A 72,089-nucleotide genomic window follows, 5' to 3' on the forward strand; every position below is an offset into this window, starting at 1 on the left:
TTTGAAATGTGAAAGGGGGTTGCTATGTGCTGATTCCCCCGAGGGGTTGCTAAGTGCTGATTCCCCGGTTCATTGGTGGTGCTAAGTGCGATATCCACCGTATCTCTGAAATAAAAAGGGGGTTGCTATGTGCTGATTCCCCAAGGGGTTGCTAAGTGCTGATTCCCCGATTAAGTGGTGGTGCTAAGTGCGAGATCACTAATAACGGTTAACATTCCGAGTGCTCAACGAAAAGTGTGGAAGGTGAATATTGCCATATGGTGGAAATTTTTATGGGGCAAATATTGAGTTGGATACTAAATCGATCCATGTATGAGATGGGAGAAAATATCAAAAACGAAAAAAAGAACGATTTAGTTATAAACTGTGTTGAACAACAGCAGATGGGTAACTTTGAAAAATCACCATAAATGGTGGAAAATGAATGGAAGCTGAATAATATATGAAATTGAAGCTGAATGTGTCTATTTTCATATGAAATAAATAGAATAAGCAAAAGAGTTGTATTTTTGGAGATATCTGAATTTTTACTGAAACAGGGCTGGATTGATTTCGGGATCCCCTGTTCTAACTTTGGAAAATCACCAAAAATTGTAAAAAAATAATTATGGTGTGAAATTTATATTCTTGGATTCCTTATTGACTCTATTTTTAATAGAAACAAGTGAAACCATTTTTAAAATTTTGTACAGAGAGTTAAGTGAATTTTTTTGAGGAAGGGTCAGAACCGTTGGGCAGTGAAACAGGGGAAGTTTTAATGAATAAACTGTACTAATTGGCTGGGTAAAAAAATTCTGAAATTTTTATGGTGAAATGGTATATGAGTCTAGTTTCAGGGAAAATTTACGAAACTCAATTTGGAGCCCTGTAGCTCCGGATAAAAATAAATTAGCGACTATGACGCAGAAAAACAGTTTGCTGGAAATTGCTTAAACAATGAAGTTATTCATGAATAAGTTTATATTTTGGTGTAGTTATGTGAGTAATTACTTATTTATCATGTGTTTACTTACTAAGCTATATGCTTACTCGATTTTATTTTTCCCTTAATTATAGTGACTTCCGACAACTCAGAAATTTGGAACGAAGTCAGACAATCATCCACACTATCCTTCACACTTGGGGTATTTTGCTACTATCGTTCCGGAAAATTATGGCATGTATAGACGACCTATGAAATATGGAATCATCATGTAAATATATGTTATGGTTTAATTTAAAATGTGGTGTTCATTAATAGTTAAATTGTGAGTATTATTATAAATGAGTTTGGTTGATATATATATATTGGATTGTGATTTAAATTTGCAGGAGGTTTAAGCAAAATTAAGCAGAAATGCTGTCGAAATTTTTTTAAAAAACTTAGTAATACCTCATACTCTGTTCCGAGCCGGAATACGAGTAAGGGGTGTTACATTTTAGTGGTATCAGAGCTACGGTTTAGTCGGTTCTCGGACCAATAAAATATGTGTGAAAGTCAGTCTATACATGCCATCAATATATTGTGATAGTGTGATGATTTCTGACAATTTAAAATTTTGTTTTATATAGTAAATGGATCCTAATCGAAGTATGGCAGATGATGTTGAAAGTAACACGCCGGTTCCCGCACAAGGGACCGCGCATGAAGAGAGTAGACATGAGACACATGGACAGGATGAGGCTCGAGAAGCCTTCCTCCGAATGATGAGTGATTGGTATACAGAATATGTCCGTGTAAATCCGAATGTTCCACCTCCTCCACCCCCTCCTATTCCTCCGCCGGTCCCCGTAGCTCCACGAAGTGCTGAATTGGTGAGATCAAGTAAACCACCCGTTGATAGAATTCGAAAGCATGGGGCTGAAGATTTCAGGGCCAATGTTGATGATGATCCGGAAAAGCCGAGTTTTGGCTTGAAAATACTATCCAGGTATTTGATGAATTATCTTGTACTCCTGAGGAATGTTTGAAATGTGCTGTGTCTTTATTGAAGGATTCGGCATACCGTTGGTGGAAAACATTAATAACGGTGGTTCTAAAAGAAAGAGTTACTTGGGACTTCTTTCAGGAAGAATTCAGAAAGAAATATGTAAGCCAACGGTTTATTGATCAGAAGCGCAAAGAGTTTCTCGGATTGAAACAGGGCCGAATGTCAGTAGCAGAATATGAACGGGAGTTTGTCCGGCTTAGTAAATATGCCCAAGAATGTGTGCCTACGGAGGCTATTATGTGTAAAAGATTTGAAGAGGGGCTAAATGAAGACATCAGATTACATGTTGGAATTTTAGAGTTAAAAGAATTTGTGGTATTAGTTGATCGTGCTTGCAAAGCTGAAGAGCTGAGTAGAGAAAAGAGAAGGGCAGAGATGGAAGCTCGAGATGTAAGGAAGAGGTCAATGGGCAGAACATTTCAATCTCACCCGAAGAAGTTTAAAGGGATGGATCCACGACCAACCGGTTCAGTTGGGTATTCACGCAGAGACCGAGGGAGGTCATATTCCGGAACTACAACTCGAGCTACCTCAGTGGCAAGTGTGGGTAATGTAGGAAACACCAGACCTGAATGTCAACAGTGTGGCAGGCGACATACTGGTGAGTGTTGGGGATTTAAACGAGCTTGTTTCAGATGTGGTTCCCAAGAGCATTATGTAAAAGACTGCCCTGAGAGAATAGAAGAAGAAAGATTACAAAGAGCTAGATCGGGTGATGTTGTCAGTAGAGGCAGACCACCGAGAAATGTGGGAAGCAAAGCCAGTGGTAAGAGTGTGATAAAAGATGCAGCTGGAGGATCAGAAACTAGAGCGCCTGCCAGGACTTATGCTATACGCGCTCGAGAGGATGCCTCATCTCCCGATGTGATTACTGGTACATTTTCTCTTCATGATATTGATGTTATTGCTTTGATTGATCCCGGCTCTACTCATTCATATATATGCATGAATTTGGTGTCTAGTAAGAAATTGCCTGTTGAAAACACTGAATTTGTAGTTAAAGTATCAAATCCTTTAGGCAAATATGTCTTAGTCGATAAGGTTTGCAAGAATTGTCCCCTGATGATTCAAGGTCACTGTTTCCCGGCTAATTTGATGTTGTTACCATTTGATGAGTTTGATGTTATTTTGGGGATGGATTGGTTGATATTGCATGATGCCAAGGTAAATTGTAGACAGAAAATTCTTGAATTAAATTGTGAAAATGGTGAAATTCTCCGGGGTGAAACAAAGGAGCCGAATAAGTTGCCTATGGTGATTTCGCACATGTCTGCTCAGAAATACTTGAGAAAGGGATGTGAAGTTTATCTTGCTTATGTGCTGAACACGGATATTACTGGGTCGAAGCTTGAATCAGTGCCGGTAGTTTGTGAATTTCCAGATGTATTTCCAGAGGAATTGCCTGGGTTACCTCCGATTAGAGAAGTTGAGTTTTCTATTGATCTGTTACCTGGTACTGCACCGATTTCTATTGCACCGTATCGAATGGCTCCGACTGAGTTGAAGGAATTAAAAGCTCAGTTACAAGAGTTGACAGATAAAGGATTTGTGAGACCGAGTTTTTCTCCTTGGGGTGCTCCTGTGTTATTTGTGAAAAAAAAGGACGGCTCTATGAGACTTTGTATTGACTATCGTCAGCTCAACAAGGTGACTATAAAGAACAAGTATCCTTTGCCGAGAATTGATGATTTATTTGATCAATTAAAAGGGGCAACAGTGTTTTCTAAGATTGATTTGAGGTCTGGTTACTATCAGTTAAGAGTTAAAGAGTCTGATGTGCCGAAAACCGCCTTTAGAACAAGGTATGGACACTATGAATTTCTGGTAATGCCTTTTGGGTTAACAAATGCTCCAGTTATTTTTATGGACTTGATGAACCGAATTTTTCGGCCGTACTTGGATAAGTTCGTGGTGGTGTTCATAGATGATATTTTAATCTATTCTCGGGATGAATCTGAGCATGCAGAACATTTAAGAACTGTGTTGCAGATTCTGAGAGAAAAGAAATTGTATGCTAAATTCAGCAAAAGTGAGTTTTGGCTTCGTGAGGTTGGATTCTTGGGACATATAGTTTCAAGTGAAGGTATTCGGGTTGATCCAAGCAAAATTTCAGCAATTGTTGATTGGGAGCCACCAAAGAATGTGACAGAAGTTAGAAGCTTTCTGGGCTTAGCTGGGTATTACAGACGCTTTGTCAAGGGATTTTCGATGATTGCTTCTCCTATGACTAAGTTACTGCAGAAGAATGTCAAGTTTGAATGGACCAATAAATGTCAACAGAGTTTTGAAAAGTTGAAGGCATTATTGACTGAGGCGCCAGTGTTGGTGCAACCTGAGTCCGGGAAGGAGTTTGTAATTTATAGTGATGCATCGTTGAATGGTCTTGGGTGTGTGTTAATGCAAGAGGGCAAAGTAATAGCTTATGCTTCGAGACAATTGAAACCGCATGAGAAGAATTATCCGACGCATGATTTAGAATTGGCTGCCATTGTTTTTGCTTTAAAAATTTGGCGTCATTATTTGTATGGTGAAAAGTGCCGAATCTTCACTGATCATAAGAGTTTGAAGTATTTGATGAGCCAAAAAGATTTGAATTTGCGGCAACGAAGATGGCTCGAGCTAATCAAAGACTATGAGCTAGTGATTGATTATCACCCCGGGAAAGCTAATGTGGTTGCTGATGCCTTGAGCAGAAAATCTTTATTTGCTTTGAGAGCTATGGGTACGATGTTAACTTTATCTGATGATGGCTCAATGTTGGTTGAATTGAGAGCTAGACCATTATTTCTTCAGCAAATTCGGGAATCTTAAAAGAATGACAGTAAATTGCAAGCCAAGAGAGCTCAGTGTGAAGCAGGTGTTGACTCAGATTTTCAAATTGGTTCAGATGATTGCTTGATGTTCCGGGATAGAGGATGTGTACCAAGAAATGATGAGTTAATTCAGACCATTTTATGTGAGGCACATAGTGGTGACTTGTCAGTTCATCCGGGTAGTGTGAAAATGTATAATGATTTGAAGAAGTTGTATTGGTGGCCAGGCATGAAAAAGGATATCTCGGAATTTGTATCAAAGTGTTTAATCTGTCAACAAGTGAAGGCTAAGCATCAAGTACCATCGGGTTTACTTCAACCGATAACGATTCCAGAGTGGAAGTGGGATAGTATTACGATGGATTTTGTGACAGGATTGCCTTTAACTCCAAAGAAGAAAGATGCTATTTGGGTAATTGTTGATAGATTGACAAAGTCGGCTCATTTTATTCCGATACGCATTGATTACTCACTTGACAGGTTGGCAGAATTATATGTTGCTGAAATAGTGAGATTACATGGGGTGCCTAAATCTATTATATCGGATAGAGATCCGAGATTTACTTCGAGGTTTTGGATAAAGTTGCAGGAAGCCTTGGGTACAAAATTGAATTTCAGTACTGCGTTTCATCCGCAAACTGACGGGCAATCGGAAAGAGTGATTCAAATTCTTGAAGATATGCTCCGGTGATGTATTTTAGAATTGAAAGGCAGTTGGGAGAAATATCTACCATTGGTTGAATTTGCTTATAACAATAGCTATCAGTCAAGTATACGAATGGCACCGTATGAAGCATTATATGGGCGTAAGTGTAGAACTCCTTTATATTGGACTGAGCTCGGTGAGAACCGGATTCATGGAGTCGACTTGGTGAAAGAAACTGAAGAAAAGGTGAAAATAATTCGTGACTGTTTAAAGGCTGCCTCAGATCGGTAAAAGTCGTATGCGGATTTAAAGAGAAAAGAAATTGAGTTTCAAGTAGGTGATAAGGTGTTCTTGAAGGTGTCTCCATGGAAGAAGATTCTGAGATTTGGTCGTAAAGGCAAACTAAGTCCACGATTTATTGGACCATATGAAGTTACCGAGAGAGTTGGCCCTGTAGCATATCGGTTAGCTTTACCACCGGAGTTGGAAAAGATACATAATGTGTTTCATGTGTCGATGTTGCGACGTTACCGTTCGGATCCTTCACATATAGTTTCCCCTACAGAGATTGAGGTCAGACCAGATATGACTTATGAGGAAGAACCAATAAAGATTTTGGCTCGGGAAGTCAAGCAGTTAAGGAATAAAAGTGTATCCTTAGTAAAAGTACTGTGGCAAAAACATGGGATGGAGGAAGCTACGTGGGAACCGGAGAAAATTATGAGGAAACAGTACCCAAATCTCTTTTCCGGTAAGATTTTCGGGGACGAAAATCCTTAAGGGGGGAGAGTTGTAACAGCCCGATTTTGGGCCTAGTCGGAATAGTGGTTTCGGGACCACAAATCCGACGAGGGAAAATATGGTTATTATTATATTTTTATGGTCTACAATTTCACGGAAAATTTTCGTAAAAATTTCGTTCGAAAATTTCGACGTTTGGGCACTCAATTTAGTCAAAAGGACTAAATTGTAAATAGTGCAAAAGTTGAGTTCTATATGTAGAAGTATCTAATTGATATGAAATTTTAAATTGGAGGTCTTTATGTGGTAATTAGACCATTAGTTAGTTGATGGACAAAAATAGACATAAGAAATGAGAGAAATAGATTTTTTTAAGTGGGGGCATATTAGTCATTTGGTAATAAAAAAAATAAAATGGGAAAAAGATGACAAAAATCATCATCTTCCTCATTAGTTGCTGCCGAAATTTGAAGGAAGCCATAGCTAAGGTTTCTTTGCTTTCTCAAGCTCATAGTAAGTGCATCCTAGCCCCGTTTTTAATGTTCTTCGCATTTTTGGAATCCTCGTAACTCGGTTTAGCTTATTCTAGCAATAATTCGTGTTAGGGCTCATATTTGGAAAAATACCCATAGGTGAAATGTGTTTATTTTGCTGTTTTATGGTGGAATATGAAGCTATAAATTATGTTAAACAACTTTTGCTAAGCGATTTTAAGCGAAAACGGGTAAATAGGCATAATCGGTAAAAATAATTATTGTTCATAAGTGTATGTTAGAGTGAGAATTTGATGTTGCCATAGAAGGGAAAAATGTTCAGCATGTCATAAAACCTAAGAATAAGTGATGAAGTTTAATTTCCGAGCTTGGGGACAAAAGTGTAATTATGCAAAAGTTTGGGGGCAAAATTGTAATTTTTCAAAAAGTTGGGTGGTGGATTATTTTAATGAATGTGAACATTAAATGAGTTAAATTTGCTATTATAGATCAAGAAAGACGTGAAGATTATCTCAAACGAGGAAAAGAAAAGATAGTGGAGTGAAGTGCAAAATTACGATATTTTGCACCGAGGTAAGTAAACACGTGACTTGATGTATTATTTTGACATTAATTGATATATGTTGAGATTTATTTGGAATTAAAATAAATGTTTGGCCATATCCTAAAAATGTTGTTAAATCGGGAAAGGTGGTAAAGGGTTGCAATATATGATTTATGGGTTGAACACTCGGAATAAGCCGAAGTATGTTGTACATAAAGGGGTTGCTGTGTGCTGATTCCCCGATTCATTGGTGGTGCTATGTGCGATATCCACCGTATCTTTGAAATGTGAAAGGGGGTTGCTATGTGCTGATTCCCCCGAGGGGTTGCTAAGTGCTGATTCCCCGGTTCATTGGTGGTGCTAAGTGCGATATCCACCGTATCTCTGAAATAAAAAGGGGGTTGCTATGTGCTGATTCCCCCAAGGGGTTGCTAAGTGCTGATTCCCCGATTAAGTGGTGGTGCTAAGTGCGAGATCCACCAATAACGGTTAACATTCCGAGTGCTCAACGAAAAAGTGTGGAAGGTGAATATTGCCATATGGTGGAAATTTTTATGGGGCAAATATTGAGTTGGATACTAAATCGATCCATGTATGAGATGGGAGAAAATATCAAAAACGAAAAAAAGAACGATTTAGTTATAAACTGTGTTGAACAACAGCAGATGGGTAACTTTGAAAAATCACCATAAATGGTGGAAAATGAATGGGAAGCTGAATAATATATGAAATTGAAGCTGAATGTGTCTATTTTCATATGAAATAAATAGAATAAGCAAAAGAGTTGTATTTTTGGAGATATCTGAATTTTTACTGAAACAGGGCTGGATTGATTTCGGGATCCCCTGTTCTAACTTTGGAAAATCACCAAAAATTGTAAAAAAATAATTATGGTGTGAAATTTATATTCATGGATTCCTTATTGACTCTATTTTTAATAGAAACAAGCGAAACCATTTTTAAAATTTTGTACAGAGAGTTAAGTGAATTTTTTTGAGGAAGGGTCAGAACCGTTGGGCAGTGAAACAGGGAAAGTTTTAATGAATAAACTGTACTAATTGGCTGGGTAAAAAAATTCTGAAATTTTTATGTTGAAATGGTATATGAGTCTAGTTTCAGGGAAAATTTACGAAACTCAATTTGGAGCCCTGTAGCTCCGGATAAAAATAAATTAGCGACTATGACGCAGAAAAACAGTTTGCTGGAAATTGCCTAAACAATGAAGTTATTCATGAATAAGTTTATATTTTGGTGTAGTTATGTGAGTAATTACTTATTTATCATGTGTTTACTTACTAAGCTATATGCTTACTCGATTTTATTTTTCCCTTGATTATAGTGACTTCCGACAACTCGGAAATTTGGAACGAAGTCAGACAATCATCCACACTATCCTTCACACTTGGGGTATTTTGCTACTATCGTTCCGGAAAATTATGGCATGTATAGACGACCTATGAAATATGGAATCATCATGTAAATATATGTTATGGTTTAATTTAAAATGTGGTGTTCATTAATAGTTAAATTGTGAGTATTATTATAAATGAGTTTGGTTGATATATATATATTGGATTGTGATTTAAATTTGCAGGAGGTTTAAGCAAAATTAAGCAGAAATGCTGTCGAAATTTTTTTAAAAAACTTAGTAATACCTCATACTCTGTTCCGAGCCGGAATACGAGTAAGGGGTGTTACAAACTCAGTACAAAATCTATTTCATTTCACATACTTTATACATATATGGGCTTGTTAGCATAATCAATTATATACTATCAATTATCCCTTGAAATAAATAAGATAAATATTGCATAAATCTCTAAAATAAGTCTTCCATTAGTTAAGGATATCTTTCCTTCAAAAAGGCATGATTTGATCTTCTCCTTAGTTTAAAGGATATCAATTGCTTCGATCCAATCCCAATAAATTTTCAAGATACCATGCACGAGTAGATTAGTTATCAAGGATGGGTTGGCAAGCATCGCAATCAATCCTAACATGGCAGTTCAATGTAACCAGTGCTACAAGTAATTGGCATTGATTCAGGTACTGGTCAAGGTACTAGATAAAAAATGCCTCAACATCTCGTTTCTATGATATTTGTCTGATAATATATTTGATTATGGTAATTGTTAAATTTATTGGCTGAGCAAAATATTATATGCAACATAAAAATAATTTATATTAAGTGTCTAACATTATTAATCTATATTATATTAAGTATTTATTTTAGTTGGTGTTATGAGTCACTCGGACACCAATTCAATTGGATAATGATGAAAATAATTTACTTTACAAAGTATATTATATTATTTTGAGGATATTTTTATTATTTTATATTTTCTATACAAAAAGAAAATAAAAATATAGACATATAATGGAATTTGAACCTAAACTTTTATAATTTTTGACATTTATACTTTACCCTTCAACTAAAATCTCATTTGTTATTTATATAATTTTTTATAAATATATTTAATACATGATTCTATTTTTAACCCACATTGTGGTTTGCCATATTCTAGTTACTATATAATGCATTTGACTGAGTTGGTGTTACGAGTTAACTTGACATCAACTCAATTAAAGAAATTACTCAAAAACTATTTTCTAATAAAGGAATGAATATTAAGATAATTGGCTTTCTGCACGTTACTATTTTTATATAAAATGTTTAAATAAAACTATTAAAATACAATGGCTAACCAAATAAGTGTTAAGTGTAGTGATAAAGTACATTGCACTCCTAATCGGAGAATGTAGATTTGAACTTTGAAGACAACATTTTTTAGAATAGCAACTACGAACCCAAAAATAGACCGTAAAATGAACATGAAGGATACCAAAATAAAAATACAATGTCTAGAACCCAAACCTATGGAAAGTTTATATATAAACTATTTACTGTTTGACCTATAATTCAATCATTAATTATATTTTATAAATATAATTTTAAGGCTGTAATGAAATTTTTTTAATAAAACGAGGATGGGATTTTATAATGTATTTTTAAGTTGTATTTAGAAAATTAAAGGTAAATAAATAGGACATATGATGAAATTGAAATTAAAAGTTTCCATCACCAATATTCTAAATAATTATCCTAATTTTAATGTTATGTTTTTCTTTCACTCACATCGAAAGTGTGGTAAAATCTAGTATATTTTGATATTTTTACTTTCAGTTCCATAACTACTTTATTTTCAAGATACATATTTCAACCCTAATTTTAATTTTTCAGATGCAATATATCATTTTAGTGTTAATCCATATCGGATGCATTAGAGAAGGGGAAAATCAAATTTTTTTAGTCAGATCTGTAGAAATTTAGTAAAACAGGACTCTCTCTATTGTTAGACATCTGGAAGGGCCCGTAAATTCGTCTGCATTTCTTTGGAGCAATCAGGCCCAAAATAAACACACACTACGGGCTCAAATCAACCATGTGATGCCTTTCAAAATTAGATACAACCATGACCTAACAACATTTAAAAAAAAAACCCAAATTATTATATGTTTTTTAATAATAAAAAAAGTGCTTCACTAAAAATTTTAAAAATTAAAAATAATACAAAGATCACTAGAACAAAAGATGCTAGAGGTTTGAAGCTGTTGAAAACTGCTCACTAGTGAAGTCAACCTATCCGCACATTGATTTTCCTTCCTATAGATATGTTTTAGTGAGATTATTGTGAATTCAGATATTTGAGACCTACAATCGTCAACAAAAGTTGTTTCCATTATGTCGAAACCATTTTTACTTTGGAAAACGAGGATCGACTTTAAAAACAAATTATGGAGTCGCCACCCATCCTTTTTTTTGGTTTAGGTGTGATCAGGCCACCTAATAAATCATTTTACTAAAATATGGATTTTGGCCCAACGAAAATCAAGAAATGGATTCAGGAGTCAGTTACGTACGAGGAAGGATTAGCACCCTCGTAACGCCCAAAATTGGTACCTAATTGATTAATTTATGTTCTAATGTTGAAATTTAAAAAAAACATTGAAATACGATCCCCTTAAAAGTGTGTGCGCAACTCGAACTGGATTTCAAGATTCACTCATTTCAAAGAAATAAGATACCACATCCAGCACGTTAGGACACGATATTTTAAACCTCCAAAAACTGAGATCACCTCATGATTTTCAAAACGCAACAAAAAGGGTATTAAATTATTTGGACCAACAAAAAAAACGAAACCCAACACGTTAGGACACAATTTCTCGAATTTTTAAACATAGAACATTGCCTTATTTTAGAAGTTTTTTTAAAAATTGATAGTTGCAACAACGAATTAAAAAAAACTTTGCTTGAGGATAAAAACAATTGATATTGAGTTAACACGAGAATTGAAAACATAATGCAATTACAAGGAAAAAAATAGTTACATGTATGAACAATAATATGTGAAAACGATATGAAAGCCAATGACGACACATAATATGCAAGGCAGCACAAGAACTAGGAGTCAATGGTATTTAAAGACTATTAAATACATGCAAAAAAATAATACAAGCAAAAATTTGAAATAACTTATATGTATATAAAAACTAAAAATATATGAATAATTATTAAAAAATATATATGTATATTACGTAAGAAGAAATTCAAAATAAATAATATAAAACATAGACAAGTTAATTTAACTAATGAGGTATATATGAAAATGGGAAAAAAATGTAAATGATATATACCAAGATATTAAAATAAATAAAATATACAATAATCCTTTAAAGAGAACCAAATTATACATAAATGAATTTAATATATATATATAAAATTTAAGAAAATACTTACATAAAATAATACGAGAACAATAATGTACATGGAATAAAGATAATTTTATCATAAATTATATATTTGTATAATAATAATATATAAAGGTATTTGAACTAAATATTATACAAGAATTTTAAAATAACAATAAATAATATAGAATTTTACAATAATATTTTTATAATTTAAACAAATAAAAACAGAGTAGAAAATTATTTAGGTAACCTAAGAAGTATATTAAAATAAATTTTTAAAAGTTGAGTACCAAATAAATTTAAGAAATAATGAATTATACATGTAAAAAAAAACTCAATTGAAATAAACTAAACTTAAAGAGATAATTAATGAATAAATAGAACGTCAAATTAAAACTAGGGACCACAATTCAATGCGCACAAATTCTCAAGGACCAAAAACGAAAATGACCCAAATCCCCAAAACTCAGCACCTGGGCGTGGACCAGATCACAACAATGCATAAATTATAGGGAAAATTTAATAAAATAAATAAGGTGCAAATAGGAGTTAATTCAAAACTGGCGCGAATAGGAAGGACTGGAAGCGAAAATTTCCCCTTTAAAATGAAAGTGCGTGGACCCAGCCTGTGAATTGGGTCAACACGCGGGCCTTTCCCAAAATGCGACTGCTTTTAACAACCATTTATTTTATTATTAAAAACAAAAGCTGGTTTTAAAGCCTTTTTTTTTGCTAAAAAAACTTTTAACTTCGATTTCTTTTTTCTAAGAAACCCTAAACTCTTTCTTCTCCCCACTGTCCTCTTTCTTCCAGCCGCAAGCAAGGCCAACACCAAGCCTTCATTTGCTTCCGTAACGACCAACAGAGGGCCGGAGAACCCCTCTTGCGAGGCGAAACGAGAGGTACTCACCTTTCCCCTTTTATTTCGTATTTTCGGATTTGAATGGAAATAAAAATCAAGCAAAAGAACGGGAAAAGAAAATGATAAAATAACTACCTTAGAAATATTTTCTTGGCTGCTCTTTACTCTCTTTTTTGATATCTTTTGTATTTCAAAAAAAAGAAGAACCCTTTACAATTAAAATTCAAAGACTTTATAGCCAAAATACAAGCAATTTGTGCTGCTTCCTTGTCCAACTTGCAGGCCGTGAAGTTGTGGAGAACGAGGGGCATAGAGTATGGGCGCAAACATGGAGCGAGGCGCACGGGGATCGTGCGTGGAGTGCCGACGTGGGGGTTGCGGCGTGGGGCTGCTGTGCAAAAGGGGAACTTAGGGTCTCTAAAACCCTAAAACTTTGGGCCTATCGGGCGTTGTAAAATTTTGGGCTTGTAAACCGAACCTATTTGATGGACTATTTAATTATTGTGTTATGATTTTGGTTTCCCTATGGGCCGGGCAAAATTCGGGTCTTACACATTATTTTCACTAAAAATTGTTTGTAAAACTAAAAGAGTTGAAAACATAAACTTTTAATTTTTTATTATATTTCTTATGTTTCTATTAGAGGAAGATAGATATCAAACATGTTTTTACCAATGGAAATAAATTTTCTATTTTTATTTATCATTTGCGTATTTTAGGAAATTGTTTGAACATTTTATATAAAAGTAATATAATTATATTAGTATTTATTAATTTATTAAAAGTAAAATTAAAATAAGTTTATTGATATCATATATAATTATTATACACTAAACTGTTGCTATATTATTAAATTTTAATAATATTTGTTTTAGTAAGAGTAACAAAAATCCCATTTTGTAGCAAGAGATATTTGATAAAACATATGGAGGGCTTTCCATGATGATATTATTAGTATCCAATGTCCATCAATTGCTCACATTAAAAACACCAAGTCTATGCCTTTTTTACTTCATTGATTAGACCAAAGCAAAAGCATCTACATTCATTAACTATATTAAAAGCTTTAGTTTGGTTTAAATTAAATCATGTAAAGGTTTTTGCTCCTTTTCAAGCTTATTGTTATGCGAAGAATTGATAAGATTGACACTTTTGATAACAACATAAAAAAAAAATACATTTAGGGTCTAAAAATGATACATGGGTATAGTGGAAAATTTTGAAAAAAAAAAGAGTTACATATTAAAACATGTTAGCATAATGTATCAAATTTGACTTAATGATATTATAAGCCTTCGAATTGTTTTAAAAAAGTCAATTAAGCCCTTTTGAACTTTTCGCACTCCATTGAACTCCTGAACTAACAAAATTGACCAAATAGGCTCTTTGATTGACGTTGGCTGTTAGTATTTAATAAGAACGCTGACATGACCGTTAACAGACACCATTTTAACACAGTTTGTTTACGTGATAGGGCCACATCATCATTGAATACTGATGTGGCATTGCCACATCATCGCCAGTTGACTCAACAAAAATAAAAATATATTTAAATAAGCACAATGAATCTGGACAAATTAGTACCCAAGTTCATTTGAATTCAGACATTAATATGTCTTGATTCATTCTAAAATTATAAAAAAACATAAAAAAATTATAAAAAAATTTAAATTTATAATAATTATTCGAAATTAATATAAAACCATAAAATTTCTAAAAATTTCTAAAAAATTATTTAAAGATTTAGGAAAAAAATAATTTACAAAAAATATTACAAATTAATTAAAAACCATAAAATTTTATAAAAATAAATTATTTTTATAAAAGTTTATAAAAATTATTTTTCTCATTTTTATTAAATTATTTTACTAATATAACTTGCGCAAATTGAAAAATGAGAGGCAAAAATATAATAGAAAAATTGTTAATTTTGATTTTATGATATAAGTTGCTATTTGATTTAAAATATATAAATAATAAACTATTCCTTTTATAGATTTTATAAAATTTTATGATTTTTAATTATTTTATAAATTTTAAGTTTTTCATAATTTTTATAATTTTTAATTTTTCTTATAATTCCAGAAAGTATCTAAACAAGTGGGTGTCAAGATTCAAACGAATCTGGAAAACAATTTATCCAGGTTCACTATGTACCTGTTTTAAAACTTTTTTTTTTGAATCGCTGATGACACGGCTCTATCATATCAACAAATGGTGCTCACATGGCGTCTATTAACTAGTGTCGAAACCATTTTTATTTTGAAAAACGGGGATCGGCTTTAAAAACGAAATATGGAGTCGTCACCAATCCTTTTTTAATTTAGGCGTGATCGGATCACCTAATAAATCATTTTATTAAAATATGGATTTTGGCCCACGGAAAATCAAGAAATGGTTTCGGGAGTCGGTTACGTACGAGGAAGGATTAGCACCCTCGTATCGCCCAAAATTGGTACCTAATTGATTAATTTATGTCCTAATGTTGAAAATTTAAAATACAATTCCTTTAAAAACGTATGAACAATTCGAATTGGATTTTAAGGTTCACTTGCTCCAAAGAAATAAAATACCACATCTAGTACGTTAGGACACGATACTTTAAGTCTCCAAAGACTGAGATCACCTCATAATTTTCAAAACACACAATGAATTCTTAAAAGGGTACTCCGTTATTTGGAAAAACGGAAAAAATCGAAACCCAACACGTTAGTGCACGTTTTTCCAAAATTTTCAAACACGAAACATTGCCTTGTTTTGAAGAGTTTCCCAAATGAGCAATTATGAAATTGGCTCAAAATATATTCGTTTGGGTTACTTTAGGGTAAAAAGTAATCGATGTTGGGCGAAAATGGGGGATTTTTTGAAAGAGGAAAAAATAATGATGCAATAATAAGAAACTAAAACATAATTATAAGCATGAACCAATAATAAGTGGATACGAATCGAAAACAAAAAAAAAACATGTGATACATAGAGCTACACGGAAACTAGGAACCAATATAATGCAAAACAATTTAAAAACCATATGAACAATATACAAAAGGATAACATATATGTATAAAAACGGATAATATATAAATGATTATTAAAGTATGTATTGAAATGAATAATATGTGACATAATTTTAAATGAAACAAATTGACTTAACAAATGAGATACATATTTATATGAAAATAATAAATGAAAATAATATATATACAAAGACACCAAAGCAACTAAAATAAACAATATAAAACAGGATCCTTAAAAGAAAGCCAAATTATATATGAATAATTTTAAAGAAAATATATATAAAAATAAATTAGAAGAAAATATTTACATAACAGATTTGAAAAGAAAATATACATTAAAGATTTTAAAGAAACTATATAAATAAAATACCATAGAATTAAAAAATATAAAAACATTTGAAATAAACACAAACACATCATAAAATAACCTTAAACGACATTGATTATATATAGATTTAAAAGGAAACGTGCAATCATGAACAGATTTAAAAGAAAATATATAAAATAATAATAATAAAAATAATATATACAAAAACATAATATACAACAATTCAAAACTAATGATATAAAAAAATATTTACATATATATAAGTGTAAAAAAGTAACGAAACGATATAGATAAAATACCAAACAATATATATATATATACATATAAATAATATACACATAAAGGAAGGAGATTAAACAAAAAATAATAATTGAAATGAATAGTATATAAAAAAGATTTATAATAAAACATAATAAAACAGAAAAGTAATAAAGAAATCAAAACAGGGACAAATTTGAGATTAAAATAAAATCTGAGATCTAAAAGCTAAACATCACATTAACCAGTGGATCCAAATTGAATGCGCGTAAGAAAGAGAGGGACTAAATGAGAAATTATCCCCAAGCCTTCAAGCGTGTCACCTTAATGCGGGCTCAAATGAATCATGGGTAAAATCATGTGGCAAAATTGAAACATAAAAATGAATGAATTTGAAAGAACAAAAAGGAAGAAGGACTAAACACAAATAAACCGTTTAAAGAATTTATGTGTATAGACCAAGTCAAAAGTTGTCTGTTCCTTCCCCCGATGCTATTCCTTTTATTACTTAAAATTGAAACCTGCTTTAAAAATCTTTTTTTTTTTTTGCTTTAAAGAACACATTTCAACTTTTTTCTTAAAAAAAAAACCTAAAGTTTTAAGACTCTTCTATTTCATTTTCTCCTCTTTTCCTCTTCTTCGACAGACCAAAGAGAAACGGCTCCACCACCATTTTGAGCCAAACTTCGACATCAAAGGTTTCTCTTGCGCCGCGTCAGTGAGTTCCCCTCCCCTTTCTTTTTATATTTTCGTAAGTGGATCCGAATGAAAACGAAAAAATATGAAAAAAGAAGAAACAACACAAAAAAAAAAACTGCAATAAATATTCACCTTTGAAAATATTCTTTGGTCCCTTTCTACTGATTTTTGAGTGTATTTTATATTACAACTTGTATTCCCTTTCTCTAAAAAAAAAACCCCAACAAATAAAAATTCGTGGCCTTTTATAGCCAACTTTACAACGGTTTCTTTGCTTCTACTAGTTGCAGGTATGGTGAACGTGGGGCCTAGGTCGTGCTACATGCGAGTTGGCTAGACGTGCGAGGTGAGCCGACTCGCGTGGTGGGGAGCAGCAGCTATTCTCTTTTTTGCTGAAAAGTTAGTTTAGCTTTGGGCTGTTTGGCCTCTAGAGTTAGGTTAATTAGGTTTGTTGTTTTTGTAATTTTGAACTTTTTTTTGGATTTTTATGTGGGTTTTATTTATTTTGGGTTTATTATTTAGTGTAATTGGGCTGGCTATTATTTGTAAATGGACTTATTCAATATTTTGTTTTATTTTTTTGGTTTTTGTATGTGTATGGGTCCGGGCTAAAAATTAGGACTACAACTAGCATTGTCATTAAACACTAACAATTAGCATCAATCAAAGGGCCTATTTGATTAATTTTGTTAATTCAAGGACTCAATCTTCTTACCCTGTAACATCTCTTCCCTCTGCAAAAGACCATTGAAGCCATTGTGGATAGTGGTGAAAGCTGAAGCAACGATCAAGGCTATTGAAGTTGCAAAAGATTTGAGATTTAAAATTCTATTGTGATCCAATGAAATGCTATTGGAGTTGTTAAACAACTGAGTTCAAAGTCATGTGAAAACTCATAGAAGATGCAACTATATTGTTGCCATCAAATTTGAGGAGAGTTGCTGAAGAAGACAACATATTTCACTTTTTGTTGCTCATAATATTTGGTATTAGAGGTGTATTGTTTCACTTCTGTACTAAAGCTTGTATTGGCCTTTCCGGTTTGTATCACCACTTATGGCAATAAATACAATGTTTTTTTTTTCTAAATTACTTATTTGATTTTTTTAATCATTTTTTAATGCCCTCTCTATCTCTACCAGTATTTTATTTTTCATAATTTTTGTATTATCTATATCAACAATATTTTATTAGTTTTTAAAATTTTGGAAAAAGAAGTCTGATTCTAAGCCACTTGAAACAACCTTATGGACAACGCACTCCCAAAAGAAGTATTACTTATAGAACAGCCAAACACCTCCCAAATAAAAAATAATACTAATTTTTTTTTAATTTATTAATCACAGGAGAAAATATTATAAAAGAAATGAAGATATATATATATATAAGAGTTCAAAATTCTAAAATTCCGATAACAAAGACTTTTTATGCATTACTATACATTGATAAAGCCCAGCCGATATCTACATTATGGAAGACTTATGCAAAATTACCAACAATAAGTTTAACAACTTTCACCACTAATGTTTTATATAGTAAGGGCAATACATCAACACTTCTTATGCGTGCTATAGTTAGTAAATTCCACTGTTCATGTATTAGAATAACAATACATGAGGTAGTATACACATGACCAAATTCAAAGACCATAACTGAAGAGAATTAGCAACATCACTGCACCACCGAAGTAACTCCTATATGATTACCCCTACAAATAACACAATGGAGGCTCACTATCATACCGGCCAATATTGGCCGACTTACAGTGTACCCACCGGCTATACACCCATGAAAAGGAAGATAACACGTGTGAAAACAAGAAAAGAGATCATGGAAGATCAAAGAAGAGAGGTCAAGGACATGAAAGCTACACTGCTATCACAAGATATGCCATAAGTAGCCATATAGTGCATGAAGATAAGCAGAAAATAAAGTACAAAGACAGACAAGTTGTGCTAGGAAATAAAATATAGCACATTTTGTCAAGTGAGAAAGAACACAGGGCATATCTTCAAATAGTAGTGGTAATTTAGCTTACCGTTCTTGTTCACGCTTCTTGTCATCGTCACTGATAATCTTCCCACATAAAGCATCATTCTGCACCTTGAGTACTTTATTTTCAATTCTTAATTTTGCATTCTCCTCTGCAAGCTGTGGTAAGTTACAATTAGGATTGGCATTCTTCCTCAATGATGCATTTTCATCTTTTAGCTTCTCGTTTTCAAGCCTCATTTGATCAGCCTAAAATGAAAACTACCCTGTTAAAAATCTATACAATCATATTTAAGCTCTAACATGTATGTATGTGAGCAATTGTTATACTTTTAGAATGAGATTACAATCATTTAAGTAAAAGTCTACAAGCAGAACCCATATGAAATCAATAATAAACTACCTTTAGCTTTTGGAGTCAACAGTAATAATAATATGGATTTTTACATAACACCTGCATGCGTCTATAAAATTAATCAAAAGAGATAATAGAAATGTAGGAAAACTGTTGAGGGCACAAATCCACATAAAATACTAGTATAATTATGACAGGTCCCGGTCCAAGCTATGAATGAATTGATTATTCTGCTTAGGGTGAGAACAAAACCACAATTGCTTTTCTAGAAATCAGATTGCCTCTTTATTGCCTCTTTATATCCGCGTACATGACTTGGAGAATTAGGATAACAACTAAAACAAATAACTGCATGATCTTTTAAAATAAAAACAGAATATAAAATAAGTAATCCTGTTCTTATGCAGCAAGCTGTTGACCACATGCTCACTAAGTAGACTTCATGGCTTTCATTGACTATACTTGGGATTGCTCTTGGGTACACGTAGACAACGACGTGGCGCATCAAATTATTAGCAAGTTTTGGAAAACTGGTTAGCAATTTTTTCGTATTGGACAACATAAAATCCCTTCAGCATAACAATGCCTGCAAGTAAATAGAAATGTCGACTAACTAATGTAAATATTAGCAATTTACTTAGTTTAGGATAACTACCAACTTATTTTTGAAATGAAAAATTTAAGATTCCTTCAGCACAACAATGAGATTTGTAGGGTGTTAAGAACTAAACAGAATATGGCAGCGAGATTGAGTTCTACAATAGCAAAACTGAAACTAGTAGGGAATCATTCTCATTTGGACAGAGGAATGGTACCCCGACGTGGTGATAAAAAAAATATCACTACGTCAATTAGATTAAAGTTTGTATATTGTGTATTTGTATAAAATGCAATGTCTAAGGATTGAACCCAAGCCTAAAAAGTGTTTTATCATTTTACCTATAACTCAATTGTTGTGTGTAACAAAATCTAGTATTTATTAATGAAATCATATATATTCATTTCAATTTTTATGTATTTCTTGATCTACTATTGATAGCAAGATAAATTCATATTTTTAATATATTTATTTTTGGCTAATTATCAGATAAATGCTATTAAATTTAGATTTTTCTTACCAATAATGAAATTGATGTGCTGAATTCAAACTCTTATAAAAAAAAGAGAGGCTAAATTGGAACAAAAAGTAAAGAGGAAGGCTTGATTGAAAGATTGAACGATTAAAGATTCAAAGATTATTGGATAAAAATTGAAGGGTTGAAGATTTTTTTTAAAAAGTGGTTGGATAAATATTAAAGGATTTTTGATATTGTTACAATTCTGTAATTACTTCAAATTCTAGTTTAAATTTGATTTTTAAAATTTGAATTATTTAATGATAATATTTAAAATTACTTAGTGATAATATTTAGGAAAAATCTAGCTAAATTTTTGCACTAAAAGTGTATATAAATACCTAGTGGCTACAGTCAATTGGACACACATTTTGCCGTTCGCATTTAATAAATTCTCTATTTTTTTCTCTAATTCTTTTTCTTTTCTTTACTTTCAACTTTTGGTTTAATTATCTTCCAAGGATCTTTCCCTTCCCACTTTGCACAATTCCACAAATTTATTTTCAAAGCATGACTTTTTCCATTATTAACTAAATCTCTTTTAACCTTAAGCCCGAAAATTGCTCCAATAAAACAATCATGAGATACGAGCCCGCTCAAAAAACCTCTCAATATAGTATTTTCTATCTCTCTGGTATATAGGATAGTACAAATTCGTCCCTTAAAGTTGATTCAGCTTCAATTTAAAATGTACATGTTGGGAAGACAAATTGACCATGCTATGTTCAAATTCCCGTGAACAAATTGGTGTGTCTAGGTGAGAGAAGCCAATTGGATTTCGTCAAGGGAGATAGAGATCGGATTTAAACAATCCACTCGGTTGAGGCTGGTGATTTGATTTGAGCTTTTCAGATCGCAAGGCTCTCGAAATTTTAAATTGTGAACACGTTTAGAAATTTGGTAAGAGTAAGTTTCAGGTCGTACCGGGATTGACTATATAAGAAAAAGTTGGTGATCGGGGCGTTCTTGGTTGCTATAACCAGCTTATTACTTGGAAGGAAAAATATATTTCAAGGATCGATTCAAGATTGGAGTACATCGAGGCTAAGGCTAAGCTTAAAAAAAAAAATTATTTATCCATTTATTTTATGTTCTTAAATTTATTTATTTTTTGCATTTTCGATTTTTTTTTGTATCTTCTTCTTTTATTATCTTAACTAATTTAAACCCTCCATTTTTATTTTTACTTTTAGCATTTCTACACATAGGTCATGGGCACGATTGTGATCGCGACATCGATTCTGGTCACAAAAAAAAGAAAAATTAGATAGCCAATCCCTGTGGATTCGACCCTACTGCTCTATACTGTTAATTACTATTACTTTGTCGTAAGAATTTATACTTGGTGGTTTTGACACCGATCAAATTTTGGCGCCGTTGCCGGGGACATTTAAAGATTCAGATAGAGGAAAAGGAAACTCGAGCTAAGAAACTCGAATATGTTTCAATCCACCTATGATGAAGGAATATGGAAAATGCTTCAAAGTCAAAGAGCAAAGGTTGAAATCTTTCTATAAGAACTTTCAAGTACGCGTAATGGAAGAATTAATTCTCGAGGAACCAAACAAATAATACTCAGGTTGTCGAGCTAACGACGTTAAACAAAAGCGCTTTATGGGAGGCAACCCATATTTATCTTTATTTATTTAATTTAATTTTGAATTCTAGTTTAATTTGAGAATTAAATAAAATATTGTTTAATACATTTTCTCGCATTATATTTCAGGTACATGAACTGCTCGAAGCAATAAAGTCTTTCGACAAAGACATGATCCGGCTACTAGAGAACAAGAGGAGCAACCACCTATTTTAGATGGACGACTTCATCACATTGAAGCTCGCATTAAAGCTTGCCTCGAAACAATGGAAGCCAATATCTCAAGCATCCTCAACATGCTACAAAGTGATCCCTCCCATCGTCCTCCGACCCATTGAATATACACAGGGAGTACACTTGACCCTTTTATTCATTATTGTTTTAAAATTGCATATTGAGGGCAATGTGAGCTAAGTAAAGAGGAATTTTGGATCATGCCATGCTTTCTTTTTGCATTTGTTTTGCTAAGAATAATTTTTTTTAATTCATTTTGGAAATAAACCTCTAATTCTTATGTTTAGTTTACTTAAATAAGTGGGTGAATCACAAGTTGAATTCTTAACTAAATCTCTTTTAGCTTTAGCCTGGAAATTGCTCCAATAAAACAATCGTGAGATACGAGCCCACTCAAAAAACCTCTAAACATAGTATTTTCTATCTCTCTAGTATAAGGGATAGTACAAATTTGTCCCTTAAAGTTGATTCAGCTTCGATTCAAAAAATGTACGTTGGGTTAGAGTTGTTTGGCATATAGTTGGGAAGACGAATCAGTCGTGTTATGTTCAAATTCCCACAAACAAATTGGCATGTCTAGGTGAGAAAAGCCAGTTGGGTTTCGTCAAAGGAGATAAAGATCGGATTTAAACGACCCACTCGGTTGAGACTGTTAATTCTAGTTGGGCTTTTTAGATCATAAGGTTGTCGAAATCTTAAATTGCGAACACGTGTATCGTAGTTAGAAATTTGGCAAGAGTCAGTTTGCAGGTCGTACCAGGATTGACTACATAAGAAAAAATTGGCGACTGGGACGTTCTTCGTCGCTATAACCAGTTTATTGCTCGGAAGGAAAAATTTATTTCAAGGACCGATTCAAGATTGGAGTGTAGCGAGGCTAAGGCTAAGCTTAAAAAAATATTTTATTTATTCATTTATTTTATTTTCTTAAATTTATTTACTTTTTGCATTTTCAAGTCTATTTTTTTCATATTTTCTTCTTCTATTATCTTAATCAATTTAAACTCCCCATTTTTATTTTTATTTTCAGTATTTCTACACATAGATCGTGGGCACGACTGTGACGTCAACATTGATTCTGGTCACGGAAAAAGGCAAAATTAGATAGTCAGACCTTGTGGATTCAATCCTATTGCTCTATACTGCTAATTACTGCTATTTTGTTATAGAAATTTATATTTGGTGGTTTCGACGCTCATCAACTATATAATAATAATATATTTGCTTATAACATTAAAAAATAAAAAAAGAAATTACTAAAATAAAAAATTAATCCAAATGAAAATTTAAATAAAAAAAAAAGAAAACATAAAAAGAAACAAAAGGAAGAATAGCCAAAATGTAAAACTGTAAGAACCAAAAAGATAAAGGGAACCAAACTACCAAAATGATATTTAACTCTAAGCCCCAAACTTTATAGTTTCATTAACTGACAAAAATATTTTAAAATCTTCAACTCTTCAAGTCTACACTCATAATTACAAAATGCATCCTAGAACGGAAATATTAATATTAGTTTATAGGCTTCATTACAAGGCCGTGAATTTTGTGGTTAATATAAAAGCTTTAGTTCACAGCCCAAAAGGAGAGACTCTTTTTATCCAAACTGACATGACAAGATCCCATGCGACAATACTCAAAACAATACAGTGACACAAAGTCTAACTCCCAGATAAATGGAGACTAGAAGGAAATACAAACCCAGTTGAACTAGATCCCATTAGAAATATTGAACTAAGCCCAATTACTTTAGGGATCCCATTAACTATTCATTTCCACCTTTGCCTTGATTTAAGGTTCCTCCATATCCTATTTCAAAGGCATCAGTTTATACTATTTTAGGAGAGATTGGACCTGTTAAGTGTAGATACGGTAACTCTAAATTTCATATTTTTTATCTACATAACTAAACTTGTATAAACTTTTGGCTAGGGGTTTGGATGTTTTTGAGACATTCATATAAAAGCTTACAAAATTTGCTGTCTTAGATAGATGTCAAGTAGAATCATACCTACCTCTGAATGTTTGTAGAAAACTGAATGATTACAACTACTCTTCTTTAAATCAAAAGCTTGGACCACCTCACTAAATCATTCAATCCAAGCTCGAGGACTCTGTTACAGAACATACAAAGATTTTCGAAGATGACAAACTTTCCTTTTCTCCCCCTGAACAACAAACCCAAATGGTTTCTCTATATAGACTTTTTCATGGAGATCACCATGTAAGAAAGCATTATTTATATCCAACTGATGTAAGGGCCAATCATATGGAGCTACCATGGAGATGAACAATTGAACAGAAGCTAGTTTAGCAATTGGAGAGAATGTTTGAGTAGACAATTCCATAAGTTTAAGCATATCCTTCACCAACAAGTCGAGCCCACGTATACATCCAGATTTCTTACCGCAAACGCCCATTTACATCTAATAGCTTTCTTATCTGTAGGAAAATTTATTGAATCCCAAGTATTATTATCCAGAGCCACCATTTCTTCTACCATAACATCATGTCAACCAGAATGTGACAAGGCTTCATTAATAGTTTTAGGAATTGTAACGGAACTAAGAATGCAATTAAAGAACTAGAAGAAGACAATAGACTATAGAAAACAAAAGATAAAATGGGATAGGTACATTGACGTTTACCTTTTCAAGGAGCAATAAGTAGGTCAAGATTGGGATCTGAGTCACTCGTGATTGGATCTTCCGATGAAGGAACTAATGGAGGACATGAGTTAGGATGCTATTGTCTTTGAGAATAGGCTGGAATAATAGATGGTTGAGTAGATGTTTGATCTAGTACAAAAAACTACTGGTGGAGGCAAAAAATGGTGGCAAGACGACTGTTCACACACCCCTATGTGTTAGTGCATGGAGGGGCATATGGCTTTAAGCGGCATGTTAACCTCACATGTGAGGCTTCTGGTGGCCAGAAACAACAAATTGGCTGAAATGACGATACTACTCCTTATGCCAACAATGCAAACGAACGATTATTGGAAAAGAAACCCACAAAAAGACAATTGTTTGAGATGGAAGCGACGAAACACAAACCAAAAAATTGATTCGAAAGGCTCTGATACCATGAAACAAATTTTAGAGAACTTAGAAGAAGAAAGAAATTGAATTTCTCTAAACTTATATTTCATTCTATCAAGGATTACATATATATCAACTAGGGTTAATAGTAAAATGAAAGAAAATAAAAGAAATAAATCAAATCCAACCCCTAAAAATCTTCTATGTAATCTACATAATTGTTATAAGTTTGCTATCTAATAATATACACAAATATTATGTAACATAAAATAGTTTAAAAGAGGTCTCCTAATTAGCAACCATATAGAATCAAAAAGGGAGGAATCTAGTTGTAACCCAGTTAAAAGAAGTCTCCTACATTAATCTTTTCTTTGTAATTTGAATGGTAAAGGTTTTCCTAAAAGTTCTTATGCCTTAAAGCCAATTGGATTGATAAGGTCAATCCAATAATTCTTTATCCCCCTATCACCTAGGCTTGTCAGACATAGCCTTATTAGGGAAGATTCATTTAAGGAACTAAGTTAAACTGAACAACTAGGATTTGAAGAATAAAAGTTCTTCAAGTAGTAGTTCCAAGCTAGTTGTGATTCCACCCAATCTTCCGTTATAATTAGTGGTTGGCCAAGCGTTTCAACATTCAAGCAAATCCCAAGCATTGCTTTCTATCTCTAAAATACAAAGAATTGTGTTTCAAGGTTAGTTTTTTCTCTTTTTAAGAAAAACACCGTTTCCTCAAGGTTTTTCTTGTGCAATTTTGATCCCTAAAAAACCCTAAACCATTGTGCCAGGTTTCCTTGAGTTTCTCCAAATTAGCTTTTAGTCTTCTTAAGCCGAAACTCTTGATTGAAAGCAGTTATTCGGCCAGAAGCAAACAGATAGTTACCTTTTGATTTAGATTAATAAATTTTCAAACTAGTAAAAACGAATAGTCGCCTTTACAAGGGTTTCAACAACCGTCTGTGTAAATCAACATTAGAGGCAAAGCACTACAATCTGCTTGTGATCTTTGAGACACCATTCTGGAGACAAAGACATCTTCTGATTGTAAAGGATTCAATTGCTTGACTGTACAAGGTTCAAAGAAAGACAAACCAATTTGATTGATTGATTTCAAATTTTTTTTTAAGTTACACATACCAAAAGTTGATCTTAACCTAACAATCTAAATAGATGTTTTTAATTTAATTAATTTCCACTTTATAACTAATTTGTTCTTAAGTTGTTTTGAGCATAACACCGAGAACATCCCCGTGATCCAAACTTGCAAAAAAAAAAAAAAGGTCATGGCTACATGGATAGTACCTGAAGATAAGTACTACAAAAGCCAATAGTAGTTCTCACTATTAAAACCAATAAGGAGTATAACCATTAATTTCTTCATGTGGAATGAAAAATCATTGGACATGTATACTGAGTATAGAGAAGAAGAGACTTACTAAAAACCCTGAAAGTGTTAGCACAAGAACATTTTGCTTCTCATGCTCGCGCTTAAGCTGAAGAAGATCATTCCTCAACTGTTCAATCTCTTTTTCTTGATCTCTCAAAGTTCCATTCATTAAAGAATAATCCTTTAGTAAGGACGTATTCTCTTTCTTTAAAGAATCATTTTCTTCTTTAAGGTTCTCCACATTCGATTGCATTTCCATTTTGTGATTCTGCGTAGAAAGGAAAGACAAAATGTACCATTCGTGACTCAAACTAGAATATTCATCATTTCATTCAATTCAGTTAATGATCTTTTGCTTTTAAACCAACATTTTGAATTTTGCATGCTGCTATTTCAACCTGCCTATTTGAAATTTTAAATCAAAAAATCAAAGATGAACTTCTTTCAAATGGAAAGCAATTAAATTATTAGTAAGTTCATATTTCGCCTAATTCATATTTTATTTCACAATCAAAAACAAAAAAGGCAGAATAAATTGCATGAAAATTGATCCCTTTTCCTTTAGGTTGGACCCAAATTATTGCAAGAGAAATGAGATAAGATGAGAAGATAGACTCACCTTACATCTTTCCCGATATGCCTGATCAATTCTCTTTTTCCTTAGAGCTCGTTCTGATCCAGATACGCTTGATAGGTTCCTTTTCAAAATAGAATGATTATTAGTAAGTTCCTTTAGGCTTGGAGAATGATTACTGATCTGGTTTGGGACAACTCCTCCACTGCTTATTCCAGGCTGATTATGGCTCTGAGCCCAGTTGGAGTACAGTAAAGATCCAGGATCCCATGGTTGTAGCGACGGACAAGCTGATCTCCAATTCTGGGAAAAAAAAACCTTAGACTTGATCACCTACGCAACCGAATTGAAATATAGCTTCAATTTACGTATTCTATTTTATTCTATATAGAGAGATAAATCACCCAGAGCCTCAAGACTTCAAAGATCTAGGAAATCATGTGTCTGGTTGTATGAAAAAATAGAAAATAACTAAGTTAGCAGATCTACAACCAAAAACAAAAAGAGTAGGCGTGAAATAATTTGTGAAATTATGCGAAGGAAAAAAAAAGATAAACAAGAGAGGAATAGAATTGAATTTCATCTGTTTATAGCAAGTCAAGGAACAAAGAATCGCTTAAAAAGAAAGAGAAAAACCATTGATTCTGACAAAGAAATGCTTACATCTTCATCAGCATCAGAGCAGCTTTCGCTGGGGAACTTCTGAGAGGGATGAGGCTCCTCCCACGAAATTGCCTGAAAAAATTCGTCCATAGATTTGTTTTAGCAGCTGGAGAAGCATTTATAATCGCTAGTCCGCATATATATGACGAGATAATCGAAAATCAACAGAAAAGAATGTGCAACTACAGCAAAGTCGATGGGCCCACCCTCGACAGTAACTATAGACAGTCGCAAGGCATCGCGCGAGCTGCTTCTTTTTTTCTTTTCACAAACATGATCGCGCGATTTTGTCTAATCGGACTGTTATAGTGTTGTATGACATATGCAAAAATAAATATTTTTGACTGCAAATTATTTTAAAATATTTTAAAATAAAAAATTATTTCAATTGGTTCCATCATTATTGTAATAATTTCACTCGTAAATTAATTTAATCTTTTATTTCAGATCAAATTTATTATATCCATCGATCCGATTCTTAAAATAATGATACATGAGATTTAATCTTTAATAAACAAAACATGTTTTTACCTTCTTTTTTTTCAATAAAAATAATTTTAACTTCTACTGTTTATTCATTTTTTCACTTTGACTTTTTTTATTGCTTTGACCATTTAAAAAAAGATTTTATATTTTTTTATAAGTCTAATAATAAATTTAACTCTCTAATGTTTACATATTTTATTAATTTAATCTTAAATTTAAAAATTCAAAAATGTTAACCTTTAATATTTATAAAATTTGTCATTTAGTTTTAATTCTAAAAAAATAAAATAAATTAGCTCGAACTTTTACAAAATTTGTTAATTTAATTCTAAAATATTTAAAGATTTTATTTTTGGATAAAAAGGAAATCAGTCATTGGCAGCAGCAACAGCTAGAATGGTGGTATTCGTAGTCGGCAGCTCCACTATTACCTCCTCTTCCTGCTTGCTTCTCAAAGAGCCCTTTGCTTTGAAACGCGGTTGTTACGCTCTTAGCTTCAACAACGGCAAACGATTATCCAAAAGGTTATTTTCTTGCAATGCCATTTATAATCCCCAGGTTCAATCAAACATGAAGGTCATCCCGAAACCCTTGACTACAGAGTCTTCTTTGAAGATACTTGAGGGAAAAATGTATTTGTCCCAACTATTTTTTTTTTATTTGGAAGGTAATTGAGATTTAGTGGTGGTTTAGATTTCTCCTTGGCATGATATACCATTGCACTCGGGAGATGGTGTTTTAAACTTTATTGTGGAGGTCCCCAAAGAGTCAAGTGCAAAAATGGAGATTGCTACCGATGAGTCATGCACGACCATTAAGCAGGGATTTTTGAGTGTTTGTAATTTTTTAATCACTTCAATGGTTTTTGGGCTATATTCAGCACTGTGTTTCGGCTTCTTGCTATTCCACTACTTGATTTCAGTATTTGACTGACTGGCATTTATTATGAAAAAATTGTTGTGAAAAAGTAGCTCTGCAAGTCTTGATGTTTTCGTTTTCTTTCAATCTTTAGTTGTTCTGTTTTCTTTCAATCTGTAGTTGATGTTGTTGAGATTGGTGATACCCGGCTTCATTAGCCATGGTTGAAAGTTACAAAATACTATAAAAAAAAAATCATTTTTTAAACTCTAGGAATTAGAATTAACAAATTTTATAAACAAGGGCTAAAATTATTGAATTACTGATTTTAGGATCAAATTGATAAAATGAAGGCTAAAATTATTGAATTTTTAGTTTCAAGATAAAATTGATAAAATGTGTAAACATTGGAGAACTTAATTTGTTATTAGACCAATAAAAAAAGCCCCATGTCAGCTTCAATGTAAGTATTTAACGGGTGACTAAAATTTTAAAACATTGGTGATGAAGTTGAGTGACCAAATTAGAACCTACCCAAAAGTTGAGTGACCACCCAGCTAGTTTACCCTTTATTTTTACTAGCCGAGTATCTTTGAACTCAACCTGCATTACATGCAACAAACAAATACATACCTATGCCAATTAGTTTATCTCAAACTGCGATATTTAAAAACTTTGAGCGCCATTGTCAATTACAAGCTTAAATCCACATGAAGGCTTGAAAATTCTAAGGATGACAACCCCGACAAGTAGAAATGCCAATGCAGTGTTCATATCATTCATATACGTACCCTGTGCTATTATAACATTACACTATAGATTTCTCTAGACTTGAAAGGATTAAACATTGTAAATGTGAGCACAAAAGGCTTTAAACAAAAACAAATATATAAATGAGCAAAGCATAGCACACAAAACCATATTTCAGTTCTTGGTTGGTTATCACTTCTCTAGCCAAAAAAGCCAATGGGTGCTTCAGCCTTCTCCTGGGTAGCAAATGGCTTTAGTCCTATAGAAGCCATACTTTCATAAAGGATTGGGGCGGTCCAACAAAATAAGTATGAATTCACCAATTAGGCTGACAATAGTGAGACATAAGTATTTAGAAATAAGTAAAGACAAATTGGTAAATATCCAACTCTTTGCACAAAACTAAGCAGTATATCCACTCTAGCAAGTTACAATGAGACATGTCACTAACTCAGCAAAACACTAGACTTTCAAAGACTCAATGTGATGAAATAACCTGCAATGCCCTCAGAGGTCAAAACTCAATGATTCTACCAATTCATCAATGGTGATGCAATGGAATTTTATTGAAGACCTTTCTACATCCACTACTACTACTGCCATCGATAGTCTATAAGGCCACAGATGATAATTAGCAATGGGAATGGAAATGGAAATGGCGGCAGCAACAACAGCAACAAGAAGAAGAAGAAGAAGAAGAAGAAGAAGAAGAAGAAGTAGAAGATGAAGAAGAAGAAGCGCCAAAACCAATGATGACTAGCAGTAAGGATGGAGGTCAACAACAATGCCATGGCAAACTCTAAGCACACAAAAGCATCCATCATCGGGCAGTGCAGGAAAATGAGGGCAAGTGAGACCAGACTTAAAACAACTAAAAAAATATGTAAAGACTACTGAGAAAGTAAACAACTTAAATGGAAGATTTAAATTCAAAGGAAACATAATAGACTAGGATTTCATCAGTATCATAATTTAATGACAGCTAAGCTCATGGTTTTCAAAAATATCAGTCTAAGTCTTCACAAATTAAATGAAACATAAAAAACAAAAGAACTACCATATCAACAACTTCCATCAACAAACATATTTTAAAGCTTCTCGAATTCATTAAGCATGTACTTCACAAGTGGTATCCTGATACAATTGACTAGCTAGGTTCAAACTTCAAATGACCGTAAGTGATTCACTAAGGATTAGCATATGGGATACTTTAAGTACACTATCAGATAATAAACACATAATGTACTAGTAGAGGTTAAACAAGAAAAAGTTCACAAGAATTTGTCAAATTAACTAAATGTTTAATGCTCCCAAAACATCAATTCAAGAAGAGGAAGATTCATACATTACAAATAGGATATATCAGAGATATAGACCAAATTCGTAGATTAATGAAGCTACAAACCATCACAATGTGAAACGATATTACTAATCATACAAGCCATATAGTCACTAAAGAACAAATCAGCAGCCTAAAAATTCTCAGTAGGAAAACTGGTAATTACTTGATTATGAATTAAATTAAGGGGAAAACGAGTATGATCAGGATGCAAATCACGTCTAAAGAAAGCAATAATGGCATTACGATGTCTAAATGATCAATAAAGCCCTCAGATCTCATAGCTATGCTTGGCCATTGTAGTATTAACAAACTGTTCCTCATAAAGAGAATTTACAAATCATCAGCCCTGTCAATAAGAAGATAGATAGATTATAGACAGAAATGATAGACATATATACAAGTGTGTGTACAGATAGAGAGAGGGAGAAAGAGAGAGGAAACAAATCAGGGACTTATGATGATGATGATAATAATGATGATGATGATAATGATGACATGGGACGATGATAGTAAACCCACTAAATGAAAACCAGAAATACTACTCTCTTTCAATGAGTTTTCCATCATTGGGCGAAAACCACATGCAAGTATGCCAAACATAAAATCAATAAAAAAATGCGGGTTCCTCATCAGTACATAAGGGAAGCAATTGCAATAGTAGGAACACTCTGTTAACACACTAAAAGAATCAAATCAAACGATATTACAGTGTCTATTGCTAACGCCCAACATTATCCCATAAATAAAGTTGAAATCTTGTTACAGAAAATTCTTTAATAACATACTTTAGAACACACACACACACACACACACACACAAAAAAAAAGGAACCTTGGGTGGGTAAGATAGGCATAGTAGGCTGCATGTGCATCAAGATTACAGGCTATGTTTCAAAAAGAGAAACAAAAAAACTGTTCAAAGTCCAGTGCATGCATCATCATTGTTTATCAATCAAAAAATTATTTATGAACAAATGCAAAAATGGCTATTTTGCAAAAAGTGGTGAAAAGAAATTAGAGGCCCTCATATCTCATAGCTTTTGAGCAAACCATCAACGGATTTCTGTGCCAATGGCAGGCCCTCCAGAGCCTTTACCACCATTGGGTGTGTGTGTGAAGTGGAAAGAGGGGATGGTGATGGTCAGTGATGGAAATGGTGGAGAGGAATAGATACAGAGAGCAGAATGTCAGGGTTTACAAGGAAGACAAGGCTGAAATACTGGACTGCCATTGATTTGAGGGTGAAATACCTGGTTGTACCTTAAATTTGGGTTGAGCTTACGGGCTGGGTTACCTGTCAGGCCCATGAGTAAGGCCTTTATGTTATCTTTCTAGATAGGCTAATATATTGTTAGTCCCTATACTTTGACAAAATTGGAGAATAGTCTTTGTACTTAAAAAATTAAAAATTAAGTCATCTTATTTTTTTTTATTTAAAATCTCAATCCAATCATTAACATGTTAGTATTTTTTGTCTTTTTTTTAATTTGGCATATTAATAAGGCTACCTTCATATAACGTTGTATATAATTGACAGAAAATAAATATGTCAAGTTTATAAGTTCTAGCAAAACTATCAATGATGATGATGATTGAACCAGAGTTTTTAAATTAAAAAATTAGGAAGATCAAATTTTTAAAATTTAAATTATAAGAACTAGATCTCAAATTTTATAGAAGTATAAGGACTAATAGCATATTTTAAACTTTTAAATCAGTTGTGCACAATGATATTATTATTTAGTTAAGATATTTTTGTTTATGATAAAATATATATATCTTAAATAATATAAAACACTAATTACTTTTTTTGTAAAAAAAAAGTATTTTTTAAATTATTTCATGTAATTTAATTAATAATCATGATTTAAATTTTTATTTCATGTTGTTAGGACTTTTAACTATTTTTGGTTCAGTTATTGCGTGACTTGTTTGAACATTATTTAAGACAAGTTTGGACAATTAAAGGATAGTAAGTTTGTTGACATATGTGGCTTGTTTTATTTTTATTGGTTTTCTATTAGCAAATAATCTCTAGCTAAAATTAATTTTATTTTTCTGAAAGATTTATTTTTAAATGGATAAAGAAGAAGAGTGTTTTGTTCGGCAATAAATGTTATCCTTATCTTCATAGTGATTGAGTTGATTTTAAATTTGCTTGGAGTTAAAGACAAGCATTCAAAATTCAAATTATAGATAAATAATTGAATTTAAAATGTGTTTTATCTAGTGCAAATGTTGATTGACTCCAGCCTCTAAATAGGCCGTTTCAATGCATTTTGGGGCATCCTTTTTTAAGCACTTGTGTGAGAGCTTGTTTGTTAATTTCCAAATTTATTTGCTATGTAGTGTTGTACTCTTGTTTTCAAGTATTCTTTGGAGAGTAAAACTTATTTGTAAGGTGTTTGGGGTGATTGATTGTAACATTGGGGTTCTTTATTGGGGCTACAATTATTCCACAATGTAAAGGTAGATTAAGCTTTAGAAAATAGGAATTTAGATCCAATGTTGAATAAAAATCATTCACTGAGTAAAACTTCACAGAGAATAATTGTTATCTGAACCATGTTAACAAATCTTCTGTGTCAATTCAATTTGTTTGCTTTATTGCACAATTCTAGCATGTGTTGGAACATCGGTTGGGACATTGAATTAGGACATACATCAAACTGAGACTTTTGCAATTGGTATCAGAGCAGACTTCAGACATACGTAAAGGAGATTGTGTTCAGCTTGCAACTATGAAGTCTATAAAAAAGTTAGTTCCATTTCACGGGCCCCATTTCTTATTGTTTCCACGAGTTATACGTATTGGAAAGCCTGTATAAAGGCTTTTCTCATGCCCATTAATGAAACTACTTGAGAGGCTATTGAAGATGGATGGATTTGTCTAACAATTACTGACGTTAATGGTAACACTCATTTCAAGGAGAAAAACAAATATACCCTGATGAAAAAAGGGCAGCTTATGGAAACGCAAAAGCATTATATGCTATTTTCAGTGGTGTTAACATGGAATAGTTTGAAGTTATCTCTAAAGGTATTCAAACGGCCAGTTCGGTTAATACCAGAATCGAATTACCATTAATCAATTATTCAAAATGTAAAAAATTTTAGCTGTTAAACAAATCGAAATTTTTTTTCAAATACATTGACCAAACCAAAATATTTCAAATAATTCAATCGATTAATAGAATTAAACGAAATTTATATGTTTTTGTCTTTTAGTTAAAATAAGTATAAAATATATTTAATTTTAGTGAAAGACATAAAATAAGTTACTGTAAAATGGTCTAAAATTAAACAGAGAAATATGTACCCCAAATTGAACGGTAGTGAAAAGTAAACTACAGTGAAGGGGGAACAACAACGAATGGTGATCAAAAGTGAACGGCGGTAAAGCTCCTGCTGAATGTTAGTGAATAGTGAACAACAGAAAATGACGGTGAAACTGCTACTGAACTGTAACAACCTGATTTTTAGTGGTAATGAAAATAGTGATTTGAGATCACCAATTCGATGAGTAAGCTCGTAAATTTTATTATTTAGTATTTACGAGTCAAATGTTGTTTTAGGAAGATTTTTGAATTAGTAATTTGTGTTTTATAAGAATTTATTACGTTAAATGGTTTAAAAAACGAGGTATCAAGACTTTGATTTTATAAACTGAGCCGTAAATATTTTTATAGATATTTATGGAGTGTCATTAAGGTTGTATTAAATTTTCGTTAGAAAATTTTAACGTTTTGGTAGTTAATTAATTAAAAAGGACTAAATTGAAAAAGGTGAAAAACTTGCAAATTAAAGAAATAGTGATTAAATGGCTTAAATGGTAAATAGGGAGGACTTAAGGAGTAATTTATCCCAGGGATTTGGCTGAGGCAGCATAAGGGTAGAAGAAATAAACAAAATTAGTGTGAACAAAGGGCAAAATGATAATTTAGTTAAAATTAAAAATAAAACAAATGACCAAATTGAATTCTAGGCAATTCTTCATCAATTTTCAGTCCCAAAAAATGCCATAGGAGGACCTTGAAGCTGGTTTTTCATATTTTTATTTCAAGTGAGTCCATTCTTACCATTTTCTTGAAATTTTTATGTTTTTGAGACTTTTAGAATTAGGTCCAACTAACTATTTCATTAGTTTTTTATTTTATTGGTAATTTTGAAAGTTACCATTGATGAGTAATGAATATTTTTGATGAAATAAAATGGATTTAGAGCTTTAATTTTGTTATATGATGATTTTATCAAGTGATTTTGATAGATATTGATTTTAGGACCAAATTGTAAAAAAGTTAATTATTAGGGTTTAGTGTTGAAATTTTGAATATCAAGAGCTCTATAATAGCTTAGAATATTAAAATAAATTATCAATTGAAAAAAATTAGCTCATTTGATAGACTAATTAGTAAAGGACTAAATTGAAAAAATTATAAAAGTTAGGGGTAATTATGTAATTTCAAAAATTGAGGGGTATTAATTGTGAAGTGAATTGGAATTGAAATATATGCTAATGAATGAATAATTTTATATTTTAGATCAAGAGCCAGTAGATACTTGTGAAAAAAGAAAATTAGTAGAATAGTCCCTAAACTTCTACAAATCTTATAATTTGACCCAGCTAAGTTCGTATGGTTAAACTTTAAATTTTATATATTAAATTGATTATTGGTATTATGAATTTATTTATATTTATTGTTGAAAGTAAAATATGGTTAAAACCATGAATTTGTATTGAACGCTTAAAATGAATGGAACGCGGGATTGAGTACAATCGTTCTGTGGCGAAAGATAGCAAAGGATGAATTGATGAAAGATTACCCAAGTAAACTAAAGTTTAGCATTTGTTCCGAAATTTTTTGTTTACTTTTCGTTTAGCTTTCACGAGCTTCTGTTTAACTCGTACGAGTTTCCGTTTAACCCTAATGGGTTTCCGTTCAGCTCTTTTGAGCTTCTGCTTAACCCTTTTGGGTTTCCGATCAACCCTTATGGGTTTCTGTTTAGCACTTATGTGCTTCTGTAGCCTTCGGCCTTCTGAATAAGATGTTTTCATATCTGTAAGTCGTTCTCCGATTTGGTAAGGATTGGTAAGTGAAATTATGAAATTAATATTAGAAACTTATTATTTTTAGTAGTATTGATATGAACTAAGTGTATTCAACAATAGAAGTTGTGATTGACAGGAAATGTACATTGAATGAATTTATTTAAATTGATATGTTATAGTAGGTCAGTAAGATTTATATTTAAAGCCATCAAACTTACTAAGCTTCATTAAGTTTACTTATGTTATTTAATGTCCTTGTAGATTAACGTGAGGTCAAGAGATCGGATCAACACATCAAGCCACACTATCCAACTTGTTCCGGTAGTTTTTGCAATGCGTATTATGGTTTATATGGCATGTATAGGGTTGGATTGATTTGTGTAAATGTTAAGAATTAAATTTTCTCCCAATCAACTTATATATATGTATGGTTTAATCATGTTTGATATATGTATGTTGGAGTAGTTAGGTGATGGATGACTTATAGGTACATAAGTCAATTGACTAATGTGATAAATTGGAATGTTAGCATATATGTGATAACATGACAATATTAGAGCTAGGAATTAGGATATATGTGATAACATGACAATATTAGAGCTAGGAATTGGTTGTTTTGAAGGCATAGTTATGGCCTATAAGTATGAAATTTGAAGTGATTAGGTTGAAATCAAGAATGGGTGAGAAATGTGGCCATAAAATGGTCTATTTTCGTCCACACGGGTAGAGATACGGGCGTGTGTCTCAACCGTATGTGACACACCGCCTAGCACATTGGCGTGTGGTCTGGTCGTGTGTCCCTTGTATCTTTAAATTTGAGAACCAGAATGCCCAGGTTTTTGCACACGGCCTAGCACACGGGAGTGTGCCTTGGTCGTGTAACTCCTGCACCTTAATTTCACAAATTAATATGTTCACACGGCTTAGCACACAGGCGTGTGGCTTGGCCTTGTGACCCAAGTCAGAGAGTTACATGGGTACAGACACAGGCTGGGACACGGCCGTGTGTCTCATATCGAATGCCCACACGGCCTAAGACACATGCATATCTCTTGGCCGTGTGAGCCACACGGCCTGGCCACACGGGCGTATGTCCCTTGCACTTATGTAAAAATTTGAAATTTTAGGAAAAATTCTCTGAGATTCTGATTTAGTCTTGATATATTTCTAACATGTATTTTGGGCACTGAGAGCTCATACAGGGGATAATATGAATGATTAATGAATAGTTTTTGTTATGTATATTAAATGATATAAGATATTTGTATTCGAATCTGAAAAGTTCAGTAATGCTCCGTAACCTTGTTCCGGCGATGGATAAGGGTTAGGGGTGTTACATGAACGGTGGTGAAGTTATTGTTGAATGTCAATGAACAATGAATTGCAGCGAATGATAGTGAATAACGATAAATTTAGCGTTTTTTAATTGTTTTAAGGGTGTCAAGTAAGTTTTTGGGGAAAAAGGGATGAATAATAGGTTGAGTATATTATTTATTTCGGTTAATTACCCGATTTTGTATTATTAATTTCGGTTAATTACCCGATTTTGAACCAAATTAACCAATAATTAAAATTCCAAAAAAAAATTAATTGACCTTTAATTGAACAAAATTCGGCCTCTGAATTATTAACTGTATTAAATCGGTTCGGTCGGTTAATTCGATTTTAACCAAACTATGAACACCTCTAATTATATCTATGTTCGAATCATCTAAGGAGGCCTAGATGTAACGCCCCCTTACCCGAGACCGTCGCCGGAGTCGAGCACGAGGCATTACTAAACTTATTTGGGCACTTAAACAAATTCGGACAAGCTGTCCAACTGCGTCATAGTTGCTTAAAAATTCATATCTTGAGTTCCGAAACTCGAAATCAAATTCTGTAAATTTTCCCTTAAACTAGACTCATATATCTATCTACTAATTTTTTTTTGGTCGGGCCAATTAGTACAGTTTATTAGTTAAAGTCTCCCCTGTTTTAGGGTTCGAGTACTCTGACCTCTGTGTATTACGAATCAGATATCCCCCTGTACAGAGTTTCAATGACTATGCCGTTTGTGTCTAAATAAACTAGACTCAATAAGGAATCTATACATATAAAGCATAACTTCTAATTATCATTGTACAATTTATGGTGAATTTCCAAAGTCAGAATAAAGGATCCAGAAATCGCTCTGGCCCTATTTCACAAAAATTTAAACTTCTCATAAAATATAACTCATATACCTGTTTTGTTCCATCCATATGAAAATAGACTAATAATTCTTCAATTCCATATTTTATTCATCATCTAATTGTATCTCTACTATTTTTAATGATTTTTCAAACTCACATCACTGCTGCTGTCTAGATCTATTTTATGGTAAATTTTGCCTATTTCATGGTTTCCATGGATTAGCTAGCAATTTAGCATATATAACACCAAATATGATCATGATTAGCCATTCCAATGGCTAATCATTACCAAACATTTCCATACCACTCAATATCCATATCATAAGACCATATATACAAAATGATTATAATGCTATACATGCCATACTCAAAATATACAAGCCATTACGCCAAGATGGTATACGGATAGTGTGAGTGGGCCTCCGACCGTTCCCGATTTCCGAGCTGGCTTATCAAAACTACAAGGAATGAAAAGGAGGGAGCAAGCATAAATGCTTAGTAAGTCCATATGAAATTAATAAGCAATTACCAACATGCTTTTAAGATAAAACACCACAATTGTACAATTATACATACTCAGCTTAAACTGTTTTATCGAGATACATTTACTAAATAATTTATTTCTGGAGCTACGAAACTTCAAATTAAGTTCTGTTAATTTTCCTTGAAACTAGATTCATATACCTTTCTGCCATAAAATTTCCAGAATTTTTGGTTCAGCCATTTAGTACAGTTTATTCATTAAAGTTTCCCCTGTTTCGCTGTCCAACAGTTCTGATCTCTCTTCACTAAAAATTATTTATCTCATAATTCGGGACTTGGATGATGTTCCTGTCTATCCCTATTGAAAATAGACTCGATAAGGATTTTAAATATATAAATTAAAACTCATAATTATTTTTTTTACAATTTCTAATGATTTTCTAAAATCAGAACAGGGGATCTCAAAGTCATTCAAACTCTGTCTCACAACAATTTAAATATCTCATAACATAAAATCCAATTGCATGTATCGTTTCCTCTATATGAAACTAGACTCATCAGGCTTTAATCTCATATTTTACTCAGCCCGTAACTCAATTTCCACAATTTATGGTGAATTTCAAAAGTTACACTACTGCAGTAACCCAAAACTGCCAAGGCCATATTTATTCATTCACCACTATTATTCACTAAATCCATACAATATCATTTCATCCATCATGGTAAGAACACATAATTATGCTTCATAAGCATAGATCCATAATCTCAATGTCATCAAGTATCAAGAACTTATTCCAAATCGTGTCATTTTCATAGTATTCACCAATTCTTAATCTTTTCGGGCCATTTTACATTTTCGTTCATAATCAAATTAGGGAACGATTACGGAATTGAGTACCTCATTATCACAATGCCATAGTAAAACTATGGTCTTGCACATAGTCACATATCACATACCGAGGCCATAGCCCAGCCATGGTCTTACACGGATCACGTATCACACTGATGCCATATCCCAGATATGGTCTTATACAGTAGCACATATCACACCGATGCCATATCCCAGATATGGTCTTATACGGAAGCACATATCACATTTCTCCGAAGCCATAGCCCAGCTATGGTCTTATACGGAAATCACATTTCACATGTTGCCATGGTCCAACCATGGTCTTTTCCGTCAATTCTTCTTAGCCACTGAATGAAAGTACTCAAGTCCGTTGTTCCATTTAATTTGTACTTTTATTCAAATATCATTTTACAATTATCACAGTTTAATGACATTTTATATGCAATAATATACTATATCATTCATGAAATTTTCATTTCAAAACATTAAATTACAAATTGCATTATTAAAAATCATATGAACTTACCTCGATATAAAATATTAGCAATCAAGCCTATTCCTCATAAACTTTATTTTTCCCTCGATCACGACTTGAATCTCGTTTCTCTTGATCTATAATATAAATTATTTCTACTCATTAGCATTTATTTGATTTCTATTTCACTTCACAATTTATGCTGTTCAAATTTTGAAATTGCACTTTTACCCCAACATTTACAGTTTTTACAATTTAGTCCCTACTCAATTCACCCATAAATTGAACTAATTTTTCTCAATTAACTCTTTATTTTATCATTATAAACTATTTCACAACCTGTGATATTCTGAATTTCAACACCAACATCTAATTCACAATTTTTTTCACAATTAGGTCCTAAATACCATTTTCTATCAAAATGACTTAATAAAACAACCTTAATATGAAATTAGAACTTCAATTTCATAATAATTCATCATAAAATACCCTTACTCAGCCAGGGGAACTTCCAATTTCATCCACCAAATCAAAAACTAATGAATTAGATGATTGGACCTAATTGTAAAAGTCGCAAAAACATAAAAATTACTAAGAAAAAGTAAAAATTGAACTTACATGGTGCAAAAATATGAAAAACCAGCATAGGAGACCTGCTACGGCGTTTCTGGCTGAGAAAGATGAAGAAATGTCTAGATTTTTCAATTATATCATTATTTAATTACTAACTTTTATGATATTTCCAATTTTGCCCATTGTTCACATTGTTTTCTTGCTTATTTCATACCCAAACCGTCCAGCTATTAACCTTTGGGTCTAATTGCTCTTTAAATCCATCTTTTTAAATACTTAAGCTATTTAATCACATCTCACAAATTTTGCACTTAGTTCAATTTAGTCCTTTTCACCTAATTAATTACCGAAACCTTAAAATTTCTTGACGAAACTTTAATACTAACTTATTTACACTCCATAAATATTTCTAAAAATATTTATGGCTCGGTTTATGAATTCGAGGTCTCAATACCTCGTTTTTATTCCGTTTTATCTACAACTTCCTATACTACATAATTTCATTTAATATCCAAATGACCAAAATACCCTTACTACTAAACTTTCCAAAAATTCCATCCATGTCCAATTTTTGTCCATAGACTTACAAATTGGTCAAATTGCTCTGTAAGGACCTCTAATTAATAATCTAATTCAATTTTATGCAAAATGCTTCTAGAACACAAGTTTTGCAATTTATTCAATTTAGTCCCTAATTTCAAATTAAGCACTTTATGCATAGAATTTCTTCATGAAATTTTCACACAATCATGCAATCATATCATAGACCTCAAAATAATTATATATAAAAAATTCTTTCTATCTCAGATTTGTGGTCTCGAAACCACTATTCCGATTAGGCCCAAAATTAGGATATTACAACTCTCCCCCCCTTTAGGGATTTTCGTCCCCGAAAATCTTACCAGAAAAGTGGTATTCACTTTTAATCTCATATTTGGTGCCGAAAAACTTTCACTTAGGCAGTACCATGTGCCTCCAATATATCTCTTTTAATTTCTCATATATTCTGAAAGCTTACGGACCCATCTCTTAATTGTTCTTAAATTTTCAACCCTTCTCAGTTTCCTATGATATCATGACATAAAACCCGTATCTCAACTTGATTTAATGGAGACCGGAATTCCAAGATAGAGAAACCCAGAATAAAGAAATCCAGAATAAAGAGATCCAGGATAAAGAAACCCAAGATACGATACTATGCCGGAGAATCGAAAACCAAACTCATAGAGAAAATACAGAATACCCCGATAATTCTTCAAAGAAAGAAAGTCCAAAAGAAAACTTCATTTAATCCCACTAGAATCAAATATAACAAGAACAATATATCTTCCCATACATATATATCAGATGAAGCATCAAGTAGAAGAAACAGAATCATAATATCATACGTATTCTCTTATCAATTCTTATCAGACAAAATGAAATAGAATACCCGATGAAATAGAGCAATATAAATTATAAACCAGTCAGACTACCAATGCTTTCATCCAACACCAGGATTAAAAGACATTCCCATATAACAAAAATTTCTTTAGAAGATCAATAGCCATAGAAATATTTTTTTGAGAACGGGTAAACACATAGAACATCTCAAAAGAGACTGCTAAATCTGTCCAGTCATAAGTATCACACTCAGATAGTTCACATTTCAAATATCATTTCCCTAACTAGTTCTACCGTCACAAATTTCATATTAAACCATTCACTAAAGAAGGCCAGTTCTGAATAAATTTTGATTTACTCTTTTCTCGACCTTGCACCTGAGTAATTCGATTTACCAAAGAGAATTCCTTCTCTAATTGGGACAGTGCATAACTCCAATAATCTTTACATCAATCCGATACTTTATTGTCTCGGACTTTACTTATCAGCTCATTTTCAATCTCTGATCATACTTATAATTATTCTATCACTGAACTCTTTGGGTTCTCAACTGGAAACTTATTCATTACAAATCTCATGAAATTCCATTATAAGTACCACTCCGGTAAGGGGGAGGGGTTGTAGGACCTCTGACTTGACTTTCTTATACATACACATATGACACAACTTCCATCATCATAGCAACATTATCAAAATCATGTCATTCATTCAGGCAATGCAACATTCATGTTGGCTTACATAAATTTTTCTGTTGTCCCATTTAGACAATATACTTATGCATACATTCTATGTTTTCTAGATAGCTTTACTTATCCATTCATTTAATTAAATTAATTCATGCTCTTGACATCATATAAGGCCAAACAAACATAGATATTTGCATCACAATCACAACTTTCATTTCGTGCATCATCATGTACATATCATTACAATCATATAATTCAGTCCAACAATTTAACATAGATAAGTTCATTTCATTATAATCCTTTATCTCATAAAAATTATATATCATTAACATTCATCAACATTCAACGTCCAATCAAGACCAGGACATTTTCATTCGTATCATGATATTATGACCTTTATTCATACCTCTATTACTTTCTATTTATTCCGTTCATCTTATCAAGTAAGCAACATACACTACATCATATGAGCATTAAGCAAATATGTATATTTATCACAATATGAACTTTCATCTCACATATTATCACATATGTATCATAAACTTTTATTCATACTTTTCTGAACCGAGACTTATCATAATCATAACTTTACTCAAATACCTTCACATAATATTGAACATGGTCAGCGCAGCTCGGTTGGAGAGTACCCTGTCTAAATAAAACGGTACTTATATGCGTCGGAAGACATCACACTATCACAGATCAGTGGCATGGCATGTATAACTAAACTTTTACACATGCTAAGTTAGTCTGAGAACCGACTAAACCTGCTCTGATACCAATAAATGTAACGCCCCCTTACCCGAGACCGTCGCCGGAGTCGAGCACGAGGCATTACTAAACTTATTTGGGCACTTAAACAAATTCGGACAAGCTGTCCAACTGCATCATAGTTGCTTAAAAATTCATATCTTGAGTTCCGAAACTCGAAATCAAATTCTATAAATTTTCTCTTAAACTAGACTCATATATCTATCTACTAATTTTTTTTTTTGGTCTGGCCAATTAGTACAGTTTATTAGTTAAAGTCTCCCCTATTTTAGGGTTTGAGTACTCTGACCTCTGTGTATTACGAATCAGATATCTCCCTGTACAGAGTTTCAATGACTATGCCGTTTGTGTCTAATAAAACTAGACTCAATAAGGAATCTATACATATAAAGCATAACTTCTAATTATCATTGTACAATTTATGGTGAATTTCCAAAGTCAAAATAGGGGATCCAGAAATCGCTCTGGCTCTATTTCACAAAAATTTAAACTTCTCATAAAATATAACTCATATACCTGTTTTGTTCCATCCATATGAAAATAGACTAATAATTCTTCAATTCCATATTTTATTCATCATCTAATTGTATCTCTACTATTTTTAATGATTTTTCAAACTCACATCACTGCTGCTGTCTGGATCTATTTTATGGTAAATTTTGCCTATTTCATGGTTTCCATGGATTAGCTAGCAATTTAGCATATATAACACCAAATATGATCATGATTAGCCATTCCAATGGCTAATCATTACCAAACATTTCCATACCACTCAATATCCATATCATAAGACCATATATACAAAATGATTATAATGCTATACATGCCATACTCAAAATATACAAGCCATTACGCCAAGATGGTATACGGATAGTGTGAGTGGGCCTCCAACCGTTCCCGATTTCCGAGCTGGCTTATCAAAACTACAAGGAATGAAAAGGAGGGAGCAAGCATAAATGCTTAGTAAGTCCATATGAAATTAATAAGCAATTACCAACATGCTTTTAAGATAAAACACCACAATTGTACAATTATACATACTCAGCTTAAACTGTTTTATCGAGATACATTTGCTAAATAATTTATATCTGGAGCTACGAAACTTCAAATTAAGTTCTGTTAATTTTCCTTGAAACTAGATTCATATACCTTTCTGCCATAAAATTTCCAGAATTTTTGGTTTAGCCATTTAGTACAGTTTATTCATTAAAGTTTCCCCTGTTTCGCTGTCCAACAGTTCTGATCTCTCTTCACTAAAAATTATTTATCTCATAATTCGGGACTTGGATGATGTTCTTGTCTATCCCTATTGAAAATAGACTCGATAAGGATTTTAAATATATAAATTAAAACTAATAATTATTTTTTTACAATTTCTAATGATTTTCTAAAATCAGAATAGGGGATCTCAAAGTCATTCAAACTCTGTCTCACAACAATTTAAATATCTCATAACATAAAATCCAATTGCATGTACCGTTTCCTCTATATGAAACTAGACTCATCAGGCTTTAATCTCATATTTTACTCAGCCCGTAACTCAATTTCCACAATTTATGGTGAATTTCAAACGTTACACTACCGCAGTAACCCAAAACTGCCAAGGCCATATTTATTCATTCACCACTATTATTCACTAAATCCATACAATATCATTTCATCCATCATGGTAAGAGCACATAATTATGCTTCATAAGCATAGATCCATAATCTCAATGTCATCAAGTATCAAGAACTTATTCCAAATCGTGTCATTTTCATAGTATTCACCAATTCTTAATCTTTTCGGGCCATTTTACATTTTCGTTCATAATCAAATTAGGGAACGATTACGGAATTGAGTACCTCATTATCACAATGCCATAGTAAAACTATGGTCTTGCACATAGTCACATATCACATACCGAGGCCATAGCCCAGCCATGGTCTTACACGGATCACGTATCACACTGATGCCATATCCCAGATATGGTCTTATACAGTAGCACATATCACACCGATGCCATATCCCGGATATGGTCTTATACGGAAGCACATATCACATTTCTCCGAAGCCATAGCCCAGCTATGGTCTTATACGGAAATCACATTTCACATGTTGCCATGGTCCAACCATGGTCTTTTCCGTCAATTCTTCTTAGCCACTGAATGAAAGTACTCAAGTCCGTTGTTCCATTTAATTTGTACTTTTATTCAAATATCATTTTACAATTATCAGAGTTTAATGACATTTTATATGCAATAATATACTATATCATTCATGAAATTTTCATTTCAAAACATTAAATTACACATTGCATTATTAAAAATCATATGAACTTACCTCGATATAAAATATTAGCAACCGAGCCTATTCCTCGTAAACTTTATTTTTCCCTCGATCACGACTTGAATCTCGTTTCTCTTGATCTATAATATAAATTATTTCTACTCATTAGCATTTATTTGATTTCTATTTCACTTCACAATTTATGCTGTTCAAATTTCGAAATTGCACTTTTACCCTAAAATTTACAGTTTTTACAATTTAGTTCCTACTCAATTCACCCATAAATTGAACTAATTTTTCTCAATTAACTCTTTATTTTATCATTATAAACTATTTCACAACCTTTGATATTCTGAATTTCAACACCAACATCTAATTCACAATTTTTTTCACAATTAGGTCCTAAATACCATTTTCTATCAAAATGACTTAATAAAACAACCTTAATATGAAATTAGAACTTCAATTTCATAATAATTCATCATAAAATGCCCTTACTCAGCCAGGGGAACTTCCAATTTCATCCACCAAATCAAAAACTAATGAATTAGATGATTGGACCTAATTGTAAAAGTCACAAAAACAAAAAAATTACTAAGAAAAAGTAAAAATTGAACTTAAATGGTGCAAAAATATGAAAAACCAGCATAGGAGACCTGCTACGGCGTTTCTGGCTGAGAAAGATGAAGAAATGTCTAGATTTTTCAATTATACCATTATTTAATTACTAACTTTTATGCTATTTCCAATTTTGCCCCTTGTTCACATTGTTTTCTTGCTTATTTCATACCCAAACCGTCCAGCCATTAACCTTTGGGTCTAATTGCTCTTTAAATCCATCTTTTTAAATACTTAAGCTATTTAATCACATCTCACAAATTTTGCACTTAGTTCAATTTAGTCCTTTTCACCTAATTAATTACCGAAACCTTAAAATTTCTTGACGAAACTTTAATACTAACTTATTTACACTCCATAAATATTTCTAAAAATATTTATGGCTCGGTTTATGAATTCGAGGTCTCAATACCTCGTTTTTATTCCGTTTTATCTACAACTTCCTATACTACATAATTTCATTTAATATCCAAATGACCAAAATACCCTTACTACTAAACTTTCCAAAAATTCCATCCATATCCAATTTTTGTCCATAGACTTACAAATTGGTCAAATTGCTCTGTAAGGACCTCTAATTAATAATCTAATTCAATTTTATGCAAAATGCTTCTAGAACACAAGTTTTGCAATTTATTCAATTTAGTCCCTAATTTCAAATTAAGCACTTTATGCATAGAATTTCTTCATGAAATTTTCACACAATCATGCAATCATATCATAGACCTCAAAATAATTATAAAAAAAAAATTCTTTCTATCTCAGATTTGTGGTCTTGAAACCACTATTCCGACTAGGCCTAAAATTAGGATATTACACTAGATCATTCTGCAAAATCAACATGAAGGTAATGCAGCTATGCAAATGTCAAAACTACAAATTTTAACTACTAGATTTGAAAATTTGAAAATGAATGAAGAGGAAAAATTTTCTAAATTCTATGTTAGGTTATTTGACATTTTGAATGAAGTGAACGCTATTCAAGGTAAAATTGGTGTGAAAAGTTCTAACACCCTTATTAGAACAATTTGCAATTAAAGTTGCAGTAATTGAAGACATCACCACTCTCAAGTTGGATGAGCTGATGAGTTCTCGAGGAGGCTAAGGTAACAAGTTACAACAGAAAAAGAACATTAGTTTCAATGTTCTGCAGGTTGTTCTAACTAAAAAGCAAAATGGTGAAGTTATGGATGAATTAAAGGAATAAATAACATTACTCTCAAAGAACTTCAACAGAGCCCGAAACAATATAGTAGTTTGGACTGATGAAGAAACTGAAAGAGATTATTTTGACTCCAATGAGGAAAGAAGCAATTATTTTGCTTTGATTTTAGCTGCTCCAGTTGAAGTTCAAACAATTTATGAGACAAATGAAGATTTTGATCAGGATGATGATCCTTATGGCTTGATTGAAAATGCATATCTTCAAATGATTTTTTAAAAGAAGTGGTCGTCTTCAAAAGGGAAAAAGAGAAGCTTGATGTTTTGAAGAACACCAAAAAATAGTTGGTGGGTTCTAAAACAATTATGTTTTAAAAAAATAAAAGCTGCTACTAAGTTTTATTCTATAAAGAAAAGGATTAGCGATAGAGACAGATAAGAACTGAACTGATTTCAACATTTATATTATTCACTAATCAATGCCTTTAAATAGGCAAAATTCCAACAGCTAATGGCAAGGAAATAGGAATCCCACTACAACAAAATATCGAAATTAGAGGAGCAATAACAATAAAATATTGATAACTTATTAATAGATTATTTGCACAAGACTTGATCTTTTTAACCAACTACTTGACTCAATCAAACTCCACACACATACGTACAGCTTTAACAAACTCTCTCTTAAACCAAAAACTCGCAAATATTTGGTTTAAAAGGCTATAGCTTCAAACGAATGGATCTTCCAAAGTGCAGACACCAAGCAACCTTTTTAACTTCTGAAATGCAGCTCTCTTTAAAGATTTAGTGAAAATATCAGCAATTTGGTCTTTATTCCTACAATAAATCAAATCAATGATGCCATTATTTCTAAGATCCCACAAATACTGGTACTTCACATCTATATGCTTGCTTCATCCATGTAACACTAGATTCTTGGAAAGTTTGATTGCTAAATTATTGTCACAGAAAATTCTTGTTGCTCCTTGCTGCAATAAGTTTAGTTCGTCAAGTATTTTCCTCAACCAAACAGCTTGACAGGCACAAGCTGTTGCAGACACAAACTTGGCTTCAGTTGTAGATAAAGTAACAATTGGTTGCTTTTTTTTACGACCATGAAATAACCCCTAAGCCCAGCATAAATGCATAACCTGAAGTACTATTTCTATCATCTTAATGACCAGCATAATCATTGTCTGTAAAGCTAAATAAATTTGATTTTTCACTCTTTTTGTGGAATAGACTATAACTAGAAGTACCTTTTAAATACCGAAGTATTCTTTTTGCAGCTAAAAAATGAATTTCCTTTGGGCACTCCATGAACCTGCTAATGAGACTTACAACATGCATAATGTCTAGTTTTGTTGCAGTTAAATACATCAAGCTTCCCACCATTTGCTTATAGATGGTGCTATCAACCTTCCTCACTTCAGGATCTCGAATAAGCTTCATGCTCACTTTATTGGTGTGCAAACAGAGTTGCAATTCTTTATTTGAAACCTGTCTAAACTTTCTTGCACATATTTCTTTTGAAAAATAAAAATTCCAGTAGCAGATTGCACCATTTCAATGCCCAAAAAATAATGAAGCATGCCAACATCAGTCATATCAAATTCAATCATCATAGACTTCTTTAATTTTTGAAACATGGCAACATCACTCCCAGTAAAAATAAGATCATCAATATATAAGCAAACAATAATCATTTTACCTCCATCACCAACCTTGGTAAAAAGTGTATGATCATATGAACACTTTAGAAAGCCTTCTTTTAGAAAGTAAGCTTCGATGCGACTATACCAAGCCCTTGGGGCTTGCTTCAACCTATACAAATCCTTCTTTAACCTATACACTTTGTGCTCATTTCCATGCTTTAATATTCAGGAGGTTGTTCAACAAACACTTGTTCTTTCAAATCACCATGTAAAAACATTGATTTAACATCTAATTGGAAAATAAGCTACGAGTTTTGAGCTGCAAGAGCAATCACAAGCCTGATTGTATCATGACGAGCAACAGGGGCAAACACCTCTTTGTAATCAACACAAATTCCTACTTATAGCCTTTAGTTACTAAGCGCGCCTTGACTTTGTCAAGCTCGCCATTTTCCTTCAGTTTTGTCTTATAAAACCACTTCACACCAATTATTTTGTGCCCTTTGAAAAGATCAGTCAACTCCCAAGTGTTGTTGTGTTCAATGGCTATCATTTCTTCATTCATTGCTTTTTTCTATTTGGACTCTTTTATGGTTTCTTCAAATGCTACTGGACCAAAATCTAAAGATATTCCCTCTACCACAAAATTCTCCATTCATGCAGGTCTCCTCATGTTACATTGAGGACGCACATTAGTAGATTCAACGGCTTGTTGCTCACTTTGCACTTGCACTATTGGCTGCTGCCCTCCATCTTCCTTATCACCATCAAAACCAACTTGTATTAATATTTGTTGTTCAGTTTTATCTGCGTCCTAATTCCAAAATTGATCTTCAATGAACACCAAATCACGATTAATAACAATCTTCTTAGTGATAGGATTGTACAATTTGTACACTTTTGATTGCTTACTAACACTAAGAAAAATGCATTTGTCTCATTTGTCATCAAGTTTTTTCCTCTTTTGATTTGGAACATTGGTATAGGCAACACACTCAAAGATTCTAAAATAATCTACAGTCGATTTTTGATCACTCCAATCTTCTTGTGGTATGATATTTTGAACAGCTACGATGGGGCTTCTATTCAAGATATGGGTACTCTAATTGATTGCTTCAGGGTAGAAAGCTTTTGGTACTCCACTCTATGTCAAAAGACTTCGTACCATGTTCAAAATTATGTAATTCTTCCTTTCGCAGATGTTATTTTGTTGAGGTGTGTATGCTGCTGTTAGTTGCTTCTTAATTCCTTTCTTATCACAAAAAAAAAACAAATTCTTTTAAATTATATTCTCCACCACGATCACTACGCAGCACCTTGATTGAAGTCACTGCTTCTTTTTCAACTAGAGCTTTGAAACTCTTAAAGGCTGTTAGAGCTTCGAATTTTTCATGAAAATAATAAACCTAAGTTTTTCTACTAAAATCATCAATGAACGATATAAAATATCATTTACCTCTATTTGACGTAGGAGTGATCGATCTACGTAAGTCTAAATGCACAAGCTCCAACGCTTTCCTCGCTCTTCATGATTTTCCTTTTTGAAATGGTTCTCAATGTTGTTTACTGATAACACATTCTTCACATACTTGAGAAGGACTTTGGATATGTGGGAGGCTTGTTACCATATTCTTTTGCTGTAATGTTTTTAAACCTCTAAAATTTAAATGCCCATACTAGAAGTGCCAAAGCCAACTTTCATCTTTAAAACTTGCAGAGAAGCATGAATTGGTGACGATGTGGAGGTACAATGGAAACATTCTGTTAGGTGTCATATTAACTTAGGCAATTAATCCCAATTTTTCATCTTGTATTCTGCAAACTCCATCTTTAATGGAAACCTCATATCCCTTTTCTTATAGTTGGCCAATGCTCAACAAATTTGTTTTCAAATGTGGAACAAATAGGACATTAGATATAGTATGAATAACATTACTTTTTGTTTGAATTGTTACCTCTCCCTTCCCCATTACAGAGACTTTTGAATCATTACCGAACTTCACATTGTCATGCATAAACTCATCTAACACCGAAAACACAGACTTGTCGCCACTCATGTGATTGTTGCAATCTGTGTCCAAGTACCTAAATTCTTTTGCGTTTCTTCTTTGACATACAAGCCATTAGCAAAGACACTTCTTCATTTTCTACAAAGTTAGGTCTGTCTCCATTTTCATTATTCAAATTAACTCGACATTTTGATTGATAATGGCCATACTTGGGACACCGAAAACACTCAACATCAGATTTGTCTGCTGACTTTATTCTGAAAGATGTAGAGTAATGGCCTCCTCTTCCTCTTCCTCTCCTTTGAGAATGAGACTCGTGTTGGTGATGGTGGTAACCACGATCATTATTTACTTTACCTCCACCTCTGCCTCTGCCTCTACCTTTTCCTCTACCATGACCTCCTCTGGTTGTGAGATGATTATCTGTAGAAGCCTTCAATGCATACTCTTCCTTCTCTTGCTGACAAATTTTTTGCTCATGTATCAACAAAAAACTTTGTAGCTCATCAATTAAAAATCGGTTATCAACTCATCTGATTTCATTCGTAGTGTTTCAAACTCCAAACAAAGTGCTTGAAGCTACTGCCTCTTTGCCCTCGTAGAACCCTGATATTTTTTCTTCATGGAATCCCAAATATGCTTGGATATGTCTTTACAAAGGATGGTTTCCAAGATTGAACGGTCAATTGCTTGGAAAAAATAATTTTTTGCTTTTAAATCTTTCAAGTGCAACCCTTCTATTTTCTTATTCTGAGCCTCTGTCACTATTGTGTTATTTGTTGGCTCCTCAATTCCCTCAAAAACAACCTGTCAATACTCCTTGGACCTTAAGAAGTTCTCCATCAACATACTCAAATGATTGTAGTATCCATCAAAGCGGGGAATGGATGGTTGAACAAAGTTGTGGGTGGCCATCACTTTGCTTGTTGTTGCTATTGAAAAAATCTAAGGCTTAAACCTGGCTCGGATACCAATGAAAAAAAATAAAAGCTGCTGCTAAGTTTTATTCTATAAAGAAAAGGATTAGCGATAGAGACAGATAAAAATTGAACTGATTTCAACATTTATATTATTCACTAATCAATGCCTTTAAATAGGCAAAATTCCAACAGCTAATAGCTAGGAAATAGGAATCCCACTACAACAGAATATCGAAATTAGAGGAGCAATAACAGTAAAATATTGATAAATTATTAACAGGTTATTTGCACAAGACATGATATTTTTAACCAACTACTTGACTTAATCAAACTCCACACACACACATACAATTTTAACATCATGAAGAAACTTGGTGGCCAAAGTGAAAAACTAGGTGAGATTTTGGCTACAAAGAGATTTGAACCCGATCATTATGGACATGGCTATCCTAGAGTTGGTAAGAAAGTCGATCCTCTTATTGTCTTCATTAAGTTTCTTCTGTGCAAAGTACAAGTAACAAACAAATGAGGAGTATCATTTATCACTACTGTGGAAAGGTTGGGCATATAAGACCTTATTATTACAAGTTGTTGGATGGTCACGTGCAATTGTAGTTCGAACTGGAGTTAGGATAAAGCAGTCTTGTCAGAAGCAAATATGAGTCAAAAAAGGTTAAAAATGTTTAATTATAGCACACACATCCTTGAAGCATGTCACTTAAGCTAATATTCTAACAAAAATTCAAGAAAAAAAGCTCTCTAACTTGATGACTGACTCACGACAATTGGGAAGATGAACATGAAAATTTTCTTTTCCTTCTTCTTGTTTATGGTTTGAAGAATATGAATAAAGCCACTAACTTCTTCATCTTTTCTTTTCTTTTTAGTTAAACTAAGTTATTCTTAATTTATAATTAATTAATGACTAAAAATGACTTAGTTAATGGTTAGTGGAGATTGATGGGTGAGATTAAGGCTTTGCACTTTAATTTGTTAGTGGTTTAATTGCATTTAAGGGCTTTGCTTAATCTTTCATCTAATTCCACCTAATTTAGCTACTTTACAATTTAGTCCCTAAGTAGTAATTACTAAACTTTCTAACTCTCCAATTCCATTCTTGCCCTGAAACCTTTTGGTTTAATTTTTCGAAATAGCTCGGTTTAATAAATTCGGCCTCGAAATAGAATTTCTCGACACTGGTAAAAAATGTATAGTCACATTGGAATTTAAAAATATATAAAATTTTTAAAAAAATTTAAATATATAAATTAATATAAAAATATAAAAAAATTTACATCAAGAATGAATCCAAAAGTATGTGGAAAACAATTTATCTAGATTCATTCTAGAAGTGTTTTCTAGTTCTTTTATATATTTATATATTTTTATAAATTTATAAAAAAAATTATTCTTTTTATAATTTTATGTATTATATATTACAATTTTTTATATACTTTTTCAAAATATTAATAACTTAAAATTTTATATCTTATAAAATAAAAATAAAAATATATAAAACGATCAAAAACATATCTAAAATGAATATAGATAGTTGGTTGTCTATGAGAATAAATTATATTTTTTATTATTTTATATAATTGTAAATATTTTAAAATTTTTATTTATATTTGTCATGTGTCATATGTCATTACTATATTAACTATAAGGGTGATGTCAATGCAAACTAACAGTGTTAATGTGGGAAAATAAATGAAAGTGAGTCAATTTTTTAAGGTGCAAACTATCATTTATTTTTCTTAAAAATTTCAAAATTTTAAGAGTTTAATGAGAATTTTTAAAAAAGGTTCAATTAATTTTTTTATGAAATTAATAAAAATTTTCAAAAATTTAAGAGAAATTAATTAATTTTAAAAAAAAATTCAAGAAACAAATTAAAAATTTAGAGAATAATAAAAAATGTGAAAAGAAGCTCTATTAACGTTTTTATGATGAATAAATTAAAATTTAAAAGTAATCAATTAAATTATAAGATGGGAAAGAAAGAGAAGTAGAAACGCATAAAGCAAAATATACTACTATATAAATGAAGAAAATGTTCTCTAATGAAGTTTCCTGGAAGTTGCAATGGAACTTGAATGCCTCCATTTAAGCATCCTCACCTTCTCACCCCCTACCCATCCTATTTTCCTAATCCCCCAGTTTTCTTTCTTATTTTTCTTAATTTATCATGAAACTAATCAATAGGCTTAGTCCCAAACATCTCTTTCGATCTAATAAAAAGGGTCTATCTACTGTCTCCAAGCTCGATCCTTCGTCGTATACTAGTTCCGGTTCTGCTTCGTCTTCTTCGTCAGAATCCGTTTCCTCAGTTCACAAAGGAAATCAATACCCTTTAGCGGCAACAGTAGGAATCGGAACACCCACCAGTGCTTTACCCGAAACATCGGTTGACTGGTTAGATTTTTCTGCTAATTTTTATGTAGAACTTTGCCAAGCTTTTAAAACGATGGATAAAGATAACGATGGGGTTATTACCAGAAGCGAGGTCGAGGCTTTGCTTAGCAAGTTCGCCAGGCAGCCGCCGAGCCAAGAAGAGATTTCGTCCATGCTTCGCGAGGTGGATGGAGACGGCGATGGGTGCATCAGCCTGGAAACGTTGATGAACCAGGTGGCTGGATCGGCTTGCGAACCGGAGCTGAGAGAGACGTTTGATATATTTGATACGGATCATGACGGGAAGATCACGGCGGAGGAGTTGATGGCGTTTTATAAGGAGAAATTAGGGGACGAGAGGTGCACGTTAGAGGATTGCCGGTTCATGATAGCTAGTGTTGATAAGAATGGAGATGGTTTTGTGGGCTTCGATGACTTCTCCAGAATGATGGAGATGCAGGGATGATCATCATTATATTTATTCGATTTTAATTTCATCATTTGATTTGTGTGTTTTCTGAATTGGGATTTGGAAATAATTTACTCAAATCAATGCATTTATTGTAGGAGTTTTTCTTACATTGCATCCAACTAATGTTCATCTTGCAATGCTTCATCCACCCTGTTTGGTTCAATGGTTGAGACATAGCAGGCCAACTTGACCATTTCTCAAAAGTTGATCTCTTTGCCTCTAGTTTTGTCAATGGCATTCTTTGGAGGATGATCTTTGCAAATTTTGGCTGAAGGTTTAAGTTTCGACTCTATTTCAACAGTCTTGGTTGCATCTGTTCCAACTTTCGTCCTATATGTTGTTTGAATAGAATTTGAAACATTATCATCTTTTAGGCAGTTCACTTCAGTAGAGGGAGAACCATCAATGATCACATTTATAGACTCTAGCACAGTTTTGATACGAGTGTTGTACACTCTATAAGCCTGGCTGTTTGTTAAGTACCTTACAATTTAGGATCATGATCCTTAGGGGTATAACATGGGCTTCCAAAAGTTTGAAAGTATGCTACCGTTAGCTTTCTCCCTTTCCAAATCTCATAAGGGGTTATTTTGGTGTGTGGTCTCAAGATAGATCTGTTTGCAACATAACTTGTTGTGTTGATAGCTTTAGCCCATAATTTATGAGAGATGTTCTTTTAATTTAGCATAACCTACGTCATTTCTTGCAATGCCATGTTCTTTCTCTCTACAATACCATTTTGTTAAGGTGTTTTGGGTGCTGAAAATTCAAGAGAAATCCTTTCTTGCTCACAAAAATTAGTGAACTAATGATTCTCGAATTCCTTCCCATGGCCACTTCAAATTTGCATGATCTTTCCAATCCTTTCTCCCTTTTCATTCATAACCTTGATGCAAAGCATCTTGAAAACATCAATTGCCTTTGATTTTTCCTTCAAAAAAAATCAACCCAAGTTAAGAGTGAAAAATTATCAACACAGACAAGTATATACCTTTTTCCTCCGAGGTTCTCGTTTTGCATTGGACCCATAAGATCCATATGTAGTAGTTCCAACGGCCTTGTTGTAACAATCTATTATAACTGAGGATGGGTGGGTGATGTTGCTTTCTATTTAAACAATTACCGCAAGGTCTGGTAATCGCTCCACCAAGCTTAGGTAGCCCATAAATTGCACCATGTCTAATAATTCTTTATAGGCTTTTGTTATTAACATGACTCAATCTTTGATGTCATAATTCTAACTCACGAGCCCTTTTACAAATCTCATTGCACACCAACCTATAGCAATTATCAAAAGATCTAGCACTCTTCATAACACATTTATCATTGAATCTCGTACTTGGCAACCTTCTTTAGTGAACCTCACATGATACCTTTGATCACAAAGTTGACTCACACTAATCAAGTTTGCTTTAGTCCTTCCACTAAATCAACATTTTGTAGCTTAGATAACCCATCCGCATGAAGACTACCTTTTCCAACAATTCTTCCTTTTTGACGATCTCCAAAAGTACTTTTTTGCATCTCACTTTTGAAGATTTTTCAAAAAGCTCCTGTCTCCATTCATATGCCTTGAGCACCCACTATCAAAATACTAAATCTCCATTAATGAATACTTATAAGCTAAAGAGAGAATGGTAACAACGTTGGGCAATAAGCATGTTTTGGAGTATCTTGAAGTCCCTAGATTATAGTTTAAGAGTCAGAATTAGATTCAAACGAGAAAATTACAAGTTACGTGAAAATCGAACATTAGGGTTCTAGGTGGTTAAGTTAATGCATGTCATATTTAAATCGAATGATTCATTGTTTGAATGTGTGAATCTAACATTGACTCTGTATTTGAATTATCGAATATAGTTAAAGACGTAATTGAGACCTTGAAAGACATAGAAAAGGAGAAAGCGATTGACGAGTGATGATTTCAGTTTGTGCAAACATAATTTGCTTTCTTTACATCAATTCATTAAGCAACTAAGCTTATAGAATTGTTAGTGATGGATGATACATGAATTGTGTGTTAATGCTTTGTATATTTTGAAAATGATTGGTAAGTTGTTAAGTATGTATTAAATTAGAACGATATCATGATAAGAACTGTATTGAATTGTGTTTTGATGTTAAATGCCCTATTAAACAATGTCAGATAGAATTTCAGATATAGTTAGCATGTTATAGGATTCGTTTGTGTTGGAGGAAGCATTTTTGGCACTTATGTGCAACATTCTGGTACTTATGTGCAATTCAATCTGACACTTTAGTGCAAATCATTCTGGTATCATACGTGTATATTCTAAAGTGTTAGAGGATTAATTTGAATATTTGTTCTTAAGTTAATAGGAGCTAAAATATGGAAATGAAATGTGATAAAAAAATATGATAGTGAAATGATTCATTGGCACAATTATTTAAGTTTTTCTAAACTCATATGTTTATAATTATTATTGACAGATAGTTACGGAGATGTGATTAATTTTAAAATATATATATATTAATATTTCATAAAAAATTATTGACATGATTATTATTTTTTGTATAATCACAATATCCTCATTTATTTTACAGTTTAAGTATATTCCTATTCAAGTTGAGACTGATATTTAAGTAAAACATTTTCAACAATATCAACTCTAGAATTAAAACTAAATGTAAACCCATAGACAAAAAATTAATTTCCATTTCTTCCAACTATTTTACTGGTTGACATAATTATTTTTAATGCTTTATTTAATATGGGAGTTGACTAAACTGTTTCAGTACATGGGGTGTGACATTGACAGGAAATGGAATTTATTTATTTCCAGGCGCAAATGAATGGTTATATTATTTATATGTAATACAAATGGCATGGCATGCTTCCAGCTTTACGTTGGTTCTTCAGTCACCACAAAAAATAAAAGGTGTATATTTAAAATAGACTCTCTCCAGCTTTCCTACGCATGTGTTCTTTTTTTTTTTTTCTAAATTTGTTGGTATTATTTATTCGTTCATTACAAGATGGATTCAGGTATATTCTGTCTCACCAGGCAGTTTGGATCCGTAACCAGACATAACATACAATAATAGCGATGTTATAGGTAAAAATATCATGAGATACCTGCATTAAAAGTTAAATTAAATTTTATCTTATTTATTTTAAAAAAAGATAAATTAATTTCTATACGTTAAATTTTATTTCTATTCATAAAAACTGTCAAATAATTATTTATGATGTGTCTCATTTTTTTAATTTACATGAATCAACTTTTAACAATAAAGTTAAAAAAACTTGTTCTTTAATATAATATACCAAAATTATTTTGCCTTTTATAGTAGAGGAAAAAATTGCAAAAAAAATTGCAATGTTATCTACTATGAGAACCTCCACTCTATATTATAATAATATTGGCACTACATTATTTGAACATAAATATGAAAAAGAAAATTAATATATTAATGCTTTTATTACTTGCTTGAATGGATTATTATTGGCGTTTGATATTTTGTTTGCTTTTATTAATAAAAAATATTTGGCTTAGAAGAAAAAAGAGGGGCAAAGTACCGTATTGAAGGAGAAAATTCATTGATTAAAGCAAAACACATAAGCAAGGAGAAGAAAGCATATGCTATTATATATGTATATTGATCAACGTCTTAATTATATATATGTTGATCGTCAAACAAAGCTAAATAAAACAAACATCGACGATTTCTTCCATTCAACAACAACTCAAGAAGAATTTGAGAGGTGTTGGGCGATGAAAGTGAACCAGGAAAGAGGATTGGGGTAGTACTTGACAAGTTTGGATTGATCTTCGACATAAGCTGTGGGTTGATGTTGGTGCATGGAGAGGACAGCTGGCTCTGTATTTTTGGGTTGATGAACCCGAAAGCCAACACTTTTGGGCCATTCAAGATCATTACTACTGAGGCTGACCTCCTTTTTGGGTGTCTGGATGGTCACCGCCGCCACACGAATCGCATGATCAGGCAGGGACTGGGGACGAGGGTAGTAGAAATCGGTGGGGAAAAAGTTATACTGAAGGCCGGCCATTTCAGAAAACGATATTGAAGAATGAGTATTAAAGCCTTGGGGGGGGGGTTTAGTTGTTTATTTATAGAAGGGACGAAGAGGAAAGAGGCTGTCGTCATGGAAAGTGATTCATTTTATTGAAAATTTAATTGGTGGGAGAGTGATTTTCGTCTTTAGTATACTAAAAATTATATTTCTTTTTGGGAATGTATTTTACTTCAATTATGTAACTATAATTCCTTTTAATATTAATGAGAAAGCAAAGCTTCATTCAATTTTAGAAAATAGAGGTGATTTTGGTTTTCTTGAAAAAAGAATTTTTTTTTAAAAAAACGTGTTTGGTTGAATTTTTTAAAAACAAAAATGAAAATATGCAAAAATTTTAAAAAATAATTAAAAGTTGTTTTTGATTGATTTCATTAAAAAAGCTTTGTAAAAGTGAAAATTAGTGAACATGATGAAAATAAGATTTTTAACTTTAGATGCATCAATGCTGGTTTAAATTTATATAAACATAAAAATATTCTCTCTTTTCAACAGCTTTTCAAATATTAAATTAAGCATTCTCGTTAAAGGTGCTCATGGGTCGGGCTAAGCTCAACTAAAAATTTAAGCTCATTTATTGGGCTCGAGTCGGCCCGGCCCCAAAAAATAGGCCTAAAATTTTGCCCAAGCTCAACCTAAATAAAAATGCTAAACCCCGAGCCCAGCTCGTCCCGCATGTATTAATTTTTTATATTATTTTATATAATTTTTAAATATATATAATACATCAGAAATACTAAAAAAATCAAAATAAATATTTTCTAACAAATTGAAAATAAATTTTAAAAAATATGTAGACTTAAATAGCACTAAGATAGATGCAACTTAACAAACAAATACCTCTAAAATAATAACAAAATTAACAAATGCCTTTAAAATAATAACAAAATTAATAATAAAATAAGTTTTATACAATATCCAAACAATAACAACAAAATAGTAGCAACATAATAGTAATATGGTAGCAAAATAGGGAGAAAACAATAAGAAAATAACATTAAAAAAAAGTAGATTTTTTTGTCATTTAGTGAATTCGGGCCGGGCTCGGGCCAAAAATACCTTACTCGAGGCTGAGCCTTTTTTTAAACGAGCCTTTTTTTTGTCTAAATTCATTTTTTAGGCCTATAGTTTTTCCCAATCCCTCCCACATTTCGAGTAGACCTTCGGGTCGGGCCGAGTAGCCCGACCCATGAGCAGGTCTAATCCTCATTCGAATCCCTATACATATAAATTTTTTTTATCTTATTTCTATTAGATTAATATAGTTACATATGTTTCAATATTTTCGTTATTGAGAACAATTTTTTTTATTTCTATTTACTTTACATGTTTTTCACTTTTTTAAAATAAAAAAATAATTTTTTTCTGAAAATAAAAAATGAAAAATATTTTCAAAAAACAAACGAAATCTACTTTATTAAAAAAATATGTTATAGAAAATGGTTTTCTGGTATAACGGGATTTGAAAAATGTTTCTAAAGTCGAGCTTTTGTGATATTTACAACAATATGTTTTTTACTCGAATTATACTTGTCTTTTCTAATTAGGCAAAGAAAGTCGTTCTTGACTTTCAACATGTTGATCTTCAAACCTTGATCTCGGCTTGCTAGAGTGTAGGTTCTATTTGCGAACCGATGGACACCATGAAAACTTAAATTTAACTTTTAGTAAGAATGTTAATCTCGATCTATAGGAACTAGAAAATTATTGAGCTTTATAGAAAATAGAATTTATTCTAAAAATAAATTACAACTATTTTCTCACAAAGTAGCAATACTTAGCCCATAATCCCTATTTATAGAGAAAATAACGAAGAGTCTCGATTGAACAAGCTATGACCAAATAATAATATTCTATTAGGAAAAAAAGTACTCATATTAGGAGTATATTAGGGTGGGAGACACACCCCTCCCTTTTGGGATACTTAGGGTTGCCGCTAGACATGTTCATGGTTTAGGCTACTTGCTCAAACTCGAAGGTCTCGTTCGAAATTTGGGAGGGTTTGTGCAAAAATATTATGCCCGAAAAATAGGCTTGGGCAAAAAAATTAGGCCTATTTAAACTATGAGTTGGGCTTAAGCTTAAACATTCAAGGCTCGAGCCCGACCTGGTTCGATCCATTTTTTAAAGTCTGTAATGTTTTATATTATGTTATTTTTATATATTATGTAATTTATAACACATAGAAATTAGATTTATAGTATATGTATACTGCTATAATATAAACAGTAAAAAATGTTCAAATGAATATATATATATAATTTTAATAAATAAAAATATAAAAATATTAAATATTAAATTAAAAATAATATAAATATTTTTTTTAAATAAAATCACATGGGCTTGGTTTAGTTATTTACAAACATGGGTAGGTTTGGGTAAATTTTGGGCTCATATTTCAGGCTAAGCCAAATTTGGACAAGTATGTTGATATCATACCTAAGCCCAGCTCAACATGGCCCATGAACATCTCTAGTTGTCGCCCATCACATATAAATGGGTTTTATTAGGTCTTTCATATATTGAGTACAATTATATGTATTATTTGGTCTTTAAATCAACTCATATAGTTTATTGATAAACCATAATATATACATATTTTTATCCCATGCTTGGCATAATTTTGGATGATTTATCATAAGATTTAGTGAATTTGATGCTCCTAATCCTTTAATTTCATGTTTTATACTCAAGAGAGCTTAGGATAGCAAAAAGAACATGAAACGGGCCAAAAACGGACAAATCTGGGCCTAATTCAGAATTTCACACGGCCTAGGCATTTTCACACAGGTAAACTACACGCCCGTGTGTGACACACGAGCAGGCCACATGTCCATGTGTCATGATCGTGTCGACATTAAACCAAGTCAGAATTGCACACGGCCTGAGCACCTTTACACGGGCGTGGCACACGACTGTGTCCCTGTCGAGCCAAAGTCTAATTCTATTCGGAAAAGGCCAATTTTGGGCTATTTTGGACATTCCAAGGTCTATATAAACACCCTAGAAGAGGATCAAGGGGGACACGCAGAGTAGAAGGCAGAAAAATACTCAAGAACAGCCATCGAGATCAGCTCAGAAGGAGGATCTACATCAAGACTGAAGATTTCTATCCAATTTCCTAGAAGTTCTTTGGGTTTTTTTTATGTTTTGTTGTTTTCCAATTTTTGATATGTTTTCCATTATTATGAACTAAACTTCCTAAATACCTAAAGGAGATGAAACCTAAGACGAATCTTATTACTAATTGAGTTATATGATAAATACTTTTTCTTATTCTTAATTGTGAGTTTAACCCTTGTTTTAATATTCTAGGATATTAATTCATGTTTTTGATGTGCTTATTCAGTGGAGGAAAAGTCTCTGTTTAAGAGTAGATCATTCATAATTAAGCGGAGTTGTATGCAATCCTAGAAATAGGACGACATAAATCTGCCAGATTAGAGTCAAATCTAATAAAGGAATCCATAGATCGAGTTAACGCGACAATAGGGGTTTTAATTAGAAAGAGATTTCGATTAATCAACCTAGAGTCAGTTGTTTTTAGTCTCGAGAGAGATATTAACATAAATCAGAGATTTCTACGGATTAAGTCAAGTGAATAAATAGTCTAATTCAAAGGTAATAAGTGAAGTCTAGGTAGATTTTTCCTTGGGTATTGTCTTCTTTATCGATTTTCTAAAAAGTATTTTCCAACTTTAATCTCTGTCGCAATCTTAGTTAATTAGATAATTAGTGTTAGTTTAAAAACATTCTCTTAATTGTTAGGCTAGATAATAAAAAGATAGTAATTACTAGTACTTTTAGTCCTCGTGGATACGATATTTCCGGTCTCATCATAACTATACTACTGTTCGATAGGTACGCTTGCCTTAGTCGAATTTTCAGTTAGTTTTACGACCATCATTTATCAAACCCAGTAAAAACTTTTTCTATACCCAAAATATTATTTATTCATTTAAATAAATAAATAAATAAATAACTTATTTTATCAACTCAATTTTAATCCCGTTAAAATCATAATGACTTTAACCAAATAGAATCTATGAGTAAATAAATTTAACTATTTTGTTTTATGAAACTATGATGACTAATTAATTTAATTTTCGCTTCAAACTTTAATTATTTAATTAGAATTTAATTAACTAATAATTTAAAAAAATTAATTTAATCTTTAAGTCATCTCTTGTTTATGGTGAGAAAATACGTTCATTGTGGATAGTGATACATACAATCTATTTGTCTAATTGGTCTTTTTCATATATTCACATCATCGATTCAAACGCAAACCGCTCAAGGATATATCGAGCTGATAGAGGGACCGATTGAACATATATAATTAGGGTTCAATTATTTATAATTAAGTTCTGACTTTTCATCTATTAATTATAACATTATTTAATCATGGAGTCATTTCATTAGAGTACCATGACTAAGCTATCCTTATTATATATCATTACGAAAGCTACTTATCAAGTGCTCGTCCAATGACCTTACCTTTATAGGACATCCTTAATCTCTTTGGACAAAATTCGTTCTTCCAATATGATCTTATTTTATCTCATGATAACCATTACATCTTGACTCATGAAAAAGTGAATTGCTAACACATAGTGATTAAATCATCTGTCTTTAAACAAATGACCAGTGGCCAAGTTACTTTTCCATCTATCATATAATACCGATGAGAAGACATCATTTACCCTTTATTTGGTTATGAATTCCACCATTGTAAGGTAAGCTACGTCACGCAGAAGCCGTATACCCGACATACTGGCTTTCGGCTCTATTACCAATTGAACTCAGATTCTTAATACATAAAAATATACAGGTCACGCACACATAGTCCGCCACTTTTTCATGAAGTAAGAAGTAATGATTACCATGAAATAAAATAGGATCATATTGCGTTTCATTTAAATTATCTACTAATATAAGTTGTCTTCCGTATTATGATCTAACCACATAATACACTTAATGTTAGTTAAATGTTATATAATCATTGAGCTAATATATGTTTTCATTTTGCTTTGTATGCAAAAACTGTTGAGAATATTATACAAAAGATATTAATGAAAATGATAGAATTTTATTAAATCAATTTATTTGAAAAAATACAAGTACAATTAATAATATTACTACACTAAGGACACTAAATCACAACATTTTTCCCGATAGCTGGAAAGTTAAATTTTATCTTTGAGACAAACTTACCCTTTTTTTTCTTTTTTATTTATTTTCATTATTTTATGCAATGCGTTTTCACCACAAAATCATAAAAATTATTTAAATTTAAATTTATTTTAAATGCTATTAAATATATTCTAATCCTATATAAGAAATATTTAAATTATATTTTCAATTTAATATGAGATAAATATATTAATTTCTAAACAATAAATAGATTAAGTTAATAATAAACTAACTTTTCTTAATAATAATTAATACTGAAAAACATTAAAATTAATCAAATTTATATTTTATTTGATGTGAATAATTTCGATATTTACAATCATAAAATGCTTAGTGTGATTAATGTAAGTACCTCGGAAATCTAATTAGAAATGTTGGACCGTTACATTCCTATAATCACATTCTTAATGTTTAACCAAGAGGAGGAAAGAAGCATGCATTTGGCAATTGGTAGTCATTTTAGTGGCAATTTGTAAGTGACGAGAAGCAAAATAGAGTTGAGAGATTACAACAAATAAAGAACACATAGTTGTTGTGAATAATGAACATAAAGAAGTTAATTGTGAAGAATTAACAAATGTTTGTAACACATATATGCTTATCCAAATTCTCCAATTCAACTTTTTGTAACAATACATTCGAATGGCATGATATTGTTGTCATCAATCTTAAGTTAAGGTGACACCATTTCAATCAACAATATCATTAATATATATAATTGATAGAGGTAATAAAATATATATAATAAAATTAAAATAAAGCATTCGTTGCAACTCATAAATAAGAGAATAATGTGTTTCAGTAACAATATACATACTAATCGAACTAAGACTTAATCTAAAAAAATATTTTGTAATTTTCCTATCCAAATTAATGTCTGATTGACTTGTTGCAGCTCAACGATAGTAATAATAATAATAATAATAATAATAATAATAAGCCTTCCATTACATCTTTTTCTATATTAATTAAGCACCGCAGGAAAAGCATTACAATTGTTAATTGGAAGGTAAAATATTGAAATCATCGACCATCTCGGCCTCTACTAATACATTTTATTATTATCAAAATTTACCAGCATTAAACAATTTATATGAGAATTACCTCATTATATGGTGTAACTTTCTTCAAATAAACAAATAAATATAGAGCGTACCCGACAAGCTGAGATTTTAATAAACTAGTATATAAAGTAAATGAACAAATAAAATAATAGTAAAAATAAAAGCCTAGTGAGATGGTTCCATCCATCTCCATCTCAATTCACTTATGTGGGTTGATAGGATCATTTTCGACATCTATATTACACATTATGACATGTAAGCTACCAAGACTGTGTTTGGTTGGGTATAATGCCAACCCAATCAGTGGCAAATCAGGTCTCCTTTTAATGAAAGAAATTCATTTCAGTTTTTTTTTTATATTTTATAAAATTTTAAATAAATAATGATAGAATTGAATTTTATTCTCTTAAAAATTATAAAAATTTAATCTAATCTTATAAAAATTGTAAAGATATAAACTATTAAAGTGGTAAAATTATATTTTTACTATCGAAGATATATACAATTTAATTTTGATCAAAAAACTTTTTTAACTTTAAAGCTTATTATCAAATATCTTACCATTATTTTTTCTTATTCTTTTGCTTGAATCAAAATAAAGGTATTTTGTAAAAGTACTCAATCTAATAGCATTCAGCAAAATCATCTAATAATCTATCTTTGGCTTCTCTCATAATAGTTGTATAACCTTTTATTTACAAGTTGAGAAGAGTTATGAATGATTTTAAATATTATATTAAAAAATAAATATGATAAAAATTTATAATAAAATCATTAAAAAAAAGTGAACATTAATAACTAAAATAAATGTGGTAATAATTAAATAAGTAAAGTGTAATTTACCAAAATGTTGAAATTTTACCTTCAGAATAACTGCAAACCTTTATTAATTCTCGAACCACATATACCCCCGACTCCCTTTTCCTAAAACATGATCGATGACTTCAGCAACATTGTAGCCACAAAAATCCCTAAGCCCAATAATAATAAGGGTAAATTACATAATCACACAATTAGTAAAAAAATTTATTTTAGGCACTCAAAGTAAAATGTTTACAATTTAAACACCTATGCTAAATAGTTAAATTATTTTAATCACTTTCGTTCAAATCACAAACAACAAATTAACATGGCAGTTAAAAAATTTGAATAATAATAAATTTTGTGCTTAATTTTTACATAATTATATCAATTTAGTCATAATTTTAAAAAATTAATTCTCAAAATTTATAAATAATCTCAATTTGATCTTAATTTTAAAAAATTTAAAAAATAAAAATACATAAATATTTTCAAATATATAAAAAATAAAAATAGTATCCACAAAAAATAATATATAAAATTTTAAAAAATATATATAATAATATATTCAAATTTTATATTAATACTAATATTAAATAAAATAAAAATCCCCCTCTTCCTCTTCCCCAGACAGTATATCCTCCACTTCATACCTCTTTGCAGATTTTCTTATTCTGTGACCTTTATTTATCCTGTTTATAGCTTTAACAGCCCCCAGATGAAATTTTAGTTGGTTTGCAGGATGATCTGTGTCAAGTTTTACTTGTAACTGGTATTACTTTATCTCCTTCAAATCAAAAAATCAAAAAGCCTGCAAACTCCATTATTCGATGTCCAGACGGTGAAACCATTATTATGATTATTGTTTGATTTCCTTTGAAAAATGCTGACCGGAAATCCAAACAATTTGCTTCTTAAAAGCTAACATTATATTCTCCTCTTGTAATTCCTGTTTACATTTACAGTATTATATAATAATTTTTCAAAAATGAATAATTTAAGTAATTAATTTTTCAAAAATAAAAATATCGAATCATATTTAAATAATAAAAAATATCATAGAGAAATAAAAAATTTATTCTAATTAAGAATGAGGCGGTGTTATAATAGTTATTTATCACACATTTATTTAATTTACTGTATATATTATACTAAATTTATTTCAAAGTCATCTTTTTTATAATTCAATTACCTAATGAGAAAGTTTTACTATTTTCTTATTAAATTTTTTATTTTACTTCATGATATTTTTAATCACTATTAAAATTATAATATAATTTGATAAAAATGTTGAATTTAAAATAATAAATTCCTACTATTTATTAATATTATTTTTAATTCTTTAAATAATTTGCAACTCCAAAATATCAATTGCATCATAATCTAAACAAGAATCAATGTACATCAAAACTAACTGTGTGACGATGATTGATTAAAAAAGAAAAATAAAAAAATTTAAGATCTATAAGATGATGAGAATGATAAATTAAATTGAAAAAAAATTCTATTTGCACTTCATTTCGACTATGATAATCTGATTATTGGTAGAACTAAAAAACTTGGTTAATAGCCATTTGAAAAATAGTTTCGTTCTAACTATTGTTAGAAAGAATCTGAGTAGAATTAAAGAGTTTGTATACAAGTGAGTCAAAAAGATAAGAACAAAGAGAATTGACACATGATATTTGTTAACGCAATTTGAATTTCTCAATTCTACATTTGCACAGACTCACTTAGAGTGATTTTATTGACCGATTATCCGGATCACCTATTGGCTTAAGCCTAATCTATCCTTACACAAAGAAGTAATTGTAGCCCCAATACCAACTCCAATTGTACAAATCACTCTCCCCAAATACCTCACTTTATGTAATTTCTCTCCATAACAAATCCTTACACAATGACGAGTCAGAGACACCCTACATAGCTGAAGAATAGTGTCAATCAACAACCTATTTATAGGCTCTCTAACATGATCAACAATCAGTGTTTTGATAAGCTCAAAACACTCTTTTAAAGGTTAAATTTATCTATTAATTATCTTCAGTATTTATCTCACAATAACCTTTATAAACAAGTTTTCTAACAGCATGAAATACTCCCTTAATAAATTTGACATGTGTCTCTAAAAACTAGCACTTCGATCACCAAGAAATAAAGGACTTTCATGTAAGGGCGGTGATGAAACAATTATTCATGCTTTAAGAGATTGCGCTAAGGCTCAAGATGTCCTTGTTGCTGGTGATTTTGATAATAGATTGTTGATTAATTAATATGAGTTTTGCATTGATTGGATTGAAGACTCTATGCATCTCTTGGACAACAAAGCTTTCGTGGACTTCATCAGTACCTTTTGGAATATTTGGAACTATAGAAATAATGCCATTTTTAGGGGTAAGGAGGAGGATGCTCGTGTGATTTGGGAAAGAGCCCGTAAACTTAATGATGATTTTTGCATTCATAATTTCTTTATTTGGTCGATCTTGCCTTGGGCTCTTAAAACTTGTAAATGGGATGTTATTAAATTAAATGTTGATGCATCCGTGAACGCGAATAAAACGAGCTTGGGCATTATCGTTAGAGATTTGGATGGCTTTATTCTGAGCGGTAAAGCACTTTTCATTAACAGGGTTGTTAACTCTAAGTGGACAGAATTGGATGCCTTTCTTGAAGGTATTCGGCTTGCTCAATCACTCAATCTCGACAAGGTTATCTTTGAAACGAATTGTGCTTATATCGTTAATCACTTTTGTAAGCACAAGGATGATATCACGATTTTTGGCTACCATATTAAGGAGGCTCGTAAGATGCTTGATTCTTTCTCTAAAGTCAAAGTCAAATGAGTGGATCGCAGATGTAATAAAGTGGCTGATTCTCTTTGTAATTGGTTACTGTCTAATTGTTGTAATTTGTCTTTTGAGATGGATTATCCTAATGGTATCCATAACCTTGTAATTTATGATGTAATTTAATTTGAGGTAGTGGTCTCTGGGCCCATTCATTGTCAAAAAATAAAAATAAAGGACTTTCATGCTTATTAAACCACCTCAATGTATTCGATTGAGAAACATAGAATCCAAGTCATATTCAAATATGTTTTGCTTTGTCAAATATATCATATTCAAATTGACCGAATTCAGTTTAACCAAAACCTGTACAAAACCCAAAACGATGGCCTAAGCAGAAAAATAGGTTCGTTATAGCATAATATGGAACAAACAGGTCAAAACCAACATAAATAACAATATCAAGATAAAACATTTAACTATTTATGTGATATTATTAAAATTTATTGTTATATTTTAATTGATTCTAGGAAGTTGAAGTTATTAATTTGTCTTTAATTTATTACATATTATTTTATTATAATATAATTAAATGATGTAATCTCATATAAATAAAAAAAATATTATGATAATGATAAGTATTTTATACACTATTAGTAAAATTTTTAAACTCCAGAAGCGAGGGATAAAAGGATAATTGTGTTTTATTTTTTCTCTGTATTTATTTTTAATGTTTTTCACTATATTAAGGGAAATTTAAAGTAGAAACTCCAGCAAGAACTCAAGCATCAAACAACTCCTTTAAAATATTCCATAAACACTTGATCCCTTAACAATGGAAATGTAAAAGTTCAAACAAAACCCCTAAGAGCCCTATTCATACAGGCCCAAATGTTCAAGGCAAGATTGAAAGCTACATGGCATACCATGCCTAATAGAAAACAGACACATACCCCTTCATTATGATTATCAACTCATTAGCACCAAACGTGTGTTTCCATCATTAGCTGGTAAAAACTTAAATGACACCTCCCTCTATTAAAATCGAGGTCTTCACAGAGTAGCCCATGTATGTGCCATGCACTTTTTCCTTTTTCACACTTATGTTTCATGTGTAATTCCCTCGACGTTATACCTTTCATTGTAAATAGAAAGATGAACAGTTTCAAAATAGGTAACTTTATAACTTCCTCCTCAATTGAGGGAGTGCTGTTATTAGTACCTCGCTAGAATAGGTCCCACCAGCCTTACCTTATACGCTTACAACCTCATCGATTATAATTTTTTTTATGGATAACACTTCGCCAGGCATGGCCCTTGTGAGTGCGCATGCATACACATATATATATATATATATACATATATACATGCTCGACACGTGGCACACATTTCTAATATACTTTGCCAAGGGCAAGTATTGAGTCATTCCTTCGTGTGGAACACATGTGGAACCCATACGAAGTCTTACCAAGTTTATATCAATCCTTTTGTCGGTTGTCTAGAAGAGTTACTGTAACACCCTCGTACTCGATCCACTTAGCGAGGCCAAGCACAAAATTTTACATTCGTTGCCGAAGTAACTTCAAAGAAATTTAGTTTAAATACTCTTCCTAATCAATTTAACAGAACAATTTGTAGTTAATATAAAGTTTTCAAATTCATTCCAAGTTTTATTCAAGCTTTCATTAGCTCTTTCAACAATTTATAGGCCATTTAGGACCTATTTACAAACTTTTCAAACTTCAGGGGTAACATTGCGATGTCAAAAAGCCTCGTTGCGATGGCACTCTGTTTTCTCTGTAACACCCCTAACCCGTATCTGTCGCCAAAATAGAGTTTTAGAGCATTACCAAGTAATCGTAATCTAATCATTCATTTCAAATATTTCAAAAATCATAAAATTATTCATTATCAACATGCATAGAGTCTCTTATTAGGCCCTTGAGGGTTTGAAAACACTTTAAAAATAATTTAAGACTAAATCGTGAACATTTGAAAATTTTAGGAAAAATTTAGAAAAATTTTAACTGCATGGTTCACACGGCCGTGTGGTTAGGTCTTGTGACTCACACGACTGGTCACACACCTGTGTCTCTGGCCGTGTGAGCATTCAAAGTAGGGACACACAGTCGTGTCCCAGCCAGTGTAAGTCTCTGACTTGGGTTACATGGCCAAGCCACAAGCCCGTGTGCTAGTCGTGTGTCTCACACGGCCGAGTCACCCGCCCACATGTCTAGCCGTGTGGACCTAGAATGTCTCTTAAACAACAAATTTACCATTTCCTATATGCTTGGGCATTAAACAATTCAAAAACTATTCGTTTAACCTGTTCAAAACACGATCAAACACATTCAAAACATGCCAAAACAATCATCCTAGGCGCTTAACCAATGTACCCTCATTGGTACCACATTTATATCATCAAAACATATCATCAATGCATCATTTAAATTAAAATTATAAACATGCCAAAATCTATCAATTTGGCCTAGCTCATATCTACCTAAAACATTAACTTAAATTCACATGCACATACCAAGCTTTGATTCAATTTACCATACCATACTATGGTTTCAAACACAAACACATGTTTATATATATACCAAACCAACATTACACTTATAACCTTATATACAATCCATCCACAAAATAACTATCATTTACATTTTCTAGGTGCATGCCGACACAAAAGATAAACATCACCACATTTGAGTTCGGGATCGTTGTT

The 72,089-nt window shown here is 32.0% G+C and overlaps 3 protein-coding genes and 3 long non-coding RNA genes across 8 annotated transcripts; 4 read left to right on the forward strand and 2 right to left on the reverse strand.

Moving 5' to 3' along the window:
- Positions 1-12,353: 12,353 nt before the first annotated feature.
- On the forward strand, positions 12,354-13,447 carry LOC107921217 (uncharacterized). The gene is made up of 2 exons (XR_001690984.2): positions 12,354-12,865; positions 13,108-13,447. It is a non-coding gene; the product is annotated as an uncharacterized lncRNA (long non-coding RNA).
- Positions 13,448-16,966: 3,519 nt separating this feature from the next.
- Positions 16,967-17,817, forward strand: LOC107922110 (uncharacterized). Its single transcript, XR_001691192.2, has 2 exons — positions 16,967-17,143; positions 17,409-17,817. It is a non-coding gene; the product is annotated as an uncharacterized lncRNA (long non-coding RNA).
- A 713-nt stretch (positions 17,818-18,530) lies between these two features.
- Positions 18,531-28,375, reverse strand: LOC107922109 (calcium-binding and coiled-coil domain-containing protein 2). Of its 3 annotated transcripts, none has more exons than XM_016851957.2 (5): positions 28,083-28,369; positions 27,465-27,722; positions 26,895-27,113; positions 19,163-19,365; positions 18,531-18,832 (listed from the first exon to the last, which is right to left on the reverse strand). In XM_016851957.2, exons 1-5 carry the CDS (start codon positions 28,170-28,172, stop codon positions 18,796-18,798), a joined length of 807 nt encoding a protein of 268 aa, XP_016707446.1. In that variant the 5' UTR covers positions 28,173-28,369; the 3' UTR covers positions 18,531-18,795. The 3 variants fall into 3 exon arrangements, with proteins under 3 accessions (XP_016707446.1, XP_016707445.1, XP_040970042.1); XM_016851956.2 differs by having other exon boundaries at positions 27,465-27,752; XM_041114108.1 differs by having other exon boundaries at positions 18,531-19,365; positions 28,083-28,375.
- A 1,801-nt stretch (positions 28,376-30,176) lies between these two features.
- On the reverse strand, positions 30,177-32,733 carry LOC121229522 (uncharacterized). The gene is made up of 2 exons (XR_005927300.1): positions 32,350-32,733; positions 30,177-31,864 (listed from the first exon to the last, which is right to left on the reverse strand). It is a non-coding gene; the product is annotated as an uncharacterized lncRNA (long non-coding RNA).
- Positions 32,734-54,615: 21,882 nt separating this feature from the next.
- On the forward strand, positions 54,616-55,567 carry LOC107920905 (probable calcium-binding protein CML35). Its single transcript, XM_016850730.2, has one exon. It carries the CDS (start codon positions 54,783-54,785, stop codon positions 55,452-55,454), a length of 672 nt encoding a protein of 223 aa, XP_016706219.1. The 5' UTR covers positions 54,616-54,782; the 3' UTR covers positions 55,455-55,567.
- Positions 55,568-68,881: 13,314 nt separating this feature from the next.
- On the forward strand, positions 68,882-69,418 carry LOC121218292 (uncharacterized). The gene has a single exon (XM_041095326.1). The coding sequence runs from the start codon at positions 68,882-68,884 to the stop codon at positions 69,416-69,418; it is 537 nt and encodes a 178-aa protein (XP_040951260.1).
- Positions 69,419-72,089: the final 2,671 nt, after the last annotated feature.

This window comes from Gossypium hirsutum, chromosome A01, assembly GCF_007990345.1.
Source record: "Gossypium hirsutum isolate 1008001.06 chromosome A01, Gossypium_hirsutum_v2.1, whole genome shotgun sequence".
NCBI classification, from domain to species: domain Eukaryota; kingdom Viridiplantae; phylum Streptophyta; class Magnoliopsida; order Malvales; family Malvaceae; genus Gossypium; species Gossypium hirsutum.

What these genes read in the sequence shown, in the direction of transcription:
- LOC121218292 (XM_041095326.1), top strand. Translation starts at nt 68,882, where the DNA reads ATGCATCTCTTGGACAACAAAGCTTTCGTGGACTTCATCAGTACCTTT.
- LOC107920905 (XM_016850730.2), top strand. Translation starts at nt 54,783, where the DNA reads ATGAAACTAATCAATAGGCTTAGTCCCAAACATCTCTTTCGATCTAAT.
- LOC107922109 (XM_016851956.2), bottom strand. Translation starts at nt 28,172, where the DNA reads ATGGACGAATTTTTTCAGGCAATTTCGTGGGAGGAGCCTCATCCCTCT. An exon ending in TAACACTTTCAGGGTTTTTA is followed by an intron (nt 19,366 to 26,894) that starts GTAAGTCTCTTC and finishes TTTTCATTTTAG; the next exon opens with GCTGATCAAATGAGGCTTGA. An exon ending in AAGAAGCGTGAACAAGAACG is followed by an intron (nt 18,833 to 19,162) that starts GTAAGCTAAATT and finishes TGTTATTTGTAG; the next exon opens with GGGTAATCATATAGGAGTTA.